Source organism: Cornus florida, unplaced genomic scaffold (assembly GCF_030987335.1).
Source record: "Cornus florida cultivar Cherokee Brave unplaced genomic scaffold, ASM3098733v1 CherokeeBrave_3.0.0_Hap2_Chr02, whole genome shotgun sequence".
Classification (NCBI taxonomy): domain Eukaryota; kingdom Viridiplantae; phylum Streptophyta; class Magnoliopsida; order Cornales; family Cornaceae; genus Cornus; species Cornus florida.
Window position 1 is genome coordinate 12,526,078 of NW_026775572.1, and position 72,089 is coordinate 12,598,166.

Genomic DNA, 72,089 nt, shown 5'->3' on the forward strand with positions numbered 1-72,089 from the left:
CACCCAAGGTAACATATGACGAAGTTGCCCAAGGGTTTATACATTCAGAGGATACATGTCGATTAATTAACATGAAAATAATTTTTGTGGTTGAGAAAACAAGGCCACCGTTTGGAGATATGTTGAGCAGCAATGCAGGTGTCTAACCACACAGGTGGGGAGTAACAGCGTACACATCGATACCGTTATTAGAGTTCTTCATGTAGTTTATAGTTGACCCAATCACACAACAATAGCCATCCATTATTAAAACATTATTGCATGTTAAGGATTTGAGTGTTATTTTGCTACAATAAAGGTTAGAATGTGGAATCATATTCTTATTGCCCCTTTCTCACCCTGGACAGCACACCATGGGTGGGTGAGAGAATGAGAGATATTTACCATTGTTTGAAAATCTTATCTGCATGTAAGATCTCAGGGGTCATTTTATAGAATCATCTTCTTCTGACAATTTATTTCTTCTAAGGAGATATGCAAGAGGTTATCTTTTAACAATGCTTTGTGAAATCATCACCTACTTCGTTCTTATTTTTTAGAGAGAAAAAAAAAAAAAAAAAAAAATTTCTGAATCTCTAGTTGCTAAGTAATACCCTGTTCACCTTCGTTAACTTGTTCATTTAATCTACTCCTACTTTATGAAGCATGGACATGGTCGTGGCCCGCGGGACAAGTACATGACACAATACGGATACGGTATCGGAAAAAAATATGATACAAATACAAGGGCATGGAAATATATAAATGTATAAATATATATATATGTATACAAGTTAAAAAATATATTTTTCTAACTATAAATTTTTAAAAAGTAATTGTTTGTAATGTTATTTATAGTGTTACTAACATTTCTTAACAAAAATAACGATGACAAACAAGCTGGGAGTGGAGAGTAATGGTATGGATAAATTTTGAAGTAAATTAGTTATGAGATATATCTTAATACTTCCTCCTAGAAGGAATTTTAAGTTTTTTCTTAATAATTGTGCTATGATATTCTACCTGAAAAGGTTTTATTTTAATGTTCAAGACTCGTATGCAATTATCTAAGAAGTATAGGATATAAGGTAGAAATATCTAAGACATCTCGGATACATTTCAGAAATAAAAAAAAATATTTTCAAATTATATATATATATATATTATAAGTATTTTCAAATTATAAAGATATTTAAAAAGTATATAACACATTCACAAGTATCTAATGAGTCTCGGTATTCGTCACGGACAAAGTAAGGTATGTCTTCTGCGTATCCAAACGAAGACTAAAATATTATGTCCTTCAGTCATAGGCGTCGTAATTTATTTATGGTGTAATATATATAAATTTACACATACGATGCCTACACCAATGGATTAAAAACATATAATTATAAGCCCCTCCATTGTGAGAGATTTTGCATATAATTAATACTAATTATACATACACCAAAGTGATTAAAAAATATATAAATATAAGCACCTCTCTTGTAAGAGATTTTGCATATAATTAATAAATTTAATATCAATTTTCATAATATAATTGTAGAACCTCTCCTAATAATTAAAAATTGTATTGATCATTTTTGTTAAACGACATTAAAAAAAAAATTGTGAACGTCAAAACTAGAATTTTTTACTTTAACATTTTTGGTAGATTAGATATAAATTATAAAAGTATTAATTTTATGAAGGTTAATGTAACTTCTGAATTAACATAGAAGATACTCTTAGTGGGTGTAATTTACTTTGGGAAAAAAAAAAAAAAAATGTGTGCATAAAATATTATTATTCCAAATACTTTACCATTGATTATTATTCTAAAATATAATGGGAGTGATTTTTTCATTTAATTACAGTTTATTTACAATTTCATTATTTATACACATTTGCACATGGTCGTGGCATTTGCTCAAACTCAACTTGTGAATTGTGATCCAACGGAGAGACTGAATAGGGAGATTGATTTGTCTCTTCATTGCAGGATGGAAGATGAATATTGTTTTTGATTGTGTTGAAATAATTAAATACATACACATCTGGAAGTAAAACCAGTAATTCTAGTGTGGAATTATATATTTTTTGACTTAGGATTGAGTTAGATCACGGATGTGGGTCAGATTTTGATTTTGAAAAATAAAATAAAAATTTGACATTTTATTTACATTCAATTTTACTACCATATGATTATCCTGTTACACTCTTGATTTGTCGACAAAATCATTGAATTTAAAATTGTGGGCCATGAAATTGGGGGATTATTTGGATAAAATGAAATCAGGATCATAGCCAATCTAATGTGGTTAACATCTTATATGTTGCCCTCCCATCCCTCTACATTTGGACCCACCCAGTGTAGCCAACACCTCTAATTTCTTTTAAGAATCCTCCATAAGTAATTAATTTGTCAAGAAATTAACAGTGGAACTTAGGCGGAGAGAGTTGAGTATAATTTTTTGTCTCAACTTTGATAATGGTTATTTTTGCAAAATACCAAGAATTAAGAAAGTTTTACTTATATCTTACATACATAATTAATTAAAAGTTAAGAAGCACGAGTACTTCTAGGAAAGTAACTTATCTGTATCAGATGCATGTTGAATATCGATACTTTACGGATACTTGTGAATACGTGTCCGATACTTTTTAAACGTATTCATAATTTTAAAATATATCTTTTAATTTTTAACACGTATCCGATATTTCTTAGGCATTTTGACTGTGTATTCAATGTTTCTCAGACACTTGAGGAAAAGTTCAAATTTAATAAAATACTGATTAGGGATACTTGTTTTATTTGGTGTAAAACGAACTTCTATATTATATTGATGATTGTATTTAGATTCATGATATTTTTAAAAAAAAAAAAAAAAAAAGAGGATCAAAAATTAATATTTTATATATATATAAAAAAAAATTCAATGTTTCTCAGACACTTGAGGAAAAGTTCAAATTTAATAAAATACTGATTAGGGATACTTGTTTTATTTGGTGTAAAACGAACTTCTATATTATATTGATGATTGTATTTAGATTCATGATATTTTTTAAATAAAAAAAAAAAAGAGGATCAAAAATTAATATTTTATATATATAAAAAAAAAAAAATTATTAATTTTTTTATTGTCTTATAATGCCATATTCGTATACTCTTTTTTTTTTTTTTTTTTTTTTTTTTTTTTTATCGTATCATCGTAGTCATATTCGTGTTTGTGCTTCCTAAACTTTTCAACTTTAAAAGTTTTTTCCATCGTGGAATTACATAGTGGCCATGAGAGTGTTGGTTGCAACTGTTCTCTTTGCTCAAAAAAAAATAAAAAATAAAAATAAAATAAAATTGTGGAATTGTTTTTACTAAACTAGGTTGAGTTTATTTTGTGTCAAGAGTCAAATGCCCATTTCTTTATTTTTCTTTGTGGGCAATATAAGGAAGTGATTGGTCCATATTTTAAAAGGTTTATAGTCATACAGATAATGGACTTGGGGATAGCTACATTTGGATTGAATCCGAAATAAGAAGAGAGAGAAAATTTACATGGTAGTATATTTTTCAAACATATGAATATGATGATGACCAAGTCTTTGAGTACATTAATTTATTAAGCCAGACTTTGGCCAGAGAGGCTAATTAAAAACCTAATCAACCTTTCTTAGGCGTAAGAAAATCATCAACCCTGACATTTGTTTTTCTAGACAGAAACTTCATGCAAATAGGAGGTTTTACACCAGCAAGAGCAAGTATGGCATTAGGCAATGTCCATATCCCATCCCCACAAATCAAACCAGAAGCCACAGCAGGTCCAAAAGCATCTGCCTTAGCCCTGTTTATCTTTTGCCACACAAATAGTATCAAACTCCCAACACACATGTCAATGGCAAAGTATGATCCCAGATAAAATGGTATCGCCATTGCCATTGGAACCGGAATAAACCACGCTCTCTTCTTCCCCAGACCATCCCTCACCAAGTTTATGAAAATGGCGGCGCCAAAGAACACATAACAAAGAGTGAGACAATTTGTGGGTAATGTGTTGACACCTTCAACCCCCAATTTGGCCATGTTTCGGTACACTAGAGCAAAAGGTGCAGGATATTCACTGGTAGTGAGTCCCATGTCAGGGAAGGCCTTGTAGAATATCCAAAAGACACAAGGCGAAATCACACACCCCATTGCAGTGCCAATCACTTGGCTAACAAACATGGACCGCGGTGAGGCCAAGGTCATGTACCCTGTCTTGAAGTCCTGCATCAAGTCAGAGGCTGTCGACACAATATTCATCATGACACCACAGGCTGCCAGGCCCGCGAGAACTCCACCATGTGAGGCACCAGCCCACGCCCCAATCGTGAAGATGGCAAGCTTGCCATAGGTGGACGCGAGGGACCAATCAGTGAGCCCACAGCCATATGCATTGCAAAAAGCCAAAGCAGGCGCGAAGATGTAGAGAACCAGTATGTAGTACCATTTGAGCTGGTGGAATATGTGAGGAAGTGTAGCAGTTGAGATAGCAGCGATTGCAACGTATCCTCCCATGGCAAACCATGTTGGGATTTGATCTTTGAGGAAGAGTTTGGTTCGTCGCTGGTTGTCATAAGACAGACGAGGGCTCTCAGAAGGTTGAGAGTCAGCAAAAAGGGGACCGGTGTTGGAATATTTTTGACGGAGTTGGTAAAACAAGGCCAAGAGAGTTCGGGTCAGCACCTTGAAGAAGTTGTACAAGCCATCACCAAGAATCACAGCTATGGCGATGAAAATCTGTGTATGTCAAGTTCAAATTAAGCTTTAAAAAGAGGGACAAAGTTGAAACCTCCATGAAGCACATATTCAAGAACACGATTAACAGAAACTATATATATATATACGTGTGTCCAATACCTTATAACCTTGAAGGCCATGTAGGCTGGTTAGGGGAAGATCTGCAGAGTACCAATCACCCCTTCTAGCTTCTATAAGAGGCCACATGATTCCCCAAGAAAGAATTCCTCCAACCAGCAATGATACATTTATGATATGGGGACAGATCATCCCAACTCCAATATAAGTGGCCGAAAAATCGAAGTAGAACCTGTACTTTTGAAATACACAAATTAATTGCTTGAACACTTTCGAACACTCAAAACTCCTCTCAGGAGAGGAGAGATCGTACCATCTGGACTAATGCCCGTTGGTATTGATCTTTTGGCTTTATTTAGCCTCCCTCAGGTGAATTTCAAACTGGCCAGTTGTGTTTACAATGATCATACTGGAAAATATTAGTTCAAACCAGCCCTGATTATTGGAAATGACATTCATATTTTTTACATCTATAGATTTGTTTAGATATATACTGATATAAAACATGAGAAAGAGAGTCAAACGTGTACTTGTATTTATATGCTTTGAGTCCAAATGTAGGGAAGTTTGTGAATCCACAATCATCTCCGGCGGTGAAGAACCATTGGAAGAAACCCCATAAGAAACTGAAGGAGAAGAATTTGCCCAATTCTCTCACTTGTTTCCTGAGTAGGTGTAGCGGAATATGTAAGTAAGTAGTGGAACTCTCTGAAATTCATTTATTTGTTGCGCAACATGAAATCTTGAAGTAACACACATATATATATAGGTCTTACTTTGCTAACTTGGCTCCTTCAGGAGTGTGGAAGCTGTTAATAAGATGCGCAGTCGCGGTACCACTTGGATATGTCAATTTGAAGTCTATGACCATGATCTGAGAACAACCAATAGCTACACCATTTAAATTTATATTTTAAATAATATTGTTTCCAACGCAAACTTTAATAGATCAATAATCCACGAGTATCATAATTCTATCCCAAAACTGTTTTGACAATTTAGGTGAATATAAAATTGAGTTTTTTTGGAATCTGTTTGGTTCAATTTTTAAAAAACGTACTATTCCACACATTTTTATTATTGAGTTTTGAAAAACTGCAATCAAACAAATTTTTTTACAAATTTTTAATTTTCAGTAACCTAAAAACAAAAAAATTGAACCAAACGACCCTATCTTATTTCCTTAATTTTATCCAATGTGCAAGTTGTAAAAAATACCTTTCGGAGAGGGACCACTGAGAATAGGCCGAGAAAACTGACGACAAAGAGAAAACCTATCATCCATCCTATGGTCGGATTCTTATAGTCACTCTCTTGTCCTGATTCTTTGGCAATTCGTTCACTCATTCCAAAGAGGTAACTCCCAAAACCTCCTATTTGTACACAATAATTGAGACAAGAAAAAAAAAATGATTTTGAGAAATATAATTAATAGTTCAAAAAAAAAAAGAGAGAGATTGTTTTCGAATTTTAAAAAACAAAAGTCTATAGGAATTTGAGTTGCCAATGGACATTACCGAAGAAACTGTTGCGTTATAAAATAATAATAATAATAATAATAATAAATAATAATAAATAAAAAAAACCATTAAAGATGCTGCAACTGATCCACTATGGCAGTTAACTAAAAAAAAAAAAGAACAGATCCATATAAGCTAGTAGCCAATAAATTTGTGGGGATGTGTACGTACCGCTAAAGGCGATGCCGGAGGAGGCGACCACGCAGGTCTGAACGACGGTGTTCTCTTGGCGGGTGAAGGGTTGCTTGAAGAGGGCAGATCTGTGAAGCAGTTTGGTCCAAGTCTTGACGAAGAAGAAACCCAACAGTCCAGCAGAGACGTTGAGGGAAGGTATGATACCAGTGGTGAGATTGAGCTTCATCACTATGAAGCTGAACATCACCGACAGTCCAAAGCTCACCACAAAGGCTCTCACTGTCAACTGTTTCTTCCATGAAGGCACTTCTTTGCTCTCAAATATCTTCTCCACCGACAATCCTACTTCTTCTTCCTCTTCATGCTCTGCTCTTTTTTCCTTCTTCTCCTCTTCCAAACACATCTTTTCATTTTCTAAATCCATTCCCTCCTCTACCTTTCCTTCCCTTAGTTTTTCCATTCTCTACCCCTCTCTCTCACTCTCTCTCTCTCTCTCTCTCTCTCGCTCTCTCTGCTTTTTTAAGTTGTGGAGTCTTAGCAGGTGGGTGAATTAATGAATCTTGGGTGGATATTTTTGTGGAAAAAGAGTTTGAGATATTCACGTCATTACAATCATCTCAACATGATGAAAGATCGAAAGCTAAACAAATTTTGAGTTATTCAATAGGCACATGTTTAATTTTCTTATTCCTTTATTTCTCCAAATTTAAAATGTATTTTAGGGGCTTGTTAATGGATTATACAATAAATTATTGCATGCTCCTCGACTATCTGTATGTCACTTACCAATATGCTTCGTCGTATTATTCAATACGCAATATATCGACCAATACATTACTTTTTTTCAAATTCGATACGCGATTTGTATTGGTCAGTTTACACTGACTTTGTCCGAGTCTGATACACCACAACCGCGACCAATATCACGACTATGACCGATTCTGCGAACCATTTAACACTTGTAATATTAAATGTATATAGTAGGTATCTAGTCGTGTACTTAAGAAAGCATCCAGGTTTAATTCGATCAGAATTCTTATAAAAAAAAATACAGTTAAAGTCTAAATTGGACTAGGAATTATGCATGCCTCCCTTTAATTCTCTATTTTTCTTGTTTATATGTTTAAAATTTACACTGTACCTACCGAAAATATTGTTTCATGCTTTAAAATAAGCTTTCATATAAATATTTATTCTTTGGCATTTCTATTCTTTTATGAAAGGAAACATTTTCTTAAATGAAAACAGACCTTTTTCAATACTTGGAGCACTGATTGAGAAATCGAAAGTGAGACAAATAACTTGGAATTAGTGGTACAGAGTCTGTCTATGTCAGATTGGTTGGCAACTTGGCATTAATAATGGAACAATTCAGTTTTGTCTCTTTGGTTGACTGACTTCACACTTTCGGTTCAAACTTATTATTCCGTCTTTTCCAAAATTCATCTCCAATTTCTTATTATATTAATAAGAGTAAATTTATAAATTTATTTTGTTAAATGATAAAATAGTACTGCGTAATTAATGTACTTGTCTAGTAAAAAAAATAATTTTAGAATGTTATAAAAAATGGTATATCCATTTTTGAAATGAAACATGTATTTTGAGACATCTATTGACAATAATTTTGAGATAGATGGATTATTAAATTATCTGAACCATTTATAAGTCTGATCAAATTTACTGTATAATATATTTTTTAAATAAATTATTGAGTATAATGCAGAAAATCCATTGCTATATAAAAAATTTAAAACATACTTTTACTATTTAGTATGTGCATATAAATTCATATAGTTTAAAATTTTGCACCAAATTACTCTCTAATCATCAATTTTGACAAAATATTTTTTTATAAAAACTTCAAAATACCCTGATAAAACTTGTGCATCATTTTTTTTTTAATTATTATTTTGCTTTAATAGAATTTTAAGTACTTCAATTTTTTACTGATTTTGAAAAGCACAGGGTTTTTTTTTAAAAACCAATTTTTTTTTTTTTTTTTTTTTTCACACATTCTGTATATATAACAAGAAGGTAATTTTTTACACTTTATTCTAAATTATTACACATTTGTAAGTTCACTTTTTAAAATAAAAAACTCTAAAATCGACAATTCCACTCATCAACACCCTTGTAAAAGTTGAGAATGAAATTTTAATTTGAATCTTCCGATAATAATGAGTGACAGGGAAAGTGAGAGTGACTGACGAGAACTATCAAATAATTTCTAATGTAAAAATTTGAATCCCTCGTCTTAATCCTTGGGTGGCCCCAACAAAATTGGGTCACATTCACGCCAGCCCTCCTCCAATGGAGAATGAATTGCCTCAAATTGTGTCATTTTCTTCTTTGATGTATAAAGACGGACACAAAATAAAGAAAAATAATGATAGCTTAACGAGCCAATTTGTGGAACCCACAGGCCCCTTGTTTCAACGCTCGCCGTGGGCAGCACTGTCACAGACCAAATTAGGCCATGCTTGTTAGAACAAGTGGTGGACTCAGTTCACCAAGCTGGGATGACCAAGCTAATGTATAATCTATATCTATAGATTATATATTAGTTATGTTTATCACAAACAGTTTGTAATATGCTGTACTAATAATTTTTTAACTTATGTTAAGAAGCACCCAATTAAAGTCTCAAAATTGCAATTAAAAAATATTTAATTTTAAAGTTTGAACTAAATTTTGATTCGATAAGATTACCTTTCAGTGAGTGATGGCAAAAGAATAGATAATAAGGCTTACGAACAACAATGTGGCAAAATATGAATCTATCAAGCATGAACACACTAGTCTAGCTCGAATAAAGCTCAAATGACTTGCAAATAAGGAACAAAACAAGTGCTGCAATTTTGCTTATTTGAGCTATTTTTGGTCGCTTGGACTTGGTTCCAATTTGAAAACACCAATTCCATGCAAGTTTCATCACAACTAGGAAAAAAAAAAAAGGTAGTTATTCGCAAATCCCCTACACAGATGGAACAAGTTCCACCACAAGGAAAAAAGAAAAAGGAGACAGAGAGAGAGAGAGAGAGGATAGAAGCAGAGCGATGAGATGTGCTGCTTTTGATTCCTCCTATCTGAGGGCTCGGTGCAGAGTTCCTTAGCTGAAACCAGCATTCACCCTGTTCATTTGCCATTCAAATTCATAGTAAGCAAATCAGATTAACAGATTTCATGAAAGCCTAGTATGTATTAATGGCAGCGCAGAAAAAGTAAACAATGGTCAAAGTTCTATATAATGAAGAATGAAAATTTTAGTTGTACGGTTGTCATTTGCCATGCAATATGATACCACCCAAGGTAACATATGACGAAGTTGCCCAAGGGTTTATACATTCAGAGGATACATGTCGATTAATTAACATGAAAATAATTTTTGTGGTTGAGAAAACAAGGCCACCGTTTGGAGATATGTTGAGCAGCAATGCAGGTGTCTAACCACACAGGTGGGGAGTAACAGCGTACACATCGATACCGTTATTAGAGTTCTTCATGTAGTTTATAGTTGACCCAATCACACAACAATAGCCATCCATTATTAAAACATTATTGCATGTTAAGGATTTGAGTGTTATTTTGCTACAATAAAGGTTAGAATGTGGAATCATATTCTTATTGCCCCTTCCTCACCCTGGATAGCACACCGTGGGTGGGTGAGAGAATGAGAGATATTTACCATTGTTTGAAAATCTTATCTGCATGTAAGATCTCAGGGGTCATTTTATAGAATCATCTTCTTCTGACAATTTATTTCTTCTAAGGAGATATGCAAGAGGTTATCTTTTAACAATGCTTTGTGAAATCATCACCTACTTCGTTCTTATTTTTTAGAGAGAAAAAAAAAAAAAAAAAAAAATTCTGAATCTCTAGTTGCTAAGTAATACCCTGTTCACCTTCGTTAACTTGTTCATTTAATCTACTCCTACTTTATGAAGCATGGACATGGTCGTGGCCCGCGGGACAAGTACATGACACAATACGGATACGGTATCGGAAAAAAATATGATACAAATACAAGGGCATGGAAATATATAAATGTATAAATATATATATATGTATACAAGTTAAAAAATATATTTCTCTAACTATAAATTTTTAAAAAGTAATTGTTTGTAATGTTATTTATAGTGTTACTAACATTTCTTAACAAAAATAACGATGACAAACAAGCTGGGAGTGGAGAGTAATGGTATGGATAAATTTTGAAGTAAATTAGTTATGAGATATATCTTAATACTTCCTCCTAGAAGGAATTTTAAGTTTTTTCTTAATAATTGTGCTATGATATTATACCTGAAAAGGTTTTATTTTAATGTTCAAGACTCGTATGCAAGTATCTAAGAAGTATAGGATATAAGGTAGAAATATCTAAGACATCTCGGATACATTTCAGAAATAAAAAAAAATATTTTCAAATTTTATATATATATATATATATATATATTATAAGTATTTTCAAATTATAAAGATATTTAAAAAGTATATAACACATTCACAAGTATCTAATGAGTCTCGGTATTTGACACGGACAAAGTAAGTTATGTCTTCTGCTTATCCAAACGAAGACTAAAATACTATGTCTTCAGTCATAGGCGTCGTAATTTATTTATGGTGTAATATATATAAATTTACACATACAATGCCTACACCAATGGATTAAAAACATATAATTATAAGCCCCTCCATTGTGAGAGATTTTGCATATAATTAATACTAATTATACATACACCAAAGTGATTAAAAAATATATAAATATAAGCACCTCTCTTGTAAGAGATTTTGCATATAATTAATAAATTTAATATCAATTTTCATAATATAATTGTAGAACCTCTCCTAATAATTAAAAATTGTATTGATCATTTTTGTTAAACGACATTAAAAAAAAAATTGTGAACGTCAAAACTAGAATTTTTTACTTTAACATTTTTGGTAGATTAGATATAAATTATAAAAGTATTAATTTTATGAAGGTTAATGTAACTTCTGAATTAACATAGAAGATACTCTTAGTGGGTGTAATTTACTTTGGGAAAAAAAAAAAAAAAAATGTGTGCATAAAATATTATTATTCCAAATACTTTACCATTGATTATTATTCTAAAATATAATGGGAGTGATTTTTTCATTTAATTACAGTTTATTTACAATTTCATTATTTATACACATTTGCACATGGTCGTGGCATTTGCTCAAACTCAACTTGTGAATTGTGATCCAACGGAGAGACTGAATAGGGAGATTGATTTGTCTCTTCATTGCAGGATGGAAGATGAATATTGTTTTTGATTGTGTTGAAATAATTAAATACATACACATCTGGAAGTAAAACCAGTAATTCTAGTGTGGAATTATATATTTTTTGACTTAGGATTGAGTTAGATCACGGATGTGGGTCAGATTTTGATTTTGAAAAATAAAATAAAAATTTGACATTTTATTTACATTCAATTTTACTACCATATGATTATCCTGTTACACTCTTGATTTGTCGACAAAATCATTGAATTTTAAATTGTGGGCCATGAAATTGGGGGATTATTTGGATAAAATGAAATCAGGATCATAGCCAATCTAATGTGGTTAACATCTTATATGTTGCCCTCCCATCCCTCTACATTTGGACCCACCCAGTGTAGCCAACACCTCTAATTTCTTTTAAGAATCCTCCATAAGTAATTAATTTGTCAAGAAATTAACAGTGGAACTTAGGCGGAGAGAGTTGAGTATAATTTTTTGTCTCGACTATGATAATGGTTATTTTTGCAAAATACCAAGAATTAAGAAAGTTTTACTTATATCTTACATACATAATTAATTAAAAGTTAAGAAGCACGAGTACTTCTAGGAAAGTAACTTATCTGTATCAGATGCATGTTGAATATCGATACTTCACGGATACTTGTGAATACGTGTCCGATACTTTTTAAACGTATTCATAATTTTAAAATATATCTTTTAATTTCTAACACGTATCCGATATTTTTTAGGCATTTTGACGGTGTATCCAATGTTTCTCAGACACTTGAGGAAAAGTTCAAATTTAATAAAATACTGATTAGGGATACTTGATTTATTTGGTGTAAAACGAACTTCTATATTATATTGATGATTGTATTTAGATTCATGATATTTTTTAAATAAAAAAAAAAAAGAGGATCAAAAATTAATATTTTATATATATAAAAAAAAAATTATTAATTTTTTTATTGTCTTATAGTGCCATATTCGTATACTCTTTTTTTCTTTTTTTTTATTTTATCGTATCATCGTAGTCATATTCGTGTTTGTGCTTCCTAAACTTTTCAACTTTAAAAGTTTTTTCCATCGTGGAATTACATAGTGGCCATGAGAGTGTTGGTTGCAACTGTTCTCTTTGCTCAAAAAAAAAATTAAAAATAAAAATAAAATAAAATTGTGGAATTGTTTTTACTAAACTAGGTTGAGTTTATGTATATTTTGTGTCAAGAGTCAAATGCCCATTTCTTTATTTTTCTTTGTGGGCAATATAAGGAAGTGATTGGTCCATATTTTAAAATGTTTATAGCCATACAGATAATGGACTTGGGGATAGCTGCATTTGGATTGAATCCGAAATAAGAAGAGAGAGAAAATTTACATGGTAGTATATTTTTCAAACATATGAATATGATGATGACCAAGTCTTTGAGTACATTAATTTATTAAGCCAGACTTTGGCCAGAGAGGCTAATTAAAAACCTAATCAACCTTTCTTAGGCGTAAGAAAATCATCAACCCTGACATTTGTTTTTCTAGACAGAAACTTCATGCAAATAGGAGGTTTTACACCAGCAAGAGCAAGTATGGCATTAGGCAATGTCCATATCCCATCCCCACAAATCAAACCAGAAGCCACAGCAGGTCCAAAAGCATCTGCCTTAGCCCTGTTTATCTTTTGCCACACAAATAGTATCAAACTCCCAACACACATGTCAATGGCAAAGTATGATCCCAGATAAAATGGTATCGCCATTGCCATTGGAACCGGAATAAACCACGCTCTCTTCTTCCCCAGACCATCCCTCACCAAGTTTATGAAAATGGCGGCGCCAAAGAACACATAACAAAGAGTGAGACAATTTGTGGGTAATGTGTTGACACCCTCAACCCCCAATTTGGCCATGTTTCGGTACACTAGAGCAAAAGGTGCAGGATATTCACTGGTAGTGAGTCCCATGTCAGGGAAGGCCTTGTAGAATATCCAAAAGACACAAGGCGAAATCACACACCCCATTGCAGTGCCAATCACTTGGCTAACAAACATGGACCGCGGTGAGGCCAAGGTCATGTACCCTGTCTTGAAGTCCTGCATCAAGTCAGAGGCTGTCGACACAATATTCATCATGACACCACAGGCTGCCAGGCCCGCGAGAACTCCACCATTTGAGGCACCAGCCCACGCCCCAATCGTGAAGATGGCAAGCTTGCCATAGGTGGACGCGAGGGACCAATCAGTGAGCCCACAGCCATATGCATTGCAAAAAGCCAAAGCAGGCGCGAAGATGTAGAGAACCAATATGTAGTACCATTTGAGCTGGTGGAATATGTGAGGAAGTGTAGCAGTTGAGATAGCAGCGATTGCAACGTATCCTCCCATGGCAAACCATGTTGGGATTTGATCTTTGAGGAAGAGTTTGGTTCGTCGCTGGTTGTCATAAGACAGACGAGGGCTCTCAGAAGGTTGAGAGTCAGCAAAAAGGGGACCGGTGTTGGAATATTTTTGACGGAGTTGGTAAAACAAGGCCAAGAGAGTTCGGGTCAGCACCTTGAAGAAGTTGTACAAGCCATCACCAAGAATCACAGCTATGGCGATGAAAATCTGTGTATGTCAAGTTCAAATTAAGCTTTAAAAAGAGGGACAAAGTTGAAACCTCCATGACATATTCAAGAACACGATTAACAGAAACTATATATATATATACGTGTGTCCAATACCTTATAACCTTGAAGGCCATGTAGGCTGGTTAGGGGAAGATCTGCAGAGTACCAATCACCCCTTCTAGCTTCTATAAGAGGCCACATGATTCCCCAAGAAAGAATTCCTCCAACCAGCAATGATACATTTATGATATGGGGACAGATCATCCCAACTCCAATATAAGTGGCCGAAAAATCGAAGTAGAACCTGTACTTTTGAAATACACAAATTAATTGCTTGAACACTTTCGAACACTCAAAACTCCTCTCAGGAGAGGAGAGATCGTACCATCTGGACTAATGCCCGTTGGTATTGATCTTTTGGCTTTATTTAGCCTCCCTCAGGTGAATTTCAAACCGGCCAGTTGTGTTTACAATGATCATACTGAAAAATATTAGTTCAAACCAGCCCTGATTATTGGAAATGACATTTATATTTTTTACATCTATAGATTTGTTTAGATATATACTGATATAAAACATGAGAAAGAGAGTCAAACGTGTACTTGTATTTATATGCTTTTAGTCCAAATGTAGGGAAGTTTGTGAATCCACAATCATCTCCGGCGGTGAAGAACCATTGGAAGAAACCCCATAAGAAACTGAAGGAGAAGAATTTGCCCAATTCTCTCACTTGTTTCCTGAGTAGGTGTAGCGGAATATGTAAGTAAGTAGTGGAACTCTCTGAAATTCATTTATTTGTTGCGCAACATGAAATCTTGAAGTAACACACATATATATATAGGTCTTACTTTGCTAACTTGGCTCCTTCAGGAGTGTGGAAGCTGTTAATAAGATGCGCAGTCGCGGTACCACTTGGATATGTCAATTTGAAGTCTATGACCATGATCTGAGAACAACCAATAGCTACACCATTTAAATTTATATTTTAAATAATATTGTTTCCAACACAAACTTTAATAGATCAATAATCCACGAGTATCATAATTCTATCCCAAAACTGTTTTGACAATTTAGGTGAATATAAAATTGAGTTTTTTTGGAATCTGTTTGGTTCAATTTTTAAAAAACGTACTATTCCACACATTTTTATTATTGAGTTTTGAAAAACTGCAATCAAACAAATTTTTTTACAAATTTTTAATTTTCAGTAACCTAAAAACAAAAAAATTGAACCAAACGACCCTATCTTATTTCCTTAATTTTATCCAATGTGCAAGTTGTAAAAAATACCTTTCGGAGAGGGACCACTGAGAATAGGCCGAGAAAACTGACGACAAAGAGAAAACCTATCATCCATCCTATGGTCGGATTCTTATAGTCACTCTCTTGTCCTGATTCTTTGGCAATTCGTTCACTCATTCCAAAGAGGTAATTCCCAAAACCTCCTATTTGTACACAATAATTGAGACAAGAAAAAAAAAATGATTTTGAGAAATATAATTAATAGTTGAAAAAAAAAAAGAGAGAGAGATTGTTTTCGAATTTTAAAAAACAAAAGTCTATAGGAATTTGAGTTGCCAATGGACATTACCGAAGAAACTGTTGCGTTATAAAATAATAATAATAATAATAATAATAAATATATATAAAAAAAAAAAACCATTAAAGATGCTGCAACTGATCCACTATGGCAGTTAACTAAAAAAAAAAAAGAACAGATCCATATAAGCTAGTAGCCAATAAATTTGTGGGGATGTGTACGTACCGCTAAAGGCGATGCCGGAGGAGGCGACCACGCAGGTCTGAACGACGGTGTTCTCTTGGCGGGTGAAGGGTTGCTTGAAGAGGGCAGATCTGTGAAGCAGTTTGGTCCAAGTCTTGACGAAGAAGAAACCCAACAGTCCAGCAGAGACGTTGAGGGAAGGTATGATACCAGTGGTGAGATTGAGCTTCATCACTATGAAGCTGAACATCACCGACAGTCCAAAGCTCACCACAAAGGCTCTCACTGTCAACTGTTTCTTCCATGAAGGCACTTCTTTGCTCTCAAATATCTTCTCCACCGACAATCCTACTTCTTCTTCCTCTTCATGCTCTGCTCTTTTTTCCTTCTTCTCCTCTTCCAAACACATCTTTTCATTTTCTAAATCCATTCCCTCCTCTACCTTTCCTTCCCTTAGTTTTTCCATTCTCTACCCCTCTCTCTCTCTCTCTCTCTCTCTCTCTCTGCTTTTTTAAGTTGTGGAGTCTTAGCAGGTGGGTGAATTAATGAATCTTGGGTGGATATTTTTGTGGAAAAAGAGTTTGAGATATTCATGTCATTACAATCATCTCAACATGATGAAAGATCGAAAGCTAACCAAATTTTGAGTTATTCAATAGGCACATGTTTAATTTTCTTATTCCTTTATTCTCCAAATTTAAAATGTATTTTAGGGGCTTGTTAATGGATTATACAATAAATTATTGCATGCTCCTCGACTATCTGTATGTCACTTAGCAATATGATTCGTCGTATTATTCAATACGCAATATATCGACCAATACACTACTTTTTTTCAAATTGGATACGCGATTTGTATTGGTCAATTTACACTGACTTTGTTCCAGTCTGATACACCACAACCGCGACCAATATCACGACTATGACCGATTTTGCGAACCATTTAACACTTGTAATATTAAATGTATATAGTAGGTATCTAGTCGTGTACTTAAGAAATCGTCCAGGTTTAATTCGTTCAGAATTCTTATAAAAAAAAATACAGTTAAAGTCTAAATTGGACTAGGAATTATGCATGCCTCCCTTTAATTCTCTATTTTTCTTGTTTATATGTTTAAAATTTACACTGTACCTACCGAAAATATTGTTTCATGCTTTAAAATAAGCTTTCATATAAATATTTATTCTTTGGCATTTCTATTCTTTTATGAAAGGAAACATTTTCTTAAATGAAAACAGACCTTTTTCAATACTTGGAGCACTGATTGAGAAATCGAAAGTGAGACAAATAACTTGGAATTAGTGGTAACTTGGCATTAATAATGGAACAATTCAGTTTTGTCTCTTTGGTTGACTGACTTCACACTTTCGGTTCAAACTTATTATTCCGTCTTTTCCAAAATTCATCTCCAATTTCTTATTATATTAATAAGAGTAAATTTATAAATTTATTTTGTTAAATGATAAAATAGTACTGCGTAATTAATGTACTTGTCTAGTAAAAAAAATAATTTTAGGATGTTATAAAAAATGGTATATCCATTTTTGAAATGAAACATGTATTTTGAGACATCTATTGACAATAATTTTGAGATAGATGGATTATTAAATTATCTGAACCATTTATGAGTCTGATCAAATTTACTGTATAATATATTTTTTAAATAAATTATTGAGTATAATGCAGAAAATCCATTGCTATATAAAAAATTTAAAACATACTTTTACTATTTAGTATGTGCATATAAATTCATATAGTTTAAAATTTTGCACCAAATTACTCTCTAATCATCAATTTTGACAAAATATTTTTTTATAAAAATTTCAAAATACCCTGATAAAACTTGTGCATCATTTTTTTTTTAATTATTATTTTGCTTTAATAGAATTTTAAGTACTTCAATTTTTTACTCATTTTTGAAAAGCACAGGGTTTTTTTTAAAAACCAATTTTTTTTTTTTTTTTTTTCACACATTCTGTATATATAACAAGAAGGTAATTTTTTACACTTTATTCTAAATTATTACACATTTGTAAGTTCACTTTTTAAAATAAAAAATTCTAAAATCGACAATTCCACCCATCAACACTCTTGTAAAAGTTGAGAATGAAATTTTAATTTGAATCTTCCGATAATAATGAGTGACAGGGAAAGTGAGAGTGACTGACGAGAACTATCAAATAATTTTTAATGTAAAAATTTGAATCCCTCGTCTTAATCCTTGGGTGGCCCCAACAAAATTGGGACACATTCACGCCAGCCCTCCTCCAATGGAGAATGAATTGCCTCAAATTGTGTCATTTTCTTCTTTGATGTATAAAGACGGACACAAAATAAAGAAAAATAATGATAGCTTAACGAGCCAATTTGCGGAACCCACAGGCCCCTTGTTTCAACGCTCGCCGTGGGCAGCACTGTCACAGACCAAATTAGGCCATGCTTGTTAGAACAAGTGGTGGACTCAGTTCACCAAGCTGGGATGACCAAGCTAATGTATAATCTATATCTATAGATTATATATTAGTTATGTTTATCACAAACAGTTTGTAATATGCGGTACTAATAATTTTTTAACTTATGTTAAGAAGCACCCAATTAAAGTCTCAAAATTGCAATTAAAAAATATTTAATTTTAAAGTTTGAACTAAATTTTGATTCGATAAGATTACCTTTCAGTGAGTGATGGCAAAAGAATAGATAATAAGGCTTACGAACAACAATGTGGCAAAATATGAATCTATCAAGCATGAACACACTAGTCTAGCTCGAATAAAGCTCAAATGACTTGCAAATAAGGAACAAAACAAGTGCTGCAATTTTGCTTATTTGTGCTATGTTTGGTCGCTTGGACTTGGTTCCAATTTGAAAACACCAATTCCATGCAAGTTTCATCACAACAAGGAAAAAAAAAAAAGGTAGTTATTTGCAAATCCCCTACACAGATGGAACAAGTTCCACCACAAGGAAAAAAGAAAAAGGAGACAGAGAGAGAGAGAGAGAGGATAGAAGCAGAGCGATGAGATGTGGTGCTTTTGATTCCTCCTATCTGAGGGTTAGATTTAGAATTTATACAGAACTACTTTGGCAAATATAAGCTGACTACTCGGTGAGTCACACCTAAAAGCAATTTTGGAGTAGCTACTAGCATCGCCTAGAGAGGAAGAACTCATAGTCAGGTTGTCTATTCACAGACGTCAGATTTCCCTTGGTAACAACATCTCTTGCCATAAGAGATGCCGTATGTTCAAGCGTCCTCAACCGCTCGTCCAAAATTCTTGAAGGGTTTGGCTTTGGGTTTTCTGCTGTCGGGCTCGGTGCAGAGTTCCTTAGCTGAAACCAGCATTCACCCTGTTCATTTGCCATTCAAATTCATAGTAAGCAAATCAGATTAACAGATTTCATGAAAGCCTAGTATGTATTAATGGCAGCGCAGAAAAAGTAAACAATGGTCAAAGTTCTATATAATGAAGAATGAAAATTTTAGTTGTACGGTTGTCATTTGCCATGCAATATGATACCACCCAAGGTAACATATGACGAAGTTGCCCAAGGGTTTATACATTCAGAGGATACATGTCGATTAATTAACATGAAAATAATTTTTGTGGTTGAGAAAACAAGGCCACCGTTTGGAGATATGTTGAGCAGCAATGCAGGTGTCTAACCACACAGGTGGGGAGTAACAGCGTACACATCGATACCGTTATTAGAGTTCTTCATGTAGTTTATAGTTGACCCAATCACACAACAATAGCCATCCATTATTAAAACATTATTGCATGTTAAGGATTTGAGTGTTATTTTGCTACAATAAAGGTTAGAATGTGGAATCATATTCTTATTGCCCCTTTCTCACCCTGGACAGCACACCATGGGTGGGTGAGAGAATGAGAGATATTTACCATTGTTTGAAAATCTTATCTGCATGTAAGATCTCAGGGGTCATTTTATAGAATCTTCTGACAATTTATTTCTTCAAAGGAGATATGCAAGAGATTATCTTTTAACAATGCTTTGTGAAATCATCACCTACATCGTTCTTATTTTTTAGAGAGAGAAAAAAAAAAAAAAAAAAAAATTTCTGAATCTCTAGTTGCTAAGTAATACCCTGTTCACCTTCGTTAACTTGTTCATTTAATCTACTCCTACTTTATGAAGCATGGACATGGTCGTGGCCCGCGGGACAAGTACATGACACAATACGGATACGGTATCGGAAAAAAATATGATACAAATACAAGGGCATGGAAATATATAAATGTATAAATATATATATATGTATACAAGTTAAAAAATATATTTCTCTAACTATAAATTTTTAAAAAGTAATTGTTTGTAATGTTATTTATAGTGTTACTAACATTTCTTAACAAAAATAACGATGACAAACAAGCTGGGAGTGGAGAGTAATGGTATGGATAAATTTTGAAGTAAATTAGTTATGAGATATATCTTAATACTTCCTCCTAGAAGGAATTTTAAGTTTTTTCTTAATAATTGTGCTATGATATTATACCTGAAAAGGTTTTATTTTAATGTTCAAGACTCGTATGCAAGTATCTAAGAAGTATAGGATATAAGGTAGAAATATCTAAGACATCTCGGATACATTTCAGAAATAAAAAAAAAATATTTTCAAATTATATATATATATATATATATATATATATATATATATATATATTATAAGTATTTTCAAATTATAAAGATATTTAAAAAGTATATAACACATTCACAAGTATCTAATGAGTCTCGGTATTCGACACGGACAAAGTAAGGTATGTCTTCTGCGTATCCAAACGAAGACTAAAATACTATGTCCTTCAGTCATAGGCGTCGTAATTTATTTATGGTGTAATATATATAAATTTACACATACGATGCCTACACCAATGGATTAAAAACATATAATTATAAGCCCCTCCATTGTGAGAGATTTTGCATATAATTAATACTAATTATACATACACCAAAGTGATTAAAAAATATATAAATATAAGCACCTCTCTTGTAAGAGATTTTGCATATAATTAATAAATTTAATATCAATTTTCATAATATAATTGTAGAACCTCTCCTAATAATTAAAAATTGTATTGATCATTTTTGTTAAACGACATTAAAAAAAAAATTGTGAACGTCAAAACTAGAATTTTTTACTTTAACATTTTTGGTAGATTAGATATAAATTATAAAAGTATTAATTTTATGAAGGTTAATGTAACTTCTGAATTAACATAGAAGATACTCTTAGTGGGTGTAATTTACTTTGGGAAAAAAAAAAAAAAAATGTGTGCATAAAATATTATTATTCCAAATACTTTACCATTGATTATTATTCTAAAATATAATGGGAGTGATTTTTTCATTTAATTACAGTTTATTTACAATTTCATTATTTATACACATTTGCACATGGTCGTGGCATTTGCTCAAACTCAACTTGTGAATTGTGATCCAACGGAGAGACTGAATAGGGAGATTGATTTGTCTCTTCATTGCAGGATGGAAGATGAATATTGTTTTTGATTGTGTTGAAATAATTAAATACATACACATCTGGAAGTAAAACCAGTAATTCTAGTGTGGAATTATATATTTTTTGACTTAGGATTGAGTTAGATCGCGGATGTGGGTCAGATTTTGATTTTGAAAAATAAAATAAAAATTTGAGATTTTATTTACATTCAATTTTACTACCATATGATTATCCTGTTACACTCTTGATTTGTCGACAAAATCATTGAATTTTAAATTGTGGGCCATGAAATTGGGGGATTATTTGGATAAAATGAAATCAGGATCATAGCCAATCTAATGTGGTTAACATCTTATATGTTGCCCTCCCATCCCTCTACATTTGGACCCACCCAGTGTAGCCAACACCTCTAATTTCTTTTAAGAATCCTCCATAAGTAATTAATTTGTCAAGAAATTAACAGTGGAACTTAGGCGGAGAGAGTTGAGTATAATTTTTTGTCTCGACTTTGATAATGGTTATTTTTGCAAAATACCAAGAATTAAGAAAGTTTTACTTATATCTTACATACATAATTAATTAAAAGTTAAGAAGCACGAGTACTTCTAGGAAAGTAACTTATCTGTATTAGATGCATGTTGAATATCGATATTTCACGGATACTTGTGAATACGTGTCCGATACTTTTTAAACGTATTCATAATTTTAAAATATATCTTTTAATTTCTAACACGTATCCGATATTTCTTAGGCATTTTGACTGTGTATTCAATGTTTCTCAGACACTTGAGGAAAAGTTCAAATTTAATAAAATACTGATTAGGGATACTTGTTTTATTTGGTGTAAAACGAACTTCTATATTATATTGATGATTGTATTTAGATTCATGATATTTTTTAAATAAAAAAAAAAAAAGAGGATCAAAAATTAATATTTTATATATATAAAAAAAAAAAATTTATTAATTTTTTTATTGTCTTATAATGCCATATTCGTATACTCTTTTTTTTTTTTTTTTTTTTATCGTATCATCGTAGTCATATTCGTGTTTGTGCTTCCTAAACTTTTCAACTTTAAAAGTTTTTTCCATCGTGGAATTACATAGTGGCCATGAGAGTGTTGGTTGCAACTGTTCTCTTTGCTCAAAAAAAAATTAAAAATAAAAATAAAATAAAATTGTGGAATTGTTTTTACTAAACTAGGTTGAGTTTATTTTGTGTCAAGAGTCAAATGCCCATTTCTTTATTTTTCTTTGTGGGCAATATAAGGAAGTGATTGGTCCATATTTTAAAAGGTTTATAGCCATACAGATAATGGACTTGGGGATAGCTGCATTTGGATTGAATCAGAAATAAGAAGAGAGAGAAAATTTACATGGTAGTATATTTTTCAAACATATGAATATGATGATGACCAAGTCTTTGAGTACATTAATTTATTAAGCCAGACTTTGGCCAGAGAGGCTAATTAAAAACCTTATCAAACTTTCTTTGGCGTAAGAAAATCACCAACCCTGACATTTGTTTTTCTAGACAGAAACTTCATGCAAATAGGAGGTTTTACACCAGCAAGAGCAAGTATGGCATTAGGCAATGTCCATATCCCATCCCCACAAATCAAACCAGAAGCCACAGCAGGTCCAAAAGCATCTGCCTTAGCCCTGTTTATCTTTTGCCACACAAATAGTATCAAACTCCCAACACACATGTCAATGGCAAAGTATGATCCCAGATAAAATGGTATCGCCATTGCCATTGGAACCGGAATAAACCACGCTCTCTTCTTCCCCAGACCATCCCTCACCAAGTTTATGAAAATGGCGGCGCCAAAGAACACATAACAAAGAGTGAGACAATTTGTGGGTAATGTGTTGACACCCTCAACCCCCAATTTGGCCATGTTTCGGTACACTAGAGCAAAAGGTGCAGGATATTCACTGGTAGTGAGTCCCATGTCAGGGAAGGCCTTGTAGAATATCCAAAAGACACAAGGCGAAATCACACACCCCATTGCAGTGCCAATCACTTGGCTAACAAACATGGACCGCGGTGAGGCCAAGGTCATGTACCCTGTCTTGAAGTCCTGCATCAAGTCAGAGGCTGTCGACACAATATTCATCATGACACCACAGGCTGCCAAGCCCGCGAGAACTCCACCATGTGAGGCACCAGCCCACGCCCCAATCGTGAAGATGGCAAGCTTGCCATAGGTGGACGCGAGGGACCAATCAGTGAGCCCACAGCCATATGCATTGCAAAAAGCCAAAGCAGGCGCGAAGATGTAGAGAACCAATATGTAGTACCATTTGAGCTGGTGGAATATGTGAGGAAGTGTAGCAGTTGAGATAGCAGCGATTGCAATGTATCCTCCCATGGCAAACCATGTTGGGATTTGATCTTTGAGGAAGAGTTTGGTTCGTCGCTGGTTGTCATAAGACAGACGAGGACTCTCAGAAGGTTGAGAGTCAGCAAAAAGGGGACCAGTGTTGGAATATATTTGATGGAGTTGGTAAAACAAGGCCAAGAGAGTTCGGGTCAGCACCTTGGAGAAGTTGTACAAACCATCACCAAGAATCACAGCTATGGCGATGAAAATCTGTGTATGTCAAGTTCAAATTAAGCTTTAAAAAGAGGGACAAAGTTGAAACCTCCATGAAGCACATATTCAAGAACATGATTAACAGAAACTATATACATATATATGTCCAATACCTTATAACCTTGAAGGCCGTGTAGGCTGGTTAGGGGAAGGTCTGCAGAGTACCAATCACCCCTTTTAGCTTCTATAAGAGGCCACATGATTCCCCAAGAAAGAATTCCTCCAACCAGCAATGATACATTTATGATATGGGGACAGATCATCCCAAGTCCAATATAAGTGGCCGAAAAATCGAAGTAGAACCTGTACTTTTGAAATACATAAATTAATTGCTTGAACACTTTCGAACACTCAAACTCCACTTAGGAGAGGAGAGATCGTACCATCTGGACTACTGCCCGTTGGTATTGATCTTTTGGCTTTATTTAGCCAACCTCAGGTGAAGTTCAAACCGGCCAGTTGTGTTTACAATGATCAGACTGGAAAATACTAGTTCAAACCAGCCCTGATTATTGGAAATGACATTCATATTTTTTACATCTATAGATTTGTTCAGATATATACTGAAATAAAACATGAGAAAGAGAGTCAATTGTGTACTTGTATTTATATGCTTTGAGTCCAAATGTAGGGAAGTTTGTGAATCCGCAGTCTTCTCCGGCGGTGAAGAACCATTGGAAGAAACGCCATAAGAAACTGAAGGAGAAGAATTTGCCCAATTCTCTCACTTGTTTCCTGAGTGGGTGTAGCAGAATATGTATGTAAGTAGTGGAACTCTCTAAAATTCATTTATTTGTTGCGCAACATGAAATCTTGAAGTAACATATATTGATATATATATATATATATATATAGGTCTTACTTTGCTAACTTGGCTCCTTTAGGAGTGTGGAAGCCGTTGATAAGATGCGCAGTCGCAGTACCACTTGGATATGTCAATTTGAAGTCTATGATCATGATCTGAGAGCAACCAATAGCTACACCATTTAAATTTATATTTTAAATAATATTGTTCCCAACACAAACTTTAGTAGATCAATAATCCACGAGTATCACAATTCTATCCCAAAACTGTTTTGACAATTTAGGTGAATATAAAATTGAGTTTTTTTGGAATCTGTTTGGTTCAATTTTTAAAAAACATACTATTCCGTGCGTTTTTATTATTGAGTTCTGAAAAACTGCAATCAAACAAATTTTTTTACAAATTTTTAATTTTCAATAACCTAAAAACAAAAAATTGAACCGAACGACCGTGCCTTATTTTCTTAATTTTATCCAATGTGCAAGTTGTAAGACATACCTTTCGGAGAGGGACCACTGAGAATAGGCCGAGAAAACTAACGACAAAGAGAAAACCTATCATCCATCCTATGGTCGGATTCTTATAGTCACTCTCTTGTCCCGATTCTTTGGCAATTCGTTCACTCATTCCAAAGAGGTAATTCCCAAAACCTCCTATTTGTACACAATAATTGAGACAAGAAAAAAAAAATGATTTTGAGAAATATAATTAATAGTTGAAAAAAAAAAAGAGAGAGATTGTTTTCGAATTTTAAAAAACAAAAGTCTATAGGAATTTGAGTTGCCAATGGACAGTATCGAAGAAACTGTTGCGTTATAAAATAATAATAATAATAATAATAAAAAGAAAAACCCATTAAAGATGCGGCAACTGATCCACTATGGCAGTTAACTAAAAAAAAAAAAGAACAGATCCATTTAAGCTAGCAGCCAATAAATTTGTGGGGATGTGTGCGTACCGCTAAAGGCGATGCCGGAGGAGGCGACCACGCAGGTCTGAACGACGGTGTTCTCTTGGCGGGTGAAGGGTTGCTTGAAGAGGGCAGATCTGTGAAGCAGTTTGGTCCAAGTCTTGACGAAGAAGAAACCCAACAGTCCAGCAGAGACGTTGAGGGAAGGTATGATACCAGTGGTGAGATTGTGCTTCATCACTATGAAGCTGAACATCACCGACAGTCCAAAGCTCACCACAATGGCTCTCACTGTCAACTGTTTCTTCCATGATGGCACTTCTTTGCTCTCAAATATCTTCTCCACCGACAATCCTACTTCCTCTTCCGCTTCCTCTTCCTCTTCCTCTTCATGCACTGCTCTTTTTTCCTTCTTCTTCTTCTCCTCCTCCAAACACATCTTTTCATTTTCTAAATCCATTCCCTCCTCTAGCTTTCCTTCCTTCAGTTTTTCCATTCTCTCCCCCTCTCTCCCTCTCCGCTTTTTTAAGTTGTGGAATCTTAGCAGGTGGGTGAATTAATGAATCTTGGGTGGATATTTTTGTGGAAAAATTAATGAATCTTGGGTGGATATTTTTGTGGAAAAAGAGTTTGAGATATTCATGTCATTACACCCATATATTTGAACATGATGAAAGATTGAAAGCTAACCAAATTTTGAGTTATTCAATAGACACATGTTTAATTTTCTTGTTCTTTTATTTTAACAAATTTAAAATGTATTTTAAGGGCTTGTTATTGGATTATACAATAAATTATTGGATAGTCCTCGATCATCTGTCACTTAGCAATATGGTTCACTGTATTATCCGTCGATACACTACTTTTTTTCAAGTTCGATACGCGATCCGTATCGATTAGTCGGTCAGTTTACGCTGACTTTGTTCGAATCTATTACACTGTAACCGCGACCATGATGGGCGAACTATTTAACACTTATAATATTGAATGTATATTGTATGTATCAAGTCGTGTACCTAATAAAGCGCGCAGATTTAAGTGGTCCAAAATTATTAAAAACTTAAAAGTCTAAATTGGACTAGGAATTATGCATGCCTCCCTTTAATTGTCTATTTTTCTGTTTATATGTTTAAAATTTACACTGTACCTACCGAAAATATTGTTTCATGCTTTAAAATAAGCTTTCATATAAATATGTATTCTTTGGCATTTCTATTCTTTTATGAAAGGGAACATTCTCTTAAATGAAAACGGACCTTTTTCAATACTTGGACCACTTACTGAGAAATAGAAAGTGTGACAAATAACTTAGAATTAGTGGTACATAGTCTGTCTATATCAGATTGGTTGGCAACTTGGCATTAATAATGGGACAATTCAGTTTTGTCTCTTTGGTTGATTGACTTCACACTTTCGGTTCAAACATATTATTCCGTCTTTTCCAAAATTCATCTCCAATTTCTTATTATATTAATAAGAGTAAATTTATAAATTTATTTTGTTAAATGATAAAATAGCACTTCGTAATTAATACATTTGTTTAGTAAAAAGAATAATTTTTGAATGTTATATCTATTTTTGAAATGAAACATGTATTTTGAGATATCTATTGACAATAATTTCGAAACAAGTGGATTACTAAATTGTCTAAACCATTTATGAGTGTGATCAAATTTAATGTTTAATATATTTTTTTAATAAATTTTTGAGTACAATGTGGAAAATCCATTGCTATATAAAAAAAATTTAAAACATACTTTTACTATTTAGTATGTGCATATAAATTCGTGTAGTTTAAAATTTTGTACCAAATTACTCTCTAATCGTCAATTTTGATAAAAAAAATTTATAAAAATTTCAAAATGCCCTAATAAAAATTGCGCATAATTTTATTATTATTATTATTATTTTGCTTTAAGAGAATTTTAAGTATAATCTTCAAATTAAAAAAATATTCTTGTTTTTACTCATTTTGAAAAGCATAGGATTTTTTTTTAAACACTAAATTTTTTTTTTTCCACACATTCTGTATATATAACAAGAAGGTAATTTTTTTACACTTTATCCTAAATTATTACACATTTGTAGGTTCACTTTTTAAAATCAAAAAGTTTGAATTGGACAATTCCACCCATCTACAACCTTGTCTTTTAAAAAAGTTGAGAATGTAATTTTAAATTGAATCCTAAAGTAAGTGACAGTGACAGAGATCCATCAAATAATTTCGATATAAACATCTTTGTGAAAATTTGAATGCCTCATCTTAATCCTTGGGTGGCCCCCACAAAATTGGGACCCATTCTCACGCCGGCCCTCCTCCATTGGAGAATTGCCTCAAATTGTGTGTCATTTTTTTCTTGGATTGAATCGATTGATGGTATATAAACGGACACAACAGTCCATTTATGTTCAAAGATTCCACAAAATAAAGAACAATAGCTTAACCGAGCCAATTTGTGGAACCCACAGGCCACAACGACTCGCCGTGAGCAGCACTGTCATAGACCAAACTAGGCCATACTTGTTAGAAGTTTTAACAAGTGACGGACTCAAACACAATTCACCAAGCTGGGATGACCAAGCTAATATATAAATCTATATCTATATTAGTTATGTTTATCGCAAACAGTTTGAAATATACCGTACTAATAATTTTTTAACTTATGATAAGGAGCACCGAATTAAAATTTCAAAATTGCAATTGAAAAAAATTTAATTTTAAAGTTTGAACTAAATTTTGATTCGATGAAGTTACCTTACAGTGATGTTGACATGAGAGGCAGAGCTAGTGAGTGACTGCAAAAGGATATAATAAGGCTTATGAACAATAATTTGGCAAAATATGAATCTATTAAGCATGAACATTCTGGTCTAGCTCGAATAAAGCTCAAATGGCTTGCAAATAAGAAACAGAGCAAGTGCTGCAATTTTGCTTATTTGTGCCATTTTTGGTCCCATGGACTTGGTTCCAATTTGAAAGCACCAATTCCATGAGAGTTTGAACCATGAAAAGATAATTGCAAAACCATACGACGTTAAAATGAGGGTTTCAGAGTACCTGATTCCATGAAATAACAAAAATGAAAGGCAAAAAGAGTGCTGATGATTAAAATGCATAAACTGGTTACACACTTTTTAACATGATATATCAACAATGAAAATATTCTAAACTAGAATTACAACTCTCGAATGCCGCTACACCAATATCAGCAGCATCCATTTCAAGCCTGAATGTATATGTTTCATCACAACTAGGAAAAAAAAAAGGTAGTTATTTGCAAATCCCCTACACAGATGGAACAAGTTCCACCACAAGGAAAAAAGAAAAAGGAGACAGAGAGAGAGAGAGAGAGAGAGGATAGAAGCAGAGCGATGAGATGTGCTGCTTTTGATTCCTATCTGAGGGTTAGATTTAGAAATTATACAGAACTACTTTGGCAAATATAAGCTGACTACTCGGTGAGTCACACCTAAAAGCAATTTGGAGTAGCTACTAGCATCGCCTAGAGAGGAAGAACTCATAGTCAGGTTGTCTATTCACAGACGTCAGATTTCCCTTGGTAACAACATCTCTTGCCATAAGAGATGCCGTATGTTCAAGCGTCCTCAACCGCTCGTCCAAAATTCTTGAAGGGTTTGGCTTTGGGTTTTCTGCTGTCGGGCTCGGTGCAGAGTTCCTTAGCTGAAACCAGCATTCACCCTGTTCATTTGCCATTCAAATTCATAGTAAGCAAATCAGATTAACAGATTTCATGAAAGCCTAGTATGTATTAATGGCAGCGCAGAAAAAGTAAACAATGGTCAAAGTTCTATATAATGAAGAATGAAAATTTTAGTTGTACGGTTGTCATTTGCCATGCAATATGATACTACCCAAGGTAACATATGACGAAGTTGCCCAAGGGTTTATACATTCAGAGGATACATGTCGATTAATTAACATGAAAATAATTTATGTGGTTGAGAAAACAAGGCCACCGTTTGGCGATATATTGAGCAGCAATGCAGGTGTCAAACCACACAGGTGGGGAGTAACAGTGTACACATCGATACCGTTATTAGAGTTCTTCATGTAGTTTATAGTTGACCCAATCACACAACAATAGCCATCCATTATTAAAACATTATTGCATGTTAAGGATTTGAGTGTTATTTTGCTACAATAAAGGTTAGAATGTGGAATCATATTCTTATTGCCCCTTTCTCACCCTGGACAGCACACCGTGGGTGGGTGAGAGAATGAGAGATATTTACCATTGTTTGAAAATCTTATCTGCATGTAAGATCTCAGGCGTCATTTTATAGAATCATCTTCTTCTGACAATTTATTTCTTCTAAGGAGATATGCAAGAGGTTATCTTTTAACAATGCTTTGTGAAATCATCACCTACTTCGTTCTTATTTTTTAGAGAGAAAAAAAAAAAAAAAAAAAAAAAAAATTTCTGAATCTCCAGTTGCTAAGTAACACCCTGTTCACCTTCATTTTTTTTTTTCCTAGTTGGTACTCACACACACTTGTCTCTTTTGAAACTTGAACCCCTGACATCTCTTTGAGAAGTAAGAGGCTGATACCGCTAGGCCACTGACCCATTGGTACCCTGTTCACCTTCATTAATTTGTTCATTTAATCTACTCCTACTTTATGAAGCATGGACGTGGACGTGGGCAGCGGGACAAGTACATGACATGATACGGATACGATATCGGAAAAAATAGGATACAAATACAAGGGCATGGCAATATATAAATGTATAAATATATATAAGTATACAAGTTAAAATATATATTTCTCTAAATATAAATTTTTAAAAAGTAAATGTTTGTAATGTTATTTATAGTGTTACTATCATTTCTTAAGAAAAATAACGATGATAAACAAGCTGGGAGTTGAGAGTAATGGTCTGGATAAATTTTGAAGTAAATTAGCTATGAGATATATCTTAATACTTCCTCTTTGAAGAAATTCCAAGTTTTTCTTAATAATTGTGCTATGATATTATACCTGAAAAGGTTTTATTTTAATGTTCAAGACTCGTATATAATCTAAGAAGTATCGGATATAAGGTAGAAATATCAAAGACGTCTCGGATACATTTCAGAAATAAAAAAATATATTTTTTCAAATTATAAAGATATTTAGAAAGTATATAACACATTCACAAGTATCTAATGAGTCTCGGTAACCGACACAGACAAAGTAAGGTGTGTCCCCCTTTTAGAAGTATTCATGCTTCATGGCTCCTACTTGAACATGTATTGGCTTTATTTAGATTTATAGAAGTTTGCAACTACATTAATTTTAGTGCTATCATTCCTAGCCTTGTACCATTCTGCTATTGCATTATGATGCGCTAATGCGCCAGATGTTGATGAGTGTCAACAATCTAACAAAGCTAATGGTTTAAATAAACTACATCCACGAGCCATGGAAACTGTAGCAAAGGGTACTTGAGCACTCTTATCAGGAGAAACAGATTACGTATTTTATGAATATCTCAGCAACTGTTAATCAGTACAGTTAATTGCATAAGCTGAAACAATAACAATAAGTAATTACAACTACCTGAGCATTGTAATTTTGTAGGCCAACAACTGGAGAAACTATACAAGCATCCTCGCTAAAGGATTTTGATGTGGCACTTCTATGAACCAAATGACCAAGTGAATGGTAAGTCAAGAAAGCCGCACGGAAGTTGCCATCAGGTATTCTGTATATTGGATACCAAGCCACAGAGTACCTGAATTTAATTGGTGTCAGTACTCATATATAGAGTGTTACTCTGTTTAACTCAGTGACACATCATACTTTATTTTATAATTGTTGTGAAAATAATTTAGGTTTCGTTCCACGGCACCATATACAGTTTTTTACATAAAGACTGGATCACATTTTATTACTAACCAGGATTTAGGGTGAAGATCATGTAGATTTACAGAGTCCAATGTTGTTGGATCCCCGTAAGCTCTGTATTGCGAAGGCCCATCACCTCTAACCAGCTCCTTTATCCTGAATCCAAAAATACGGGTCAAAAGGTAGCTTTCAGCAAGTGAACCGCAGTTCCTGAGAATCTATAAAAGAGCCATAATATACAAGAGACCATATGAACCCAACTCCATAAAAGTTCCATACGCCCTTTTGAATAACAAAACCAAGGACTCACTAAATAGGCACAAGCCCAGATGGTATGATCTGTCCTCAAAAGAGATATTGAACGTTCAAGCGCTGCTAGGGCTAATATGGTGGGTTTGTGTGCGTTTGCTTGAATTTTTTTTTTTTTTTTTTTTTAAAAAAAAAGGACTCAGAGAAGATATCTGATGCAATCTGATACAATCAATCTGTAACCTTGGAAATTCATGCGAAATCCATCAAACAATATGGTGTAAGCATGCTTTTGTGTCTTTCTCCTGATAGAAAGTGCCCATCATTTGACAACTTCACGAATTACTTTGGTTAATAATAATATGTAGCTATTTTTTTCTAGTAACTTTAATTTCTTTTCAGTATGTTGCTTACCAATTATCAGAAATACAATGATGCCCACACAATAGATTCGTTTTTCAGATAGATTCAAACCTCAAGATCAATACGCAGGAACCACGAAGCACAGTGCACAACAGTAAGTTAAACTACAATACAAATAGCTATTCCTTTAGAATATTCTTAGTTCTAAAACCTATAATTGCCCTTGATTCATTACTGTGGAGTTATTAAAACCATCAGTACCTTTATGATGACATAAAAATTTAAAGCAAATAATAAAAACAAAAACAGCACTTACATTTCAAACAATGGTCGTCTTTGATGAGGTTGCTCAACTTCAAAATATTCAAAAAGAAGCTCTAAATCATCGGACCATGCAGAATCAACTGATTGAATAGATACATCATCTTTAATACATACTGAAGATCGTTCCACACAACAGTCATGATTCCTTTGTGGCAGAAAGCTTGTCTCCTCTGTGCGAGGCTGAGGAACTAGTACTGAAAATATTGGAAGGTGGCCAATATTAGTGGGGTTTTCAGATATTTCATCCATCTCACATGCGCCCATAGTCTCAGTACCAGGAATGCCTTTCTCATTATCCAAAGGACTACTTTGACGGTATCTGAAAAGCTGAACTGCTGACAAGAATGGGACAAAATAAGCACGAAATGTGAAACGATCAATGCCCAATCTCTTTGATTGTTCATAATCCTCTGCCCTTACTTCTAAACCATAGCTCCCATGTTTCTCATACCACTGCCACAGGCATCCCAAAGAGATTCTGGGTTTTTCATGTCTGCACAAATACCCACCAAATGGCCCATCATTTGAGCAAGTCTGACAACTTATAGTATTGCGCTGTAGACGTATAACTGGAGAAGCAGAATGAAGAAGTCTTTCAAACTCAGCAATTGGACAACCAGTGGTCATCTGAAGAGCTTCAGAGGCTAATCGTGCCTTATAAGCATCATTCACTGCTTGTGCTATCTTGTTTGAATCATTTTCAAATGCAAAATTATTTTGGCCTTTAGGTTCATGAACTAAGCAACATTGTTTAGGAATGCACGCACTATGATTCCTCAACTTCTGAGTAGGACCTCCATTTTCAGAAGGTAAGACGTTACAATCTCCAGAACCCTGAACTGTGCATAATACCGTGACAACCATCGAAGACGGAAGTGTGTGAGGATCATATGCTAATTCCTCTTCTGCAACATCCTTCGAAGTCCGACTTTCAGCAGCTGATTGATCAAGGTTATCATTAGAAAGAACTGAGCTCATCAGCAAAGAATCTTTCATTCCAACTGGTATCCATTTCTGCAAAATGGATCCAGTACCGTGGTCTTGCTTACTGTGTTCTGCAATAGACACATCTTTGTCTATTTTGGTTGCTTCATCACCTACAAGCGGACGAAGGTATACAGCAGACTGTCCCTCAAGCAGCTCTGGTTGGTCCAGATAGTCGCATGATTTTGACAATTCGCTATTTTCATTCTGTACTGGTTTACTGTTAGAACAAGAAACATCATTACAGACATCTTCAAGCGGCTCCAGTTGATTGGGAGAAACTTTTAAGCTCTGAACTGGTTCAGAAGAAATGGATTCAACTCTGTTTATTTGAAATCCAATCTTTGTACAACTAATTTTGGAATGAGATCTTGAAACACTGCCTAATCCTTTTTGACCACTCACTCGAGCTGGAACATCCAACAGTTCACTCTGTTGCATATTAGTCTTTGTAGAAACATTTGAGCTGGCCTTGTTAGCATGAGATCCCTTGCTTGAAAAACAGTTGTACTCTTGCTTTGATCCTGGACTAGTTTTCCTTTTCAACTTTCTAGAAACCTTGGGTTTTGACTGGCTTTTATCTTCATGATTTGATAGTTTATTAGATTCACCAACATTACAATTCTTTTTAAGCAAAGGAACCTCTTTCAATTCAATATCAGGCAGCGAGCACACTGAGTTTACTTTGTTTAACTCATAATTGCATTCACCCACATCATTTCTCTGAACCTTCTGCCAGACAGAGTGATAATTTTCCTTACCAGGACGGCTACGAAAGTTTTCAACGCTGCTAACTCTGTGGACACGTGAACTCCGGGGCACTCTTTTGATTTGCTTACTTCTCTTGGTTGGTACCACAGTATGTGTGTCACCGTTGGCACCCTTGTTTGTTCCCACAGCATTATAAGAGGAACCCGCCAAACCATTTAACATATTTCCACGAGGGAAACATCCTTTTTTGGCAGTAGAACTGGGTGATTCTGAAGGATTAATTCCACTACTTTCTTTGTTAGATATTTTAACATCACCACTGCTATAAATACTTTTATCACTATTTGAACCAACTGAAACTGAATCAAACACAAAAGAGTCCTGCGGCTCAGACAAAACATTGGAATATGGATCATTGAAACAACTGATTGATTTGGAATGTAGGTCCTGTATTCCTCCATTTAAGATGGAACCTTCCGTGTAATCAGTTTGAGTCCCATTTTCAGAATTAGATGAACTCTGAACTACGGAAGGTGGTAAAGCTTCTGAGACATCCACTTCATCAATTGAAGATGTGCATGTCTTCGGTGACTCAAAACAGTCGATAGTTCCATTTCTGTTGCCTTCAATATCCTTCCCATTGCCACTAAGCTCTGGCAGTGGAACTGCCAGTGTAGTTGCATATGGAAGTGGACCAACTCCAAGATCCATATTCTTGTTGACACCAGTTTCAGATATTGAACTCCCATGGGCACATCCCAGTTCAATCGAGCTAGCATCACATGAAAGCTTTTTGTTATGTTTTCCTTTCTTTTTTGCCTTTTTTCTTGAGTTCTTTTTTACGGCCTTGTCTACTTTAGAAACATCAACATAGATATCACGTGAATTAGTAACATCAGATCCACTTGGGATCATAACAGAGGAATCAACACCTCTAAGAGAATTCTGAAATGAAGAATTGCCTTGAAACTGATTCCGTTTGCTCACTTTGTTAGCCAAGCCTTTGTTTCGAGATTGACGCTGGGAATTTGAGCCAGAAAGGCTTCTAGCTGTAAAGGACTTGACAGAACAACTCCTATCAGAAGTATTCCCTCCATGTGCCTTTTGTCGATCAACCTTGACTGAACCTACTGGTGATGGAGAAATCAAATGGAGACCATCCATTTTTACCTGAGCTCCAGATCCCAAGTGGATTGAGTGATCAGGGCAATGCATTGGCAGTGCAACAATTTTCCATCGTCCATCAGGTTCCGGGGCAAAGAATGTCAATATTGCGCACCTAGTAAATGAAAAGAGACCAAATGAATCAGTTTGATACCTAACTCACAATATTAAATTACAACAAATTGAGAAACTGAGATAAAAATAATAATAATAATAATAATAAAATAATTGTCATTCATAACGGCCATCAGGAAATGAGGAAAGATCTAATATGATACTTCTGGCCATTCGCAAGCTCATATACGAACCCACCGGCAATTAAAAATGACAAAACTAACTTTATAATACCAAATAAAGTTGATTTATTTTTATGAATCTGTTCTCTTCTAATCTATTCCTGAGGCCAGACACACATCACCCAATTTATAGCTGTTTGCAAGACTCAGAATCCTCAATCCTCTCCATGATACCGCTGGACCACAATGCCAGTGATCTTTTTCTGAAATGTTAGATACATGAATAAGGTAAATAATGTTATAAGCTACTGACTTCCACACCCCATGCATGTTCATGGCATGAAAAAGTAGTGTCTGAATATTCAAGTCAGTCAAAAGGTCTGTACCATAAGCAAACTGGTTTATGCAATGCGACCCACATCTAAGCACCAAACATCCAAAATATTTTTTTACCTCTGATCAGAGTTCCTCCAAACAAAAGAAGATACTTCTGAGTCCTGAAATAAATGGTTAACAACAACCAATAACAAGTCAGGAAAACCATACCAATCCAAAATGGAAGAAAACTAGCAAGTGCTTGAATAATGTATTGCAACAAACATATGTCACCCTCGAAGATGGTCTGAAGTTATTCTGTTCTACGGATTTCCTCCACGGTGAACTATTTCCTCCGTCTGCAACTTTCTGAGTATTGCGACAGGTCTTTTGAAGGGCACAATGCATCTTTTGCTGTGCCTGTAAATATTTAGAGCGCTGATATAAGAACACAAATTTTGGGTCCAACAATGAACTTAACAAGAACAATACCAAAAACTTAAAATTCACAGATTCTAGCATTCAAAAAAAGCTTTGAATCTTCAGCCAAATGCACTATATAAAAACAGAAGTTCTCCAAGAAAACTTTGAGGCTAATATAAGCTACATTTGCCGTATGCAATAGCATGGTAAACTTTGGATATACAAATTTAAGATATTTACACCGATTTCTGAAAAAATGAAGCCAAAACAAATCATTTTGTTAACAAATTTAGAATACAGAATAATGCCAAAAAAAAAAAAAAAAAAAAAAAAAAAAAAAGAGAAGGAAAGTTTTGTAATGGTGAATCCAAATTGATTTAAAACATGACTGAGTTTACAAGCCATTAGTTAAAGAAACTCACATAAGCATATTTCCAGCCATCCCATAATAATAATAATAATAAATAAATAAATAAAACTCTGTCAGGAGGAGATATGTATCAATGAGAAAACCAATTTTAAACAGATATGTCAAACCTAGCACTGGAATCCAACACATTATTCACCCAAAAAACACAACCCCGTTAGCGACATGTACTGAACAACAAATGGCATAGGCAATCAGCCACATATTTAGTGCAACATCGAAATACAATTAACTTAAAAACTGAAATGTATAATTTCTTTAAAGAAGAGCAAAATGAAGGAATTGTTAAACTAAACTGCGTCTATAATGAACCACTTATTGCAATAACATTAATCTTATCTTAAAATTTATGTACAGTATCTACCACTGCACTGGCACAACTATCTCAGGCTCTCAGCAATCTTCTCGAGTGTTATTGGTAGCCATGTAAGGCCATTAGTAGCCCTGATAAAAAAGTTCATACACATAAATTCAAGGAAGGGTTTGTGAAAAACGAGAGCTGAGGAGTTTCATAACCTTAAGTTGATGGCAAATTAGTTATTGTTGTTTAACATGAACGTGTGGGAGGAATCAAAAAATGGTCAAGATGTAGGAGCTTATTGAGAGAGCAAATGCAGCAATTTTATAATCTAATATTTTTTCAATAATTACCGGAAATTTGAAACTGAGATTGGTTTCTTAGCACATGCAGTATAGTAGCTGATGGATGTCACTAAAATCATTTTATCTCACTTGTTTATTTTAAGTGTGAAATTCGGGAACTAATGCACCGCTCTTCATAGTGTTCAAATGACATTATCAACAGATTAATAGGACCAGTTTTACTTGGGGAATTTAAGCCCTCCTGTGTAATCCAGTCACAGTTTTCAAAAACATTGTTAAACATTCAAAATAAAGTAATAAATAAAGAATGGTTATAATTAAATGTATTAAAATAACAACAAATCACAATGCAACTGCAACCAAGTAAATTTATTAATAGCAAACAAACAGAACCTTTATAACAAATGACAAACAGTACCTCAATCTAAAGGTAATGAAGTCAATTAGTTCAAAATGACAAACAACAAATTTGTTGTACAAATGACAACAACATCTCAATCTGGATAGTAACGAACTCAACATATCCAGTGAAAGATGATAAATTCAATTCAAATGCACTAGAAATACTTCAATCCAATTATACCCAATTAAAAAAACTAAAAATAAAAATGATGCGGCACTCGAACACAATCTATGAAAAGTCCCAGTTAGAATGATAGCATAATGTTTGGCATAAACACAGAATCTCCTCAAAGGAAAAGGTTTAAAACATGAACAATTACAAAAGCCAGGTACCAGTAGCTCGCATTCATAGCAAAATAAACCAGAGTTGATTCAAAAACCATGGGGCTAATATATTTATACCATGGACATCTCACATTCTTCAACATCAAATCAAATAGAGACCATAAAGCTTCCGTTCCTCAGTTCTTGCTATAACAGGAAAAGAAGGAATAAGATTTTTAATTGGCAGGCGAAGATAAACTATAAGGCTAATAAGCTTATATTATGGACATCTAGCATTCTTTGTTATGAACTCAAATATAGATCATAAAGCTTTATGTTCTCCAATTCTTGCCATAATTGAACATAAAGAGGAAAGAAAGAAATAGCAATACCACTGACAAACGAAGATGACAACTACAATGATGACCGTGACAATAAATTATCTTCTGCAACATACAATCCAATTCAATTCAGAGATGTATTTGACTTTATGTGATGTCCTTGAAGAAATTAAAAAGAAAAGAATCGAGACCTGGGGAAAAAAAAGAGAAAATAGAACCTAGAGAGAGAGAGAGCTCATAAAGCCCAAAATGGGTGCATCCCTATTCAGGCACTAGAAAAAGCAACAGACCATAAACCTCTAGAACTCAATTCAACCACCAGTCCAAATAATTGATTTGATTAATTATAACCAAACACTCAGACAACCATTGAAAAGTGAAAGTTCCTCGTTGAAAATAATATTCAAAAAGAAAAAGGAGAAAAAAAAAAAAAAAAAAAATGATAACAAACACTATAGGTCTAAGATAGGATTGACTAACTTTAATCGCTGATCACAAATGCAAGACTAAAATGGGGTACAACTCTGTGAATCACCAATCCAAATCTTCTCAATTCGTTGTCTAAATTGCACACAAAAAAATCTAAAAGAACAAAAAAAAAAATCATCTGCTAATTATTAGATGAAGCTTTCCCCAAATTTAGCTGATGTTCACATAAATAGAAAACAAGTGCTAAATTTGTCAAAGAATCCCCTTAAATTTCTCTAACCGAATTTCAGGGGGAGAATCAAAAGAAAACACCAAATCCTTTGATGAATCAATAGAATTCATGCGGCGGCGAACGAATCCAATCTATTACATACATACATACATACATACATACACACACACACACACACACATATATAAGAAGAGAGAGAGAGTGTAAGAGTAGAGTGAGAAAGTTTCTGGCTAAAGCTAGTAGATAGAATAGGGATGAACTGCGATGAATTTGGCGAAAGATACATATATATGTATATACTTATTTAGAAATATCTATTTATATATGTGTATATATATATGTATGTGTAGAGAGAGAGGACGAACCATCATAAGCTTCTTATCTTTTGTGGTTTTCCTTATCAAAGTTATCCGTTTCGGCGATCTTGAAATGGAACCCAATTCTTCTCTCTTTCAACTTCCAGTGAGGATCACACTGATTGCCTGAAGACTAATAATACAAACAAGTCTATTACTACTTTTACTGGCAAAAGAAAATGTCTTTTTCTCCTTTTTTTATTTTTTTATTTTCTTAAAGAAATTATACATGTGTATGTGTGCGCATATATACATATATATAGAGAGAGAGAGAGAGTGCTGAATGATCATACCGAGCAAGACCGCCAAGAGAGTGACGAGCCAGTTCCTGTTGACAGCAATGGATAACACAAGCTTGTTGAAAAATAAATAAATAAAAAAAATAATCTCTGTAATGAATATATATATATATATATATATATATATATATATAGAGAGAGAGAGAGAGAGTAATATTCAAAATAATACAAGCAATATATACACATGGCCTATTTATAGGTTCAAAATTGTAGCTTCCCAAACAAACAATAATAAGACTTTCGCTGTAAGCAAGAATTGAGCTCTCTCCATAAGCCAACAATGTCATCATGGATGAATTAAGATTATGGGCCCCACAAACATACACACACATATATATATAACACTTCTCTTTGGGGTCCACAATATTATATTAAGAATATGCCTCGTTAAAATTTTACTAAGAAAAACCCAGGGAGACAAAACCTTAGTGAAGGAAAAAGAGTACAGTATTTTTGTGTATGGTATTGCATAGATTAAAACTGCCTCATTAAAACCTTACTAGAAAAACTCAATGGGACAAAACCTGAACGAAGGAAAAGAGTACAGTATGTTAATACCTCTTTGATCACTTGCTCCCCCTCATTAGTTTAACCCTGAAGATTCTTTAGTTGACGCATTCCAATGTTATCCACTAACTTTTTGAATGTTGTAGTTGGAAGCGCTTTAGTGAATAAATCTACTAGATTATCACTCGAGCGTATCTGCTGAACATCAATATCACGGCTCTTATGGAGCTCATGTGTCGAAAAGAATTTTGGTGAAATGTGCTTGGTTCTGTCACTTTTTGTGTATCCTCCTCTTACCTATGCAATACATGTTGTATTATCTTCATATAATATTGTTGGACTATCTTTGATTGAGGAAAGTCCACATGATTCTCGAATATGTTGTACAACAGATGTAATGACCTGGTCATTTTCCTTCATTACCTTTCCTCTGATTTTTACGGATATTTTTTTTTTCGTTGATCTTTCTTTTCTAGGTTCGGCTTCTCGTCACTTAGTGTCATCTTGAGTGCTCGAGAAGGGTTTCCGATACTCTTTTCTTTGGTTTGACGACTTCCTTTGAGGACCGAGTCATTTTCACGTTTTCACTTTTGTGACACTATTCACTTTTCGTCTTTTTCTCGGTTGTCACTTTGTTAGAATAACCTCATTTTTCGTGTTCGGATTTAATTCCAGTTTTGCATGCATCCACGATATTTAAATTCCACACTATGTGTATTTTCACTTTTGTAGAAAAGCATACTAAGTGCTTACTTTTCTTGTAAAGGGTATAAACGAATAACCTTTTTGTAATTTTTCTAACTTTTGGGAGTTTTGTGTAATTACTGTAAAGTAATTATTTTTCGTCTTAGGGACCATTTTGCAATTTAATTTGGAAGATATTTTCAAAAAGGACCTTTTTGTAATTTTTGGAAAGTGTGACAAGAGTCACACTCTCATGGAGCCACTTGTTGGCATTGAAGTGGAGGGATTTGGAGGTATCTTGTGACATTTGGAGGGTGGAGATTCACCCACTTGTTGGCCTAAGATTGGTGCACTTGTTGGCTTAGATGGTTGACAAGTGTAGGCTTGGGATTAAGTCTTGCAAATTACTTTTGGGACACTTTGGGATTATAGTTTTAAGGAGGGGTTTTTGTGCAATTGACCATAGTTGTGTGTGTTGACCATGGTGTAGGAACACATAGTGAGTGGAGGATTTCTATTTCCTCCACTCATCCATTTTTCACCTTATGTCATTTTCTTTCTCATCACAAACCCTAGCCTCCATGGATGGAGCTTGATGCTTAAGCCTTGACCTTGATTTTTGAGGGCCTTCCATTCACCTTAGACCTTAAAGCTTGGAACATTTTTTGTTCCCCTTATCCTCCTCTACATAACCCTAGAAGGGTTTACCATTTTGTGTTGATTTGCCTTGGATTCTAGAGAGACACTTCTCTAATGAGGTAGGGGATGTTATAGGGTTGTATTTTTATTTCTTACATGCTATTGATACTTTTATAAGTTGTATGCATGTCTTTTGTTAATTTGAGAAATTAGTGATTTATTATATCTTGCATATAACTCATTTTAGACTTGGTAAATGGCATAGCCATGAGTTGATCTTTGATATATATTAATTTGGGATGATTTAGATGAGTTTTCAAATCTAAAGATTAAATGGATTTAATTTGATTTAAATTTTAGTAAATTGTATTTTACTTGTATTCCATTTTAGACTTGAGATATGGTATAACCATGATTTGGTGCTTGATATATATTAATTTAGGATCATTTGAATAACTTTTGAAATCTAGAGATTTGATTAATTTAAATTAATTAAATTCTATATGATGTTATCTTGCTCATTTGACACTTTTGATTTGATATATGTAAAGAGTATGCTACGTTGTTTAACATATATTAATTTGAGATTATTCGAATTTGATTTGAAATTTAGAGAATTTGATTATCTTATTTAATTAAATTCTATCTAATGGCTCCATGGATCTATTGGTATTTTAGAAGTTGTTTCTATATTCAAATCATGAACTTGAACTTGTTATGTATTCATTTTGTTGTGTTTTGAGCATTGGACAACTTTGTTGTTATATTTATATTCATGAGAACATGTTTTCTTTATGAAATATATTAATACCATGTGTAATGAATTACACACTTTGTAATTGACATTATATATGCCATTTTAGAATTAAAACTCTAAGGCATGGATTGTGTGGTTTCAACCTACTTGTGCATGGAAGGTGGTTTTCATGCATTATATAAATTACGTATAAGTTGTGAACTTATTTGATTATTTTAGAGTCTTGTGACATTGTTACAAGTGACATGGCTAGAGTTTGGCTCTAGTACGGGAGGTATGAGTTCTCCCCAATTGAGATAGTGCGCACTAGGGTGGTCTTCCCAGCAGGTTAATGCCCGAAATAACTATTTTGTTCTCGGTGGAAATCCGAGACGTAATGTCCAAGTCTTCCACTATTTGTTTTTGCATTCAATTCCAAGTTAACAATCATGTTTATATTGTAACTTGTGATTTTGGTTATTGGCGATTTTGATGTTGTTAAGTACATCCATGTTTATGATTTTAATGAATCATTTTGATGTTGTTAAGTACATCCATGTTTATGATTTTAATGAATCATTTTGATATTGTTAAGTACATCTATGTTTTATGATTTTAGTGAATCATGTTGATGTTGTTAAGTACATCTATGTTTTATGATTTTAGTGAATCATTTTGATGTTGTCAAACGCATCTATGTTTTTATGATTTTAGTGAATCATTGTGAGCTTTGATATTGTTAAGTATATTATGCCTTATATGTTCAAATGTGGCTTAGGAATGATCCTATAGATTCATTTGGAATATAGACGTTAGGTGGCATGACCTACTTGAGTTGTTTTGCACTTTAGATATCAAGTTGATGACTTTGAGAATCTATATCTAGTTACTTTGTATAGCATGTTCTTATATTGTTTAGAATTGCATGAAAGATGTGATTTATGTTAGAAATGAGCTAAGGTAGCTTAAGATGCTCCCTCAGTCTCACCTTGACATAGACGTTAGGTGGCATGAGCCCATTTAACATGCTTCACCTTAAGGTGATAAAATTGTAAAATGTTAGGTCGATGCATGCTCATTTCCTACGAGTAGCTTTATGTTACTCACCCACGTAGTGGGGACATTTTTTAGGTTCAAGAATCAAGGTTGAGATTCTCATTGTGCTTAGATGGTTGTGGACTTGAAGATTTCCATTCTTGTAAAGGTTGGCTTGGAATGCCATTTGTAACCTTATTTGTCAAAATGTGTATATTTGATTCCATATATGTAATGTGTACATGAGTACACTCTTTACAATGTATTTGACATGTATGAGATGAGACCAAAGGCCAATGACATGTATTTTGTATCCTATGTAAATTTTGACTTCATGAAATATTATGAAAATATTGAAAAATCACAAGTTATTATTTCACCATGGGTGCATCGAGTGTGGGAATTCCATTTTCATTCTTTCATAGGGTCTTATTAATCATGTACGAAGTGTGGCCAAGGGCCAACCGGTCATTTGAAGTCATTTGTTGATTTTGGTTTTCAAAGTTTCCATTTTAAGTTCATTTTCGTCTTTTTGGCCGTCAGGGGGTCGGATTTTGACTCGGCCATTTTCGGGAGCCGCGGACCATTTTCGCGTGCTCAAAATTACTATTTACATTTGCGTGAATGATCGTTTTCATGAAAACACCTTTCGTTTGTGTTTTGAGCTTTCTATGGACTCATTTCACCTTTTTGTTGAAAAATTCAGCTTAAGGGTATTTTGGAAATTTCTTTTGGGAAATAAATTCTGTTCTTGACTTCGTCACATAGAAAATGTGATTTTAGGGGGAGTTTATTCACGACATTTTTTTCGAAAAGTGTCATCTTAACCTCGAAAACTGTGTCGCAAACTCATTTATCTACTAAAACACTGTTTCTGCTGCATTTTAGGTGTTCTGTTCAAGTTGAACCGGTTCAAGAATAGTTGAACTAGTTCAAGGTGTCATTTTGGTTCAGCTTGGGTGTACTGCCAATGTTGAACCGGTTCAAGTCTTCTAGAGTTTTCAGTTTTGGACTTCCAACTTTAAACTGATGTAACTTCTTCGTTTTAACTCTGAATTGGTCCGTTCTTGAGTCTAAACTGACCGTGTCAAAATAAGCTTTCCAATGGTATGAATTTCAATTTCAGATTCTTTTCCTAGCTCATGATATTCTCATTTTAGTGAGAGGGTGTTGGATTTGGTTCGAACTAGGATAGGGTTCTTCTGAGATTTCATTTCCTTTAGCCTTGAGATTTCATGTGAAGTTACCAAAGGATTTTTTGATCTCATTTGACTTATTGGGATTCAAATTCCTTCCTCTTAGGGTAAAATGACCATTTTACCCTTGGTCCTTCTTTTAGTAAGGTTTTGATACCCTTGTCTTCATTTTGCTTCCGCTGAGTCTCGAAATTCCGTTAAGGGCCATTCTTGTGTCTTAGGCATGATGTACATCTCTAAGGACTTGGTTTCATTTTGCTTCCGCATTTTGGATCCGCTTCGGGTCATCACAAGACACACTGGGTTGAAAAATCCAGGGTCGTCACAACAGATCTCAACTAAACACACTCTTTACCTGCTTCATGAATTGCAAGTATCTCAGAGTGATTTGAGGAAGTTGCAATCATGGTCTGTTTCATAGATCGCCATGATATAGTAGTATTACCACAAGTAAACAAGTACCCTGTTTGTGATTGGGCTGTATGCGGGTCAGAAAGATAAACTGCATCTGCATATCCGATCAACTGGGGCTTTGATTTTCTTGAGTAAAACAACCCCATATCAGTCGTTCCCCGAAGATAACGCATAATGTGTTTGACCCCATTCCAATGTCTTCGAGTTGGTGCAGAACTATACCGTGCTAGTAAGTTGACTGCAAATGTTATATCAGGTCTGGTACAATTCGCAAGGTACATTAGAGCACCGATTGCACTAAGATATGGTACTTCAGGACCAAGAACTTCTTCGCCTTCTTCTTGAGGACGAAAAGGATCTTTATTAACATCAAGTGATTGGACAATCATTGGAGAACTCAAGGGGTGAGCTTTATCCATATAAAAACGCTTCAAGATTTTTTTAGTGTATGTTGACTGATAGATAAGAATTTCACTTGGTAAATGTTCGATCTACAGGTCGAGACAAAATTTTGTTCTACTAAGATCTTTCATTTCAAATTCTTTCTTTAAATAATTAGCAGTCGTGGTGAGCTCTTCATGAGTTCCCACAAGATTTAGATCGTCAACATATACAGCTATAATGGCAAAACCAGATTTTGATTTCTTTATGAAAATGCATGGACAAACTTGATTATTCACATATACTTCTTTTAGTAAATACTCGCTGAGTCGATTATACTACATGCGTCCGAATTGTTTCAATCCGTACAAGGATCGTTGTAGCTTGATCGAATACATGATACGTGGTTTTTAGCTATTTGCTTCAGGCATTTTGAATCCTTCAGGGATTTTCATATATATATAACTATCTAGTGATCCATATAAATAAGTTGTAACCACGTCCATCAGATGCATATCCAGTGCTTCTAAGACTGTCAAACTAATCAAGAAACGAAATGTGATTGCATCCATCACATGAGCGTATGTTTCCTCATAATCAATACCAGGTTTCTATGAGAAATCTTGGGCTACATGTCGGGCTTTGTATCTTATAATTTCATTTTTCTCATTATATTTCCTTACAAATACCCATTTGTACCCTACAGGTATGACATTTTCAAGTGTCTGGACTACAGGTCCAAATACTTCACGTTTTGCTAATGAGTTTAGCTCTGCCTGTATTGTTTCTTTCCATTTTGGTCAATTATTTCTACATCGACACTCTTCGACGTTTTGAGGTTCAGGATCCTCATTATCACCTATAATATCAAGAGCAACTGCAAAAGAGAATATATCGCTAATAATAACTGTATTTCTATCCCACAATTCTCTATAGTTTATTGAGATCTCATTATTTTCAGGTACCAGTGCCTCTTCAGGGGCTTGTGCCACTTCCGGGTATGTGCCACTTTTGGAGCATGCATATCTTCTGGGGTTACTTGCTTATAAAATTTAGATTGGTCAATCATTTTCGTTGTTCCGTTTGCAAGTGTGACCTTTTCAGGAACGCCAATTTCTTTATTTGATTTCTCTTGTGTTTTCCTCTTCTGGGGAACAGTGTCTTTTGCACCAACTGGTCTACCACGCTTCTGGCGTGTCTTAGATGCATTTACAATAACACTGACATACTGTCCTATAGGGACACCAATTCTTACTGGAATGTTTACAGCTGGTATATGTGATTTCATCACTTTCTTTGTGTCAATGAATACATCAGGTAATTGATTTGCAATACTTTACAAATGAATGATCTTTTGAACTTCTAGTTCACATTGATTTGTGCAAGGATTGAAATGAGATAAAGTCGAGACATTCCAATTAATAACTCGTTGCTCTTCTAGCTTTTTCTTTTTCCCCCTTAATAGAGGGAAAACAGCCTCATCGAAATGGCAGTCAGCAAACCGCGCCTTAAAAACATCACCTGTCATAGGTTCAAGATATCTAATAATAGATGGAGAATCAAAACCTACATAAATACCAAGTCGTCGTTAAGGACCTATTTTGGTGCGTTGTGGGGGTGCAATGGGAACATATACGGTGTAACCGAAAACTCGTAAGTGAGAGATACTTGGTTGTTGACCAATCACAAGTTATAGTGGTGAAAAACTATGATATGCAGTTGGTCTAATGCGAACTAGTGATGTTGTATGTAATATCGCATGTCCTCAGGCAGAAACAGGTAGTTTAGTTCTCATGAGTAAAAGTCTAGCTATTAACTGAAGACGTTTGATAAAAGATTCTGCAAGACCATTTTGGGTGTGAGTTTGTGTATCAGGATGTTCAATAAGAATGCCAATTGACATGCAATAGTCATCAAATGATTGAGATGTGAATTTCCCGACATTATCAAGACGGATAGTCTGGATTGGATAATCCGGAAATTGTGCTCGTAATTGGATTATTTGAGTAAAGAATCGAGCAAATGCAACATTACGAATAGAAAGTAAACTTACGTGTGACCACCGTGTTGAGGCATCAATTAAGACCATAAAATACCGAAATGTTCTATACGCTGGATGAATTGGTCCACATATATTCCCTTAAATTCGTTGTAAAAATGGTGGGCATTCAACGACGACCTTGGAAGGTGATAGTCTAACAATTAATTTACCTTGTGAGCAAGCAGTACATGGATAATCATTTGCTAAAAGAATCTTCTGGTTCTTTAGTGGATGACCATGTGAATTTTCAATGATTCGGCGCATTATTGTTGACCCAAGATAACCAAGGCTATTATGCCAAAGTATAAAAATATTTGGGTCAGACCACTTCTAGTGCGTCACTGCATGTGACTCAATTACTGTAAGACCCCTAGTTTTAAAAGGGTTATAATTGGAATTTTAATATTCCTTTTATTGTTTTCATTATTTATTTTATTTATTTTTGGTATTTATGTGGTTAGACTTTTCTTAATTAAATTAAGTGTTGGGTGAATTTAAATAGTTATACATTAAATTGATTTGTTAGTTGTTTTATTTTTCCTTGGTTTAATTGGTAATTGTGATATTTAAATTAATTGGATTTTTATTTTATTATTTGAATTGTTGGACCTATTTGTAATTATTTGAATTATTTGTGTTAATGATATTATTATTTGACTGAATGGATTTGTGATTATCGGTATTGGTTGCGTAAATTTCATTATTGGGTTTAAATTATTGTAATTAAGTTAAGTGAGTTTTTAGACGTCACCTAAGTGTAGCCGACATAGATTTTAAACGTAGGCTCTGTTTATGGGCCGACTAGTATTTAGATTAGGGCTCTGTTTTTAATCCTACAGGGAATAGGGTTTCAATTAAGTCTATATATATATATATATAGCAGTATGTCACCTTAGGGTTTTAGCAATCACAGACCTTCTTTACGTTCAGAATATTGAGAGAACAACAGAGAGGAACTGAGAGGGGTCGTGAGAAACAAACAGAGCTACTTTGGTGAGGGTTTGGCCGTGGCTTACAGGACGGACGTAGGAGAAGGGAAGATGGAGCAATAGGAGATTTAACAGTGAATGGGATCGCCGGAAAAACTTAGAACGACAGCAACCGAGTTTTGAATCCAAAACTGTAAAGGCAAGTTCTTTCCTTTCTCTCTCCCGTTGCCTGTGTTCTGTGTATCCTTAGACTGTCTCTAGGGTTTTAATTGATCAATAATTAAATTATGCATGTTTGTTATATGCTAAATCAGATGTCTATATGTGTGGAATTATTCTGTTAAAGTTCTGGTACCTCTGGTTTGCAGTTTGGAATGGAAGCATGTTTAATTGGTTAAGGTTTTAAACACTGTAATTGAATTAAACTATTATGAACAAGTCATGGGGATGTTAATGGGATGTTATAAGACCTTAGGTTCAGTTTTGAAGAGGAGCAGAGGGGTTGGAATGGAACTGTAGTTGCAAGATTGTATTCAGTGTTTGATCGTAAAAGCGTGTTAAGACGATTGTTGTTTTTGTTGTTGTTTTAATTCCTACTGTTATAGCAAACTGATGGGATGCTATTGGGTGTTAATTAAACTCCTAAGATCAGTTTTAAAGACCAACAAAGTGTTAGGAATAGACCAGAGGTGAAGAGGACGGACTGAAACAAAGCAGGAACGGACTGAAGCTCGCAGAAGGGGAAAGAGACGGCTCCACGGAGGGAGGAGACGGCTCCCCCATGAGTAGAGCCTGCTCTAGAGGAAGTAGAGCAGGCTCTACCTCTGAAAGAGGCGGCTTTAGGCAGGTTAGAGCCTGCTCCATTTATTTGGAAAAGGCTCTGTGGTCCTATTTGTGTTCTGGGGCTGTTTGTGTGTTGTTTGGTTCGATAGTAGTTTTTCTGAGCTGTGTTTGGGTTAGGGAGATGGATTTATATATTAATTCAAGAAATATTAAAGCCCTAGGATGAATTAATTTATTTATATGCTAAGGTTTTAAACCGTAGGAAAATCTAAGGCAAGACGCAGGCAGTTTACGGACTTAGCGGACCGAAAGGACTTAATTGTGCAAACTGCGTCTGGAAATTAAAAAGAGTTGGAACATGAATTCCAAGCATTATATTATGCTATACTAGAGCCATGTTTAATAAATTAAGGTCTTTATACTCAGGGGTTTAAGCGTGGGAAGGTATACAGTAATGCAGGTTGTTAACGAATGAAAGAAGTTTAATTGTTTTTTTAGTTTAGCAATTTAACGGAATATGTATATATTTATAAATCTTGTTGGGGTGCCATGCTAGGATCATTTAATTAACAAGTTTGATCTAGGCATATCCTGGATGTTAATTGTTGAAATACTAAATACTTTTCTGGAATGCATGGACTTAAGCTTGTAATCTTAATTGCGGTAACATTAAGCATTTCACTGCAATTACTTGGATTAGGGTTTAGACTTAAATTGCTGAACTAGTACTTAGGTTCTGTCAATCTAATTGGATGTTGGCCTGGAATTAATTGAAGAATTAAATATATATTTTCTGTCAATTACAGGGATGAATGCTGGAATTTAACTTGACGAATTAGTAAACTTTGTCTTGTTTGATTACATGGATGGATTCTGGATTTGTAGTTGATAACTTGTTTAAATTATGTGTTTATCAACTATATGGATAATGTGGACTTTATTTGATGTACTGCTTATATTGTTGCATTATTTACGGATCATATGCATGGTATGTACCGGTATGGGACGGTGACATATGGAGGGACGGATTAGATCAAAATGTTAATTTCAACCCATTCATACATACAGAATGGATTAACTAAAACAGTTAAATCCTACATGGTTTCATGTCCTGTCAACTAAAATAGTTGAACGACATATTGGATGGTTGTTTATATTTTCTGTTAATAGGAAGGATAGGGATTTAATTAAAATATTTAAATCCTAATTATATGTTGTGTTTTGGTGACGAATAGTTGATCGGCTCAACATTGTATTTGGATGGGTTGTATATACACTTAATGTATGTTAGTCTGTGCGGCTGAACAAGCTGAACGACTAGCTGGATTTCTTATGGTTGGATAGGATCGGACTTTATATATATAATTATGGTACCGCGATCTGAGCTTGAGTCTCATAGTCGACGGTTAGGGAGTGTTTATGCAGTAGGATGCATAACTAGCTGTGTTGGTTGAGGTATACCCTGTTAGGCTTAGGTAGTCATGCCCACTTAGGTGCGTTTTTGTATGTTGCCTTCTATTCAAGTTGAGACCCTCAGCATAGTCTAGTGAGAGTCCTGTAGTGTGGTTATATGTATATATCTATTTACGGACTATATAGATATGATTGAGATATCTAGGATATATCTACGTATCGGGTCTTTGTTTGGATTGTAGTTAGGATAGAACTTGTTTGTGGGCCTGACCCACTATTATTTTTCAGGTAATGGACGGTTCCAGGTCTTAGAGCTTGTTCGTGCTGAGCAGAGACGTCTACTCATTCTACCGACGATGTAAGAGGTTCTTCATGGTTTAGCAGTGGACTTCTTTTTAGTTGTTCGCTTTCTAGTATTGGCTTTTGATTAGGGGTCCACCAGATGGATTCTCGAGTTGTATTATAATTGGAAAAATTGGTTGTAACAGATTGGTTCTTATTTATAAGATTTATTCTGAAGTTTTCAATAAAGGATTTTCATTTAGTTTCTTTCCAGTGAATTTTATTTACTCATGTTTATATTAATTATATTCTGTGTTCAATTATTACTAATTTATTTGATATTCTCGGGTAGTCGGGCGTGGGCCTGGCCAACCCGCATCCGGAAATCCGGGGGTATCACAATTACTCTTATATTTGTATAATATAATCCAGAAGATAAAGTAGGGAGTTTTTCTAATACATGTTTCTGGCATGTAATACAGAGATATTCAACGCCCTCTTCATTTATAGTCTCAATATGATAACCGTTGAGACGTATATCTTTAAAACTTAATAAATTTCTTTTGAATTTGGTAGAGTATAGAGCATCATCAATATTCAATTTTGTTCCACATGGTAACACAATGATAGCTCTTCCGGAGCCTTCAATTAAGTCTGTTGGACCTGATATTGTATTGATACTAGCTTCAACTAATGTTATACACGAAAAATATTTTCTATCTCTGATACAAGGAAAATTTAAACATACTGATACAAATAAGATAAAACACACAAGGGATAACATGTTAGAGAAGGACATATTAATTGGTATGGACATTTCCATCACCAATCAAATGATCAATACTACCACTAGGATCAACAAAGAAGTCAGAAACATCAAGGTGAGTAATATCAACTAGCAAATCGTCATCCATAAAATTCATTTCAATTTCTTTTCCTTTTCCCTTATCATTCATTGAGGCACGGTAAAGATCAGCTAGATGTTTGGGCGTACGACAAGTACGCGACCAATGACCTTTCATTCCACATCTATAACAAGGCTTGTCATCATATATCTCAGGAGCATTGTTCTGCAAAGTTTTTCTTTTTGCTTACTTGGTCGCATTTGAATTCCACTTCTGGTGGGACGGTGTAGAGTTCCTTCTGGGAATCAATGAGGAATTATGACCACCACGATTATTATAATTATTTCTATTGCGACCATATCCACGACCACCACTACGTCCGCGTCCACATCCATGTCCATGGCTATGAAATGAGGACACATTCGCATCTGGGAATGGTACAGATCCAGTTGGACGGGACTGGTTGTGATACCCCAGGATTCCTGGATGCGGGTTGGCCAGGCCCACGCCCGATAACCTGAGGATATCAAATCAATTAGCAATAATCGAACATAGAATACAAATAAGAAAAACAAGAATAAATAAATTGCTGAAAAGAAACTAGAATTATAATCCAAAAACCTCAGAATAAAATTTAATTAACAAAGAATGATTCTGATACATCCTACTTCTCTATATCTATTACAACTCGGGAATCCATCAAGTGGACCCCTAAAATATCTCACTGAACTCAAAAGATTGGAAATGAATCCCAAGTCTAAAATATGAAATAAAACCTTGGTCAGTATCTGCTCAGCACGATCCAACTCTATGTCTGGAACTAACGAACACCTGTAAAAATAAGAGTGGGTCAGGCCCACATGCAAATTCTTCTCTAACTACAATCCAAACAGTGACTCGATATGCAGATACACCCTAGATGTCTCAACAATAGCTATCTAGTCCATACATATAGATAGATCCACACTAAGGGACATTCACTGGACTACAGTAGGAGTCTCAACCTGAATAGAAAGCAACATGCGAAAACGCACCCAAAGGTGGGCATGAGTACTTAGACCTAACAGGGTACACCTCAACCTACTAAAGCCAGCTACGCATCCACTGCATATACGCACCCTAACCAACGAGTCTGAGACTCAAGCTCATCTCGTGGTACCATAAACATATATTTAAAATCCATTCATATCCATCCATAGGAAATCCAATAAGTCGTTCAGCTTATTCAGCTGCACAGACTTAAATATAAGGAGAATTATGTTTTTATAATTCGAACCCTTAATCCAAAATAGGTATGACTGAGTTATTTTGAATCAGTCTGTCCCTAGTATGTCACCGTCCCATACCGGTGCATACAATCCACAAAATCCATATAATTGATTGAATAGGTAGAACTGTTCACCAATTAAAATCCATAAGGTAGGAATGAGCGTTTTGAGCTAAACCATACCTAGTATGTCACCGTCCCATACCGGTGCATACGATCCTCCATATCCATGTAAATTACAACATATAAATAATAAGCAAGTAATTTACAGTCCAAAACCAATTATCCATATCATTGCAGAATAGTTTATACAATGCCACAACAATTACAGTTCAAAACCACAATCCAATTAACTGTAGAATAATATATAAGATTCCACAATTAACATCCAACCCATGTAAATTACAACACATAATTAACAGTTTAGCAATTTACAATCTAGAACCGTCCCAAATACTTGCAGGAGACTATTTATAGTTTCAATAATTTAAATCCAAGAGTTAAACCATGTATTTGCAGGAAACGGTTTAAAAGTTCAACAACTAGCATCCAAAGCATGCGTAGATCACATCTAATAAATATATGACTATATCATGCATTACAAATAAGTTTTATAATCATAGTATAGTCCAATTAATTGCTAAACTAATCTAGGCAATTTAGTTCCTTTCGTCCGATAACAGCGTACTAAGTAGTATACTTGTATTCTGTTTCATCTTTTAACATGGAGCCATACACTATGCCACAAGTCCAATTGGTTATTAGAAAACTTCACCATGCATATAAAATAAGTTTAAATAACTTACTAAATCCCATAACAATTGCTGAAATTTAATTAAGCAATTTATTTCTCTTCCATCCGTTAATAGCATAGAAAATTCCTTAATTTTATACTGTTTGTCCCATTGACTTAGAGGTCAACTTTAATCAACTTAAGGTCTTAATTACACCCAAAATAAATTTCTTAATACCTCTGTGTAGACCCAGACCCATCCAAACAGTTCCCATGCTCCAACAGTTGCAAACAGATCGAAAAAAAAAAAAAAAAAATTCAGAAAATCCCTATTTGAAAGAGCCTGGAGCCGGCTCTAAGAATGTAGAGCCGGCTTAATGAGTATGGGAGCCGGCTCCCACATCTATGGAGCCGGCTCTCACCTTCCTTGAGAGCCCCTGTCCCCGTTCTGCTCCGTTCTGACTTTCTGCTTCTTCTCCGGCATGTTTCTGCCATTCAGTTGGTTTCAAAAACTTATCCTAAGGTCTTATTAATACCAAAACAGACTCCCAATGGTTTTAGAACAACAATTTGAAATCAATTATAGAGATTAAACAAAGCCATTAAACCAATATGTTTGAAGAACAACACTGAAACTAATTTAAGAAATTTCAGTTCTCTTCCAAACCCTCTGTTCCTCTTCACCACTAAACCTAAGGATCCTATATAAATCCCTATGACATCCCCATGGTTCGTTTGCAGTAGATGAAATAAATTACAAAGTCTAAAGTCACAACAGAGCAACATGCTTAAAGAACTGAAAATTGAAACGAGACATGTAGAAATTGTAACAGTTTTGATTTCAACACAACCAGATCATTAATATAACTTATATTGAACATGTAAATTCCAGTTACTGATTAATTAAACCCTAGAGATTATCTAGGTGCACAGAACACGAGCCAAAGGGAAGGAGAAAGTAGAAGAACTTGCCTTTCGGTTTCGGTTTGAAACCTTTCAACGTCGTCTTCTTACTAAAATTTTCGGCGATCGTGACCACCATCAAGGATTCCTCTGCTCCGGTTCTAACCCTCAAACAGCTCTCAAGCTTCCTCCTTAATTCGGCTTACAATCCTTGACTCAAACCCTACCTTCATCTCCTTTAGTTTTTCCCTTAAACTCTCTGTTTCACTCTCTGTATTTTCACTATTCGTGAATAAGGTTTGTGCTTACAACCCTAAGCAGACCCTTATTGTTTTATTTATAGGCTTAGGAAAAGATATTAACCCTAATTCTACTTTAATCGTAGAGACGGAAATCAACAATTCCTTACATTTCTTAGGCGGCTTAATTAAACAAGGCGGCTTTATTCAAACGTGATGGTAAAGAGACAAAACCCTAATAAATTAACCTATTTAATTAAATAAAATAAAAAAACCAATTATTCAATCAATTAAAACCCCAATTAAATTACATAAAATAATTAACCAACAAAACAATTCAAAAACAACCCAAATGACAATTAAATCAATTAAAGACTAAACAATTAAATAAAATAAAGAATGAACAAATAATTTAATCAATTAAACCTAAACACATATCCACATAAACACATAAAATACTTAAAATAAATAGTAAAATCCCAATTATATCCTTTTTAATTTTAGGGGTATTACACTGGTGGTTTTCATCAAAAGCTCATTATTCTGTTCAACCACCAATAAACAAGAAATCAACACAGAATATTTTGTAAATCTTCACTCTCTATATTGCTACTGTAGGATCACATTTGAGGCATGAAATGTGGAGTATGCTTTTTCTAACATATCATCATCAGTAATTTTTTCTCCACATAATTTCAATTGTAAGCTAATTTTAAACAAGGCTGAATTGTCAATAAATATACTATACCAAATATTCGTGAAACTTCAAGCTCACAAAGAGTATATTAATATATGCAAAATTTCGAGTTTGCCAATTAAATATAAATAATTTAGTATTTGCGAGACTTCGGGCTCAGCAATTTACTTTTCTATAAAGAATGGACAAGAATATTCTAATATAAATAAATAAATAAATATTTGCAAGACTGCAGGGTCAACAATTTTAATTATATGTAAAATTTGAACAACAATAGTTTAATATAAATAATTATTTTTCTTACCCTTTGAAGTAAGAAAGAAAAATAGAAGTTTCTTCTCAGTTGACAGAGTGTCGTGCTGATAACATATAATGAATATATATGTATATATAGAGTAATATTCAGAGAAATAAATCTTTCACAGAAAGAGAGAGAATGGAAAGCTTTCATTCAAGTGTGTCCTTACAAGCAGTATATACACATGGCCTATTTATCGGCTCAAAATTGTAGCTTCCCAAACAAGCTATAATAAGGCTTTCACTGTAAGCAAGAATTGAGCTTTCTCTATAAGCTAACAATGTCATCATGGATGACTTAAGATTGTGGGCCCCACAAACATATATATATATATATATATATATATAATAGTCTTTACCATCTTAGACTAATATTGTCTTTATTGCTATACTGGGCCTTATTATTAGACTTGTTGTTTTTGGGTTGTAAAACGCTTCTGTAAATGGGCTGTCCACAGTTTGTGGGCCAGTCACTCTAACTCATGTAAATATTTCAGTTCTCAATATAAATTATCCTTATCTTCCAAAAAAAAAAATAAATAAATCAATGACGAGCCAAACTATGGCACTGTAAATATAAAATTTAGTATGGGTAATTTCGTCAAAGTATTTGGCATAACATGTAATGTGTGCCCGCAAGAAACCCGTTAAATTTTTTTATTTTTTTTTCACCAACAAATCATTCATGACGTTAAATAGAAGAAAAAGAACAACAAGAAAAAAGAAAAAAGAGCGTTTAACAATCACTAGTCATACCCTCCATTCCAAATCACGAGCTTTTTTACCGATAAAATTCGATTCTCTAATTTGCCCTTATTTCATCTCATGCAATTTAACATCACATTATACACCGCTGATCCAACCACACTTTAATTCAATATATTTATTTTGATAATTTAATGCCCGTACAACATATTTCATTGTAATGGCCATTACAAGGGTAATATAATATTTTTGTATACTTATTGTATTCTTAATTTAATTGTGTTGAATATAGTGGTATGAATATTATACAAAAAGTTATTGGTGAGAATTTTGTGACAAATGAAAACAATAAAAGTTGAATGACGACTTGAAAATATTTGATGAGATAGATTTTTTTTTTTTTATTCGAAGAGATAAATTATTATAAAGAATACAAATTCATTTTGTTTGTATGGCTGGATATGATGGTAATTACAAGATTTGGAGACTTGAACCCTCACCATAATAATAGTTGAACGAGGATTTGAAAATATTTGAAAAGATAGATTTTAAATTTTTTCTTACCTGAAGAGATAAATTATTATAAAGAATCCAAATTTACTTTGTTTTTATGTGATAATCACCGAATTGGCAAACATTACTATGTCAAATGGGCAAACACTTGAAAGATACGTGAGATACCACTAGACCATAAGGTCTTGGTGGTAATTAATGAATTTATTATTATTTTTTTTCCAACTAAAAATGTCACTCCATCTCATCCATGCAGTGACTGCTTTCTCAGTCTCAAAATAAATATTTATTTTGAAAATCTAATTTTGTAATAAGATAAAATTTAGTATTTTTTTAAATTATGTTCAGTTGCATGGAATTGAAGATTTAAAATTATAATTTGTGAAATTAGAGAAAAATAACTCACAAAATTGAACTAAAATTTTCTCCAATTTCACAAATTTTCATTCGAAGACTCCAATTCCATATAGCCGAATATAGTCTTATATTTCATTTTTCCTCTCTCTTTCTCATTCTAATAAATCAACCCTATATTAAGTAAGTTTATAAAAATTATGTGAAATTCTGACATCACACGTGGTTGGTTGTTAGATTTATAAATATATATATATACAACCGCTGGATATACAAACAAAAAAAAAAAAAAAAATTGAGATTTTTAATTTATTTTTGGATATATTAGATATAGTGTCCGGAATGAGTGAAGTCCCCCTCATTTTAAAATTTAAAATTTATGACGCTTAAGTTTTACATTATATTTGTGGTATTAAATGCACTTAATAAAATAATTATTTCATTTATTCAAAATTAACACCTTATTAATTTGAAAGCCCTGTTACTTAATTTCTACGTGATTTTGTCTTTTGTTGAGTGGAATGCAAAAGAGATAATGATTCCACCTAAGTTTGGGTGCGAAAAGGATTTGATTGGACCAGTACTGATTGCGATCTTCTCAAGCACTGTCACGATTGTGTGATACTCCTGTTATATGGAAGCAAAACACCAAATCATAATCGATAATATTTGTTATGATTTAAATAGTATAAAAATATTTTTAAAAAAGAAATCAAGACCTAAAGTATTAAATTGGTGTTTTTAATTACTTTCGGATGGTAGTAAGAGCATTGCATTGATGAACATAATAAAATAAAATGTTTAAATTATCTTTTTAACTAGTTATTTTATTTTTTAAATTTTAATACATTTTTACTAAACATATTTGTATTTTTATTTATTTATTTTTCAGAAATCTTACAATAAATATACCAGACATACTTACAAATAATATTGAATTTTTTTTCAAAAATCTTACAACAAATATAGCAGACATACTTACAAATAATATTGAATATACTTTAAAATAAAAACTTTATTTTTATTTCGACTCAAAATAAAAGTACAAAGCAAAAACACTTACCAAATAAGCCCTATATATACACATATAGTGGGTGTATTCTTCATTCCATTTTGTGCCGAATGTATTTTCCTTTATTATTTTATTTTATTGAGCTTCAAACCGGGTGGATGCTGCTAAGTAGTAAATTGTGTCCATATTGAATATTAGTACTCTTTCAATACTCACAATTATATATTCGATCAAAGATGATCAAAGACATTAACTCACTGGGCACTAACGGGCTATCCAAACATCTGCGCTTCTATGATATTTCAAAATACACTTTTAACAAGTTTTTAACATTAAAATATAACTTTTTGACAAAAAAATATATATTGTTGTGTCCTCAAGGATGAAGCTAGCTTAAGCCCAGGGGAGGGGGGCACGTGCTTCCTGGACCCAGCTGGGCCCATGGCCCATTAAATTTTGTATACATATAGGTACATAATTTATTTATTTTCTAAGGACAAACAATTTTATTTCAGGAAAAAAAATATATTAGGAGCTACAAATAGAGTCTACAATTATATAACTTTGAATACATATTGGAATCTCAAAAATATAAATTTTCTCTAATTTACACCTAAGAGCGCACCTGCTAATTGATGTGCAACACCATTAACTTCACTAGGCACGAAAACAGCCGAGAAATTTGCGCACCCTTAAATTTTTTTTTTTATAAATAATATCATAATATAAAATATTATAGTATTTTGTGCCCTTGTTGAATTAAATCCTTAAAAAAAAATAACATCATAATATAAAATATTACAGTATTTTGTGCCCTTGTTGAATTAAATCCCTGCTCCGTTCCTTTGTGTCCTTGCATCATATCCTATTCTTTAAGAATATGTCATATTGTCAGATACTGATCGCATAGTTTATATCCATACTTCATAGGTAAAGAAATATTTAATTAAACGGTAAAGTATGGAGACACCTCCTGAGATTTGAGAAAAGGCCAAGCATACGAAAGTTAGTTTATTTTTGGATTATGACACCCTTTCAAGTTTGAGAAATGGACAAAAGATCCTAAAGATGGTGAATTGGCCTTACTACCATTTGATATAAAATTGACATTTAATTGAACTTAAATACCCTTGATTAAACCCAAACCCGTCTGTGTAAAGAACCCTCTCCCCTTTTCACTCTGTATGTATATATGCACACACCGCATTTTCATCACACCCAGCCGCCGTCTCATCATCATTCTCAGTTCATTAACCCTTGCGCAGTGGATGATGTTAGTGTAAATATATAATGTAATACCCCTACATTTTCTAAGGTTTTGTTTCTTTATTTATTTTATTTTAATTATTTACGTAACTATGTGAATTGTTTGTATATTTATTTTAGAGTGTTTAATTATTGGTTCTTTTAAATGTTATTTATTTAATGCCTAATTTTTATTTAAATTCTTTATTTGTATGGTTGCGCATATATATATATATACACACACACTATATTAATGTGTATGTATATATATATATTATATATGTAGGTATGTGTGTGTATATATATATATATATACGAATAAATATATATGTGACAACCTGGACCCGAATCCGGAGGTCCAAACCGTTAGTAGGGTCCTTACTCGAACCCGAGGTCACCTACGTCAAACTTATCATTTCAAGTGTCAAAACATGCTCATTAGTATCAAAATTAAGCTTTCCCAAGGTTCTAAATAATTCTCCCGAGTCATGAGTGGGTTACAAAGGAAGAAGGAACAAAGAAGACCAAACAGGTACACTTCGGTCGGCCGAAATAGACCTCCAAGAACCGGTTGACCGATACTCTACTTTGGTCGACCGAAGCTAAGATGCTGAGAGTAAGAGAATGGTTCGGTCGACCGAACCCTATTTCGGTCGACCGAAACAGGAGATCCCTAGAGCATGCCAGAGAATCGGTCGACCGAAATGGCTCTGCCGAGCCTGGAACCTGATGCTGAGAAGCTGCATTCTTGGGATTGAAGAGAAACTGTAATGGGGGCTTTGCAATGGTTCATACTTGAACTAAACCATCAAAATGAGACATTCTACTATCATGAACATGAGTACTATTCCACAGTCATCTTACAAGATCATTTATTACAATTACATGACGTTAAATATAATGGTTACATTAGTTCCATTTACATCAAATAAGAGCTAAGTCTCATACTTAAGTTACAAGGCCATGAATTACATTCCCAAAACAATAAACATATAAAAGAATGGCCTAAGTAAAAAATATCAAAATGGTCTTCTAACAACTTTCAAGCTTGCGGTGGATTATCATCCGCCAATTCCTTTCCATGACCTGAAAAATGATAAGTATATTGGGATGAGCAAAAGCTCAGCAGGTGGCACTTAAGACAGGCTTCTTGTGTCCCCGTGAATCCAACCAAAGAATAGAATAATAGGATTCGGGGTCATGCTATGTCGGGACAATATCACATAACAATCAATCTCAAGTATTTACAATATGATGCAATGGGAGTGCAATGCATATAATACCCCCTAATTTCGGAACACGGATTGATCAAGTCCGCGCACAAAATCAGGGGATATCAAAACAATTAAAGTATTTAAACAAGCACAGATTACAAAAATAAAAAGAATAACTAACTCGCTGAAGGGAATCTATTAAATAAAAGTTTCATTAATAATTTTCCAAAATTTACAACTCGGGAATCCTGTAACTCAAGGACCTCTAAACCAAAATCCACTATCTATTAATCCATTAATACTTACGAAAGTGATAATATCCTATTTCGAAATAAAATAGAAAGAATAGATAAGTCCTCCAGTTGCGGATCCTCAACCTTGAGACTTGAACTTCTAATAACCTGAAAAATAAATCGTGGGTTAAACCCTACGAGCAAGTTCACTCTATCAGGCCTTTGAAAACCAATAAATAGATAATCTCTGATCAAAACCAAACCTAATAAAATTTTTACTTTAATAAACAATAATACACTTATATATAAATAATTATATATAATACCCTAACCACATCTACTACTAGGTTCATTAAATTTTCAAAACCTATAAACAATAATTAAATATTAATCATACCTACACCAATCCACTATTTCTTTTAAAGAAAAGTTCCTTAAACCTTAATCCCATCCTGAATGATTATTTAATCATTTAAATAATAAAACATAATTAATGAAAAAATATATTTAATCTCATCCCTAATAATAACTGTAATTATTTAAATCAAATATTCAATATTCAAGTTTTGACGAATCATCCATGTCTCCACCAGTATTACTTTATTAATATATATAAAGTAATACACTAACCTGTAAATACTAGGCTATTCTAGCTTAAGAATATTTAATCCTAATCCAATCTATACATACCATAACCATAGATGATATTTTAATCATTTAACACATATCAATATAAGTACACTTTGGCAAATCAACTATGCCATTATAAATATATTTAGTTATACAAATTGGCAATTCAACCATGCCTCCTTTAGGTATATTCATTTATACATCGGTAAATCAATCATGCCTCCACAAGTATATTTATTTACACATTGGCAATTCAACCATGCCTCCATGTATGTATTTTTATACATTGACAATTCAACCATGCCTCTACAAACATATATATTTATATTTTTAAACTAGCAACTCATCCATACTTCCTATATATGTATTTTATTCATACCAATACTTAGGCAATATATTTACGCCCACGACAACTTATCCATGCCTACATTCAACCATGTACCCAATTCAAACTTCACAACAACCTAAATCTTACATAGACACCTCATGCATATTATTTGCATATCAATAATTTAATAATCAGCCTATTATGATTTAATCAAACACTCCTTTATACCAAATAAGAATAACAACATTAATACTCTTAAATGATATATATACATACATACATATAAAACACCATCATTAATAATCATTGATTACTTAAATCATATATATACAACTATCCACACAACTCATCAATTAAATAAATCATATATATATATATATATATATATATATATAGATATATATATATATATACCTCATTCCATCACAAGTTATTAATTAATTATATATACACCTAGCAAATACCGTGGTGATACTCTATAACTCTTCGAACACCAATAACACATCCTTTGAGGGTTGATTTCAACACCAACTAGCTTCAAATCAACTCTGGACCATTACTGGACCCGACAGGAACTTTCCGAGGCCCCGCACGCATCCCCACGCTCTCTCATGCGCCGCCACACGCTCCCACACTCTCTGCACGCGTTTCCACGCGCCATTATTCGCTGGCAGGCCCGTCCACGCGCCTGCACGCGCCCTCATGCGCCTGATGTACTCTCGGCGCGTGTTGGCAGCTTTTCATTGGCTGTCCTCCGTGTTCCTGTGAGCCGCGATGCATTGGATTATTATTTTGTTGACCAGACCAATCCAACAACCCAGATGTGCACGCGGACCATACTCCTATGCACTATGATGCACCGAAACATCTCTCTTCCCTCATTTAAATCCAACAATTGGATTTTGCATGTGCATCAACATATCATGCACCGCAAAACACTAAAACAATCTATCATCCATTAATTCTACCCACGGCCCAGATCAACGCATGCACCATAAAACTATACGCCGCGCTACACTGGATTAGCCACCCTATTTGATGCGCCGCCGACCCCAACCGTAGAACAGTATATATATATATTATATTTATACACAAATATAATTATATATATAATTCTAAAACATCATAAAAATTATAGAAAAATCCCAAAAAATTTCGGAAAAATTATAGAAAATTATCAAAAATTCTATAAACCCTAATGAACCATTATGGGTCATAAATCAAGCATATTAGTTGATTCTAAAATAAACATATCACATTCAACTATCCATTTAAAATCTAAAGTTTATTTAAAAAAATAAATAAATAAAATATAATAATTCAGGGTTTTATTTATCCGATCTAACTATTATTTAATTAAACAAGTTTAAAACTAAATATTGATACTCAAGGTGATAAACTTATGGGTCCTAAGATGAGAGTTAGAAAAGAACTTGTCTGAAGATTTTGAAACGAAATCGAAGCTTTAACTTGTGATTATTTCTTCCAATTCCGGCATCTTCTTTCTCAGATCTGGCCTACTCCTTGTCCCTTCTCTCTTCTCCTTCCCTCTCTGTCTCTCTTAATTTTTCTAATGTGTAAACGTTGTAACCCTAATCCTTATGTGTATATTTATATACATTAACCCTAAATCCTATTCCTAATAGGACTACAAAAAAAAAAAATAATAATAATAAACTAATACTATTTAAATAATATAATATATATAAACATATATTATATTACTTATACATATATATATCTCCCATAATTAACCATCGGTTAATTAAATCATAAATATATATCCATAAACCTATATCCTTCCGTAACACTTATTAATTAATTATATTTATATATAATTAAATCAATAAAAATAATTATTTAAATAATCAAATATTCGTGGGCCTTTATTAATTAACCCATCAAGGCTTCATTCAAGCCCAAGACCATCTCCTTTGGTCCAACATTCCTTAAACCCAAACCAATTAATTTAAATAAATAAAATAATTAAATAAATACTTAAATTAAAATAACTAATTACATAAAGCATATAAACAAACAAGAATGTACAACTAAGTCACACAATACCAATAAAATCAACACACCAATAATTCAATCAATAATCAACCACACAAACAATCAATTATTATACATAATCACGAAATATAACTCAATTAAAATAAGATAATTAATCTAGCACTCAATAAAATAAAATAAATCATTGAAAAATAAAATAAAATAATTAATCCTAATTAATAAATCCTTTAAAAATATTGGGGTATTACAATGCATGTCGATGTCGCTCCCAATTTTTCACATCCAAAACCATCACTTTCAAACGGTTAATACAACCCGTCCTTTGGTGACCCTGCAGCGACACGAGAGAAGGATTGGCTAGTGTCCCTGACCCTTGGTATCCCCGCGGCGTCATTTTGGGCCCAGCTAGCTCAACCACGCTAGGGCAATCTCCCTAATTCCCTTTGGGCTATATTAACTCTCGGGCCTTTCAGTATCCCCGTGGCGACCGGGTTTTTATAAAACCAATTCATCAAAACCATTCTTCCAAAATTCCCCATTTTCATTTCAAAACAATTTCCTTCGTGCAAGCCCAATGTTATGCATATGAGTCTCATACTTTCATTGCAATAATATGAAAAGATTTCTTACAACACGATTAAACATGTTCTCATGCATCATTTATAACATGTTAACAACATAGTAGATTTATGAATTCACATACAAGCATGCTCATTATACAAATTAAATTAATACACATCCTCATACATTCATGCATGTTCCATCAAGTCTAAGTAACTATAATCACTACAATTAAGCATGCTAGTACACAAATTAAGTAAATTAACCCACTAAAGCACAAGACTTCGTGGATTAAGGACCCCTACCTCAAATTGATGCAAAACCCTTAAAATGGGTCAAGAAATTCGAAATCCCTAGGAGGCTCAAAGCTGAAATTGTTGGTATGGATACGAAGGTCTCGTCGTAGGCTTCGTTTTGCCTTAAACGGCTTCCAAAAACTCCAAATATTGAGGGAGTAATTTTGATTTGAAATTTGGAACTTAAAAGGAAAAGAAAAATGAAGAAGAGAAGGAAAGAAGAGAGAGTTACGGGAGATTGAGAGAGCGATGAGAAACCAAGTGGTCTCTAGACCATTAAATGATAGTGGTGGGTCCCGCCATTAACTTTTTATTCTCTCTTTTTCTTTAAACATTCATTTTACACCTTATACACATATAAATGCACATTTAACATGCAATCACTTACAGCATAATGAATAAAAAAATTAATTATGATGAAAATGGACCTAACTAAAATCCGTATGAAAAATGCGAAAAGACAAAAATGCCCTCGCGACGACAAAATTCCAAAAAATTGAAAAATGCAGAAAATTAGAAACTTCACAATATAGTCCTTACATATATGTATGGATATATATGATTTTTATATATGGATATATAGAAATATATATATACCTTATATGTGTAACTTTATATATATGTATAGATATATACGAATTATATATATATGTTTGGTGATTTACGAATATATATATATATATATATATATATATATATATATATATATATATATTTAGATGTATGGATTTATATGATATAAGTTATTAACTTGTTAGTTATTGACTATGACATAATGAAAAATTAAGGAAAGAAAGGAAGGTATCAAAATGGGTCTGTACATAATGAAAGAAAGGAAAGTAGTTAATGTGTTATTAGGATTATTTATTGTTTTATAGGAATTAGTTTCTTTAGATATCAGATGGGTCATTAGGATTAGCTGTGCATATATATATATATATATGTATGTACATATTATACTGTAGTAATATTATAGTAATGTGTTACGGGAGTGGTATTAGAATAGGTTAGTTTTTTGTTATTATTTGTGTGTTGAATATATATATATAATTTAGGTTGGGTCTGTAGGGTTGATTTAGAACCCGTACATAGACAGAAGAGAAACCGAAATTCTTGAGGCAAGTCCTTGTTCTATTCATTCTCTTAGATTTGTGTTCAGTTCATCTCTAGAATGATGCTAGGATTTAATTACAATTATGAATTTATACATTTTTATACCAAAAAGACTAACTGAATATGATGTATATGGGTTTGTATATATATAGATAGCTATATATATTCATGTGCACAATTGTTAGTTTCCTGAGATTAAATATATATGGGCATGAATTAAATTATTTTTGTGGGTCTTCTGAATTGCTGACCGACTCATGGTTGGTAGTATGTATATGGGTTTTGCGAATTGTTGTGGCATCACAGAATGAGTTGTTCTGGGTAGTGGTTTAAATATAAGACCTGTTGTATTGTGGTATTGTGTTTTAATTATAAGATTTGTTATACGTAAGATTGGTCAGACCATTGCTACTGTATCTATCTGTGTTTGACTTTTCAATTGGTTCTAATTTATGAAATTCAAATCTGAAGCTTCAGCTAAAATAGTCTTTCTGTTTTTTTAATCCTTGAGACGGTGCACAGATTTTATATATATAGCAGGTGGACCACTTTGTGTTAACATGTTATGATAATATGAAATAATTATAATTTAGATTTTTTTTATTCATTTACATGGGGACGGTTAAAGTTTAAATTACCTAGTACTATTCTAATGACAATAAGAAGAAGAATGAAACTTTTGGATGACAAGTTATCGACTAAATGTCTATTAATATTTACCTTATCAGAACAATTATTGTAGAGGATGACAGTATGTTAATTGATCATGTAACGGTAAATGACTTTATCTGCCTTTTAAATTATTCGCATGATACTTATGATATCTTGCATTGTTATATCAATTGCTCCGGTTTATAGACTATTAATGGTCATGCATGGGACTATATATGTATATGAACGTATACATACTTGTTTAGAAGTGTATGATGGAGGACCATGGTCAGGATATGGTCTTAACAGCATCGTTGTTAGGATATGGTTTGCTGATACATTTATAGGCTAGCTATTAAGTCTAGAACTATATGTTTTGTCAAACCATTGTCAAGATGTGATTATGACTTTAAAGTGTGCCATTGTCAGGATATGGCTATAGTTACTTAAAAATATTTTTATTGGGTACCATGACATGAGCTTGAGATCTCGTGATCGATGGTTAGGATTGGCGTATATTGCCAGACGAGATGAGTAGCTGGTTATATGAATGTGTGTGCCCTGGTAGAAGAGGTACTCGTGACCACCTTTGGTGCACTTGCATGAGACCTACTATCCGGTTAAGGCTGTTTTATGATCCAGTGAAAGTCTATAGTGTGCATACTTATGTATATCGACTTACGTAGTTATTGCATGAGTCGGATTAGGATGTATCGTTTATCGGGTCTCTGTTTGGGATATAATAGAAAGGGCTTGTTCGTGGGTTTTGACCCACCTTTGTTGTTATCTTTTCAGGTCCTCGACAATTCCAGACGTAAAATCAGTTCATACAGAGTAGAGGTCAGACTTCATCACTCTTTCGGTGTCATAGACGTAAGACCTCCACTCTATTATTGTTATTTATTTATTTAATTATTATTTTTTGATTAGTCATTTATTTATTTTCATCTTTAGTTGGGATTTTTATTAGGGGTCCATATTGTATGGATTTCCAAGTTGTACTCTGGAGATTTTATTCTTAAACTGAGAGTTTATTGGAGATTACTGTATTAGAGGATCTATTATTTAATTATTAATTTAGATTTTCCCTTTCCGCATTATTTATTTATTTATTTATTATTCCTTTTATATTCCGTGCTTGTTTATTATTGATTGGTTGATATCCCCTGATTTCATGCGCAAACCTGATCATCCCGTGTTCTGAAAGGGGGTATCATATATAGCTCGCTGATACTGTGACTTGCTTTGGTCAAAATGTGAAATCAAAAATGAAGAGAATGGGTTTGACTGCAGTGGCGCAAGGTTGAGTTCAGCGAAGACAAACCCAGGTTAAGTCTAAAAACCACATACCACCACTACCACCATTACCATCATCCCAAACATAACTTACATTTACAGAGGATATAAGTGCCCAAATAATATACGTATATATTATACACAATATATATGTATATATAACCAATCAATTAATAAATCTGTACACAATAAAATAGAAATTGAAAATCCATCATAAACTAAATCTACTGATCTCAAATTTATGGAGAACCAAATTGACAACCCATGAAAACAATTGGTCAAATCCTATACACACACATATAATATACATTTAAATCTTAAATTAAGATAGAGAAGATACCCAAATGGTTTTCTTTACACCACTGATAAGGACAGTACTATTGAAAGGTCGGAGCTTGATCACCCGTGAAGAAATTGTCAGTGTGGCGGTGGTGTTGAAGGTCTGAAAGTTGAGGGATATGGCAGAGGCTGTGTATTGTGTGGGGTAGTGCTCGAGGAGCCACCGGATAGTCTTGTCATCGGACTTGTGGCTGAGCTCTCTGGTCAATTGGAAAATTCTGGCGGCACACGCCACCGGTGTGCGTACTCTCTTGCCATGGCCTTCCACCTTAGTGTGGCGGTCCTTCGACGCCCTCGGTGATGTTGATTTAGATGGGTGGGCGGTGGATGGGAAGATGGGCAGTGGCTGTGCCTCTGTGTGGTGTTTTTATATATATATAAGACGAAAAAGATAATTTGGTCTTTTAATTATTTTGATATTTTATAATTAAAATTAATAGGTAAAAATTAATTTTTCATATATTTTAAGACTCTATTTAGCTTGCAAATTTTATAAAGGAGTGTTCTTATTTCAAAATAAAATAACTTGTATCTGAGTGTCTTTTTAGCAAACCTCAGAGAGTACTAATGTACTTTACCCTTAATTAAAATAAAGTTTTTTGTTCTTTGTGATATGAAAGCAATTCTGATGTTATATTTAATTGTTTATTTATTTAGAATATATTAATAATTATATTTAAATTCAAAATATTATAAAAATTGATCAAAAGTAATTATATATATAAAAATACAATTTGTTATTTTTTATTGTCATATCTCACTCATATTATTTTTAAAAATCCATATTTATATTCATATCCACATCCATGTTTTCTAGGGTGGAACCGCGGAAGTAGCTGTCAACCACAGCTGGACATGCTAGTTGTACAATCGTCAATTATTATTATTATTTTTTTTCCTGGCAAAACAAGAACCCAAGAAAAAGCGAACAAACAAAAACAACACCCAACACCCCAAAAACACAACCAACCAACTACACCCAAATTAAACATCTTGCACAGCAATTCCACAAGCCTAGGTGGAATAGGATCCAACACCCTATCATCAGCCACACAGTGACGAGACGGTCCCGCCAGCGCATGAGTCATCCGATTATCTGATCGCCGAACATGAGAAACTGAACTCTTAGAAAAAACCCGAAGCTCTGCTTTAATATCAAAACAAATGGACGCAATATTGAAGGACAATTAGCACCATCAGTCACAGCATTAACAATAACCTTTGTATCAGATTCAAAACACACAAAGCAATATCCAAAGGATTCGGCCGAGAAAATAGCACGTCGAAAAGCAAGGGCTTCAGCAGGTACAATTGTCAAGTCACACGTCATAAATTATCCACAACACCGGTCGTCAATTAACTGCTATTTCAATTGACTCGGTTGGAAAATAACTATTGCACAATTATACAAATATATGAAAACCATATTTTTTTTTTACACCCACAATTTTTTTTTATTCCCCAGCTGAGTTTATACATTTTCAAAAAAAAAATAAGATAGAAAATAAGTTTAGAGATTTAGGAAAAATAATTCTCTAAAATTGGAAATTTATTTAGTTATATTTTCACTTTTTCCTGAGACTAATTTTCAAAATTTATTTTAAGATTTTTTTTTTTTTTTTAAGCAGAAAATTAATTTCAAAAAATTTGAACCAAACTGTCTTAACGGGTAGGAAGAACCCTTTACACCTTAGTCACACCATCGCTAAAAGACCAAACCAAAAAAAAAAAACGCCAACAAAAGCATGATATGAATCAACTTAACGGACCAAGGGTCCAAGACCCTCACATTTCGGAGAATTTTGAAATATTATTTGTTGTATAAACTACTTAATTAATTTAAAGAACCTAAGACCCTGGTTTAATTTATTTTTATTTTTTAACCAATATAAGTAGATTTTGACTTTGAAAGCAATATACATTTTAGCAACTTGTATATGAAGCAACCCACATCAATCTAACAAAGTAAACTAAGGAAATGCGAATTGAATAATAGTTAAATTTGGCTGTTATTATACTGATATATATATATATATATATATATATATATATATATATATATATTTGCAGCCTTTATTGAAATATCATAAGAAAATTACAATTAATCCCTTATTAGAACCACCAGTATAATAATATCAGTTACCATTTTTACATCTTTTAGGCCTTCTTGAACATAACCTTGAAAGGCACATCACTGAGAGCCAAACGCCTGATTCCATTCTCAATAAAAATACCCACATCTCTGCATATAACTTTGCAGGTATCGCACACAGTGGGACAGAAAACAAGCTTGTAATCATCTCCATACACCTCAATCTTGAACCAGTTGCTCAACGTTTCGCGACCGGGGTTGCCTTCAACCCCACCGGTGGTCACGAAGTACTGCCCTGTAGATTCGTCATAGTTGTCGAGCTTCCACAGAGTGGTTTGGACACAGATTGAGGACGCAGAGAACTTGATGTTGAGGTCGGTGGACACACGCACAACGCCTTTCTTGGGGTTCACCGGCGTGAAGGTCAATGGGAGGCCATTGTCCACTTCTTGCTGTTCCTGGACCACGTCAAGTGGGCACGTCTCGTTTCCGGTGCTGGCTAGGGTTAGTCCGCCGCCCCTGCCACGGAAAACCGGCAATATGTAGTAGTCGACGCCGGTCCGGAGTATCTTGCCGGTGACGTCGAGCACCGGAGAGGGAGCGGAGGCGGAGTCGGCTCCGGTGAGTGAGGCAATGACGAGGAATGAGAGTGGTAGAAGTGCCATAATGAGCTTCATTTTGGTAGTGTGTAGGTTGTGTTTGATGAAGGTTTGAGGGATATATTGAAACAAGTGGTTACTGGTATTTATAGAGTTCAATGGCACATGGGTGGAACTCGATAAGCTTGGCTTTGTGAGACTTGGTGTAATAGTGGTGGGCTGCACGTAATTGCACGCAAGTCGTATTTGTTACAATGCTGACTTCTTGTTCATTCAATCCTAATCCTAATAAAATTTTGCTTTTATTTTCAAGCTATTTAGAGGTACATATATGATTCCTCCTTGGAAAGTTAGAAAATCTAATAGTTCAAATGGAGTGGTGAACGAACTAGAGGGAAATGTGATGTGCTTATATGTGGAGTGAGTTGTTATAAATGGTACAAGAGCCTGATCAAGTTGGAAGTGTGGTCAAAGGGGACGTTGGGCCCTAAAGCAGATTATTGTGGTGACCTTGTGAGCGGGTGCGAGACACTGACAGACTATCACACTTGGCGAGTTACGTACATGTGCTTATATATAATGGAGTGGGTAGTTACAATAGCACTGTACAGAATATGATCCTTATGTTATGTTTGAGAATATCAAATTAGACAATTTAAATTTTGAGATTAAAAAAAATTAATTTAAAATTTTAATTATATTTATTTTAATTTCAAATTAAAATTTAAAAATAATAGTAATGTTTAGAAACACTAAATTAATAATTTAGAAAAATTATTGTATCAATAAAATATGAATCCTAATACAATCCATTTCTAGAAGTTCGCAGAACTTAATTTGTAAAATATGTAAATAATGATAATCAAGTCAAAGTTTGTAATTTTGAATGGTCAATACTTATTATCCATTCTTACACATCATTGCCTTTCCCAAATAAGATAACATTTTGAATTGAATATTTATGGGGAAGATGTAGTAATGATAATAAAGTCAAAATATTTATATCGTCCGTACAAGATTTTCCTTAGCATATAAGGTTATTTGAATGGGATATGGTGG

General features: G+C 33.7%; 6 protein-coding genes and 1 long non-coding RNA gene across 18 annotated transcripts; all 7 read right to left on the bottom strand.

The window, feature by feature from the left end:
* Positions 1-3,492: 3,492 nt before the first annotated feature.
* LOC132293668 (probable metal-nicotianamine transporter YSL5) lies at positions 3,493-7,081 on the bottom strand. Of its 3 annotated transcripts, XM_059791223.1 has the most exons (6): positions 6,505-7,081; positions 6,032-6,186; positions 5,590-5,687; positions 5,344-5,478; positions 4,856-5,045; positions 3,493-4,735 (listed from the first exon to the last, which is right to left on the bottom strand). In XM_059791223.1, the coding sequence occupies exons 1-6, from the start codon at positions 6,926-6,928 to the stop codon at positions 3,620-3,622; spliced, it is 2,118 nt and encodes a 705-aa protein (XP_059647206.1). In that variant the 5' UTR covers positions 6,929-7,081; the 3' UTR covers positions 3,493-3,619. The 3 variants fall into 3 exon arrangements, with proteins under 3 accessions (XP_059647206.1, XP_059647207.1, XP_059647208.1); XM_059791224.1 differs by lacking the exon at positions 6,032-6,186 and having other exon boundaries at positions 6,505-6,627; XM_059791225.1 differs by lacking the exons at positions 5,344-5,478; positions 5,590-5,687; positions 6,032-6,186; positions 6,505-7,081 and adding an exon at positions 5,127-5,182.
* Positions 7,082-8,361: 1,280 nt separating this feature from the next.
* LOC132293671 (uncharacterized) lies at positions 8,362-39,884 on the bottom strand. 6 transcript variants are annotated; one of them, XM_059791230.1, is made up of 9 exons: positions 39,807-39,884; positions 39,523-39,646; positions 38,294-38,362; positions 36,322-36,456; positions 36,175-36,218; positions 32,619-35,600; positions 31,742-31,846; positions 31,403-31,577; positions 8,362-9,602 (listed from the first exon to the last, which is right to left on the bottom strand). In XM_059791230.1, exons 3-9 carry the CDS (start codon positions 38,300-38,302, stop codon positions 9,288-9,290), a joined length of 3,765 nt encoding a protein of 1,254 aa, XP_059647213.1. In that variant the 5' UTR covers positions 38,303-38,362; positions 39,523-39,646; positions 39,807-39,884; the 3' UTR covers positions 8,362-9,287. The 6 variants fall into 6 exon arrangements, with proteins under 6 accessions (XP_059647213.1, XP_059647214.1, XP_059647216.1 ...); XM_059791231.1 differs by lacking the exons at positions 39,523-39,646; positions 39,807-39,884 and adding an exon at positions 38,548-39,473; XM_059791233.1 differs by lacking the exons at positions 38,294-38,362; positions 39,807-39,884 and having other exon boundaries at positions 39,523-39,741.
* LOC132293669 (probable metal-nicotianamine transporter YSL7) lies at positions 13,078-16,696 on the bottom strand. Of its 3 annotated transcripts, XM_059791226.1 has the most exons (6): positions 16,088-16,696; positions 15,613-15,767; positions 15,171-15,268; positions 14,925-15,059; positions 14,437-14,626; positions 13,078-14,320 (listed from the first exon to the last, which is right to left on the bottom strand). In XM_059791226.1, exons 1-6 carry the CDS (start codon positions 16,509-16,511, stop codon positions 13,205-13,207), a joined length of 2,118 nt encoding a protein of 705 aa, XP_059647209.1. In that variant the 5' UTR covers positions 16,512-16,696; the 3' UTR covers positions 13,078-13,204. The 3 variants fall into 3 exon arrangements, with proteins under 3 accessions (XP_059647209.1, XP_059647211.1, XP_059647212.1); XM_059791228.1 differs by lacking the exon at positions 15,613-15,767 and having other exon boundaries at positions 16,088-16,210; XM_059791229.1 differs by lacking the exons at positions 14,925-15,059; positions 15,171-15,268; positions 15,613-15,767; positions 16,088-16,696 and adding an exon at positions 14,708-14,791.
* LOC132293673 (uncharacterized) lies at positions 18,855-20,101 on the bottom strand. Its single transcript, XR_009477881.1, has 2 exons — positions 19,537-20,101; positions 18,855-19,394 (listed from the first exon to the last, which is right to left on the bottom strand). It is a non-coding gene; the product is annotated as an uncharacterized LOC132293673 (long non-coding RNA).
* LOC132293672 (probable metal-nicotianamine transporter YSL5) lies at positions 22,879-26,464 on the bottom strand. 3 transcript variants are annotated; one of them, XM_059791237.1, is made up of 6 exons: positions 25,888-26,464; positions 25,428-25,582; positions 24,987-25,084; positions 24,725-24,859; positions 24,238-24,427; positions 22,879-24,121 (listed from the first exon to the last, which is right to left on the bottom strand). In XM_059791237.1, the coding sequence occupies exons 1-6, from the start codon at positions 26,333-26,335 to the stop codon at positions 23,006-23,008; spliced, it is 2,142 nt and encodes a 713-aa protein (XP_059647220.1). In that variant the 5' UTR covers positions 26,336-26,464; the 3' UTR covers positions 22,879-23,005. The 3 variants fall into 3 exon arrangements, with proteins under 3 accessions (XP_059647220.1, XP_059647221.1, XP_059647222.1); XM_059791238.1 differs by lacking the exon at positions 25,888-26,464 and having other exon boundaries at positions 24,987-25,101; positions 25,428-25,556; XM_059791239.1 differs by lacking the exons at positions 24,725-24,859; positions 24,987-25,084; positions 25,428-25,582; positions 25,888-26,464 and adding an exon at positions 24,508-24,606.
* Positions 39,885-44,947: 5,063 nt separating the features above from the next.
* Positions 44,948-45,442, bottom strand: LOC132295650 (secreted RxLR effector protein 161-like). Its single transcript, XM_059793953.1, has one exon. The coding sequence runs from the start codon at positions 45,440-45,442 to the stop codon at positions 44,948-44,950; it is 495 nt and encodes a 164-aa protein (XP_059649936.1).
* Positions 45,443-70,388: 24,946 nt separating this feature from the next.
* On the bottom strand, positions 70,389-71,158 carry LOC132293674 (kunitz trypsin inhibitor 5-like). Its single transcript, XM_059791240.1, has one exon. It carries the CDS (start codon positions 71,106-71,108, stop codon positions 70,497-70,499), a length of 612 nt encoding a protein of 203 aa, XP_059647223.1. The 5' UTR covers positions 71,109-71,158; the 3' UTR covers positions 70,389-70,496.
* Positions 71,159-72,089: the final 931 nt, after the last annotated feature.

Bases quoted from the DNA above. Each gene is read 5' to 3' on its own strand.
- LOC132293668 (XM_059791223.1), bottom strand. From the start codon at position 6,928: ATGGAAAAACTAAGGGAAGGAAAGGTAGAGGAGGGAATGGATTTAGAA. The intron at 5,688-6,031 runs GTATTTTTTACA...GGTTGTTCTCAG, and splicing joins CAGTGGTCCCTCTCCGAAAG to ATCATGGTCATAGACTTCAA. The intron at 5,479-5,589 runs GTAAGACCTATA...ACACCTACTCAG, and splicing joins GAAGGAGCCAAGTTAGCAAA to GAAACAAGTGAGAGAATTGG.
- LOC132293669 (XM_059791226.1), bottom strand. From the start codon at position 16,511: ATGGAAAAACTAAGGGAAGGAAAGGTAGAGGAGGGAATGGATTTAGAA. The intron at 15,768-16,087 runs GTACGTACACAT...GTGTACAAATAG, and splicing joins CTCCGGCATCGCCTTTAGCG to GAGGTTTTGGGAATTACCTC. The intron at 15,060-15,170 runs GTAAGACCTATA...ACACCTACTCAG, and splicing joins GAAGGAGCCAAGTTAGCAAA to GAAACAAGTGAGAGAATTGG.
- LOC132293672 (XM_059791237.1), bottom strand. From the start codon at position 26,335: ATGGAAAAACTGAAGGAAGGAAAGCTAGAGGAGGGAATGGATTTAGAA. The intron at 25,085-25,427 runs GTATGTCTTACA...GGTTGCTCTCAG, and splicing joins CAGTGGTCCCTCTCCGAAAG to ATCATGATCATAGACTTCAA. The intron at 24,122-24,237 runs GTATTGGACATA...TGACATACACAG, and splicing joins ACGGCCTTCAAGGTTATAAG to ATTTTCATCGCCATAGCTGT.
- LOC132293671 (XM_059791230.1), bottom strand. The intron at 31,847-32,618 runs GTAAGTGCTGTT...TTTTGGATTCAG, and splicing joins AGACGACCATTGTTTGAAAT to GATAAAGGAGCTGGTTAGAG. The intron at 9,603-31,402 runs GTAGTTGTAATT...GCAAATGAACAG, and splicing joins TACAAAATTACAATGCTCAG to GGTGAATGCTGGTTTCAGCT.
- LOC132295650 (XM_059793953.1), bottom strand. From the start codon at position 45,442: ATGGATAAAGCTCACCCCTTGAGTTCTCCAATGATTGTCCAATCACTT.
- LOC132293674 (XM_059791240.1), bottom strand. From the start codon at position 71,108: ATGAAGCTCATTATGGCACTTCTACCACTCTCATTCCTCGTCATTGCC.